Source organism: Neoarius graeffei, chromosome 8 (assembly GCF_027579695.1).
Source record: "Neoarius graeffei isolate fNeoGra1 chromosome 8, fNeoGra1.pri, whole genome shotgun sequence".
NCBI lineage: Eukaryota > Metazoa > Chordata > Actinopteri > Siluriformes > Ariidae > Neoarius > Neoarius graeffei.
Window position 1 is genome coordinate 52703924 of NC_083576.1, and position 72089 is coordinate 52776012.

Genomic DNA, 72089 nt, shown 5'->3' on the forward strand with positions numbered 1-72089 from the left:
ACTGGGCGCCTATGAAGTGGTCTCTCCTCTGCTCTGCACATTTTACTGAAGACTCGTATGAGACCTCTGATCTGTTGAGGAGCGTTGGCTATAAGCCCGTATTGAAAGAGGGTGCAGTATCAACAATTAAGAAAAAGAAAACTATAAGAAAAGGAAAGTATTTATTTTATTTATTTATTTTTTAAAAAGCAAAATTCAGTTGCACCAGTCCTCCCAGAGCTGATAAAGTCCTCCCAGAGCGTGAACCGAGCAGTAATGGCGGAGTACTCAGTATGGAGAAAATGGAGAATGAGTGGATCAGCCGTCTGATGTCTCCGCTGGATATGCTTGCCTCAGCAGCAATATCTCGCCCTTACGTGGAAGAAGCGAATGAACAGATAACTGAACGAACAACTGAAAGTCAGATTGTTTCAAAACAATCAGCCACAAGGTCGGCCTTCAAGAAGCGAGAACACAGACGGGTAAGCTCCGACTCTCATTTGGATAAAAAAACAACACGCCTGCATTTAAATTAATACATGTAACTTGTATTGTGTATTTAAGTTACCGGTACAAGATTATTTAATTTGCTTCAGAATGAGATTGTCTTGGTTCATCTGATTATTTAATTAGCCTTTTACATTTTATCAGTGAAAATGTGGGTGGCACGGTGGTGTAGTGGTTAGCACTGTTGCCTCACAGCAAGAAGGTTCTGGGTTCGAGCCCAGCAGCTGGCAAGAGCCTTTTTGTGTGGAGTTTGCATGTTCTCCGTGTCTGTGTGGGTTTCCCCCACAGTCCAAAGACATGCAGGTTAGGCTAATTGGTGGCTCTAAATTGACCGTGAGTGTGAATGGTTGTTTGTCTGTCTCAGCCCTGTGATAACTTGGCGACTTGTCCAGGGTGTACCCTGCCTCTCACCCATAGTCAGCTGGGATAGGCTCCAGCTTGCCTGCGACCCTGTAGAACAGGATACAGATAATGGATGGATGGACAGTCAAAAATGCATGCATGTACATGTATGTTGCATAAGTTATAACACCTATCCTGTTTTAATGAGAGTCAACCCACAATCAATGAAGTCAAATCAGTCTTAGTTGAGCAAGTCACTAATGGTATTTCTTACTTTCACCATAAATTTTTATTTATATGACGTTGGTCTATAGGACTTTAGGACTGCAGTTGTCATGAACAGTTTTACACTCAAGTTTCCATCAATGAAGAGTTATAACATCAACGAAACTGACTTCATGTTAAAACTGTTAATGTTATAGTCATGTTGTCTGTTGTTGTCTGGGTGAGGATGGGTTCCCTTTTGGGTCTGGTTCCTCTTGAGGTTTCTTCCTTGTGTCGTCTGGGGGAGATTTTCCTTGCTGCCGTCGCCACGGGCTTGCTCATTGGCTATTAGGGATTAGATTAGGGATAAAATTGGCTAATGTCTTGGGTCATTCAGATTCTGTAAAGCTGCTTTGGGACAATGTCTTTTGTTAAAAGCACTATACAAACAAACTTGACTATAGATGTAAAAGGCCTCGGCCTTAAAATCAGTTACCGCAGTGACGGCACGCACTCAGGGCTGGCTGGCTGGCTCAACAGGGTAGCTCGAATGCCAACTTTGCAGTTGATTTTAACTCCATCCATCCATTATCTGTAGCTGCTTATCCTGTCCTACAGGGTCGCAGGCAAGCTGGAGCCTATCCCAGCTGACTGGCTGGGTACACCCTGGACAAGTCGCCAGGTCATCGCAGGGCTAACACATAGACACAGACAACCATTCACGCTCACATTCACACCTATGGTCAATTTAGAGCCACCAATTAGCCTAACCTGCATGCCTTTGGACTGTGGGGGAAACCGGAGCACCCAGAGGAAACCCATGTGAACACGGGGAGAACATGCAAACTCTGCACAGAAAGGCCCTCGCCGGCTGCTGGGCTCGAACCCAGGACCTTCTTGCTGTAAGGCAACAGTGCTAACCACTACACCACCATGCTGCCCCCAATTTTAACTCTCAAAAATATATATAATTTTTATTCCTATTTATGCAGCATAAAAGAGTCAAGGAGGGTGGCACGGTGGTGTAGTGGTTAGCGCTGTCGCCTCACAGCAAGAAGATCTGGGTTCATGGCCAGCGAGGGCCTTTCTGTGTGGAGTTTGCATGTTCTCCCTGTGTCCATGTGGGTTTCCTCCGGGTGCTCCGGTTTCCCCCACAGTCCAAAGACATGCAGGTTAGGTTAACTGGTGACTCTAAATTGACCGTAGGTGTGAATGTGAGTGTGAATGGTTGTCTGTGTCTATGTGTCAGCCCTGTGATGACCTGGCGACTTGTCCAGGGTGTACCCCGCCTTTCGCCCGTAGTCAGCTGGGATAGGCTCCAGCTTGCCTGCGACCCTGTAGACCAGGATAAAGTGGCTAGAGATAATGAGATGAGATTTATGCAGCATAAAAGAGTCAAGGAGGGTGGCACGGTGGTGTAGTGGTTAGCGCTGTCACCTCACAGCAAGAAGGTCCGGGTTCGAGCCCCGTGGCCGGCGAGGGCCTTTCTGTGTGGAGTTTGCATGTTCTCCCCGTGTCCGCATGGGTTTCCTCTGGGTGCTCCGGTTTCCCCCACAGTCCAAAGACATGCAGGTTAGGTTAACTGGTGACTCTAAATTGACCGTAGGTGTGAATGTGAGTGTGAATGGTTGTCTGTGTCTATGTGTCAGCCCTGTGATGACCTGGCGACTTGTCCAGGGTGTACCCCGCCTTTCGCCCGTAGTCAGCTGGGATGGGCTCCAGCTTGCCTGCGACCCTGTAGAACAGGATAAAGTGGCTAGAGATAATGAGATGAGATGAGATGAGATGAGACTCCCATCGTTACGTCGCCCCGCCCCCCGTCGCGCGCGTATACACGCAACGGCGCTAGGACCATGAGATTAAACTGCAGCGCCAAACTCATGTGTGGTTATTTGGCAGAAGAGACTTGAGTCGGCGGCACGCGCTGTCCTCCAGGAAACCCGTTCATCTTATGGGACCAGAGTGCAGATGTGAAACAGACTACCGAAAAATCAGCAAGTGTTAGTGTGGAGTTTGTTTGTTTGTTTTTGGAAACCTGTGACATTTAAGTGGAGACGCATAAAGACGAAATGGGAGGAAACTGCAGAGCTCGAATAGCCGGCGCACTTGAAGACGAAGACGTGATTTGGATGTGAATAGAAAATTTCCTTTTAAGGAGCCATCTCAAGGTTGAAGTTCTTGTAATTACCATTGTTCAAAAATAATTAATTTGCATCCATCCAGGTATTGATTTTTGACCGTGTAATGTCATACAACCCCGTGCGCAAAAGTAGAATAACGGTGACTGGCGCAGCGCGCGCGCGCCTTAATAACAATAATCCATAATTACTATAATAACTATAATTAAGCTGCGAGTTTAAACGGCTTCACATTCATTTCCCAGGAGACTGTTTACCCTGCCGAGGTAACCGACTTCTCAATGCAGGTATCTGTTCGAGCATTTGCACGTCCTGCTTTGTGGTTTGTCAGTCTCATAGTGCAAGTGAAGCTCAGTAAACATGGTGTGTTTTTTCCTTGAATTTAACTCGACCAGTTAGGAGTGCGGAATGATAGTTGGACACCTATTCACCACGTGGAACATAAAAGAAGATGGGAGTTTAGAGTGCTGGGAAACAGGTTTTTCTCTGGGATTTCCATGGAGGCGGTACACAGGGGTCAAATATGAGTCCAGGACACATTGTGAAATAGGAGAGTGTCTAATTTGTCCTCCTGAGGAATGGAATCCTTAAATCAATGATGTAATTATGTAGATTTAGGGATAAACAAAACAACTAAACCATTTTGTATGAATACCTCACTGGAGTGTATCAATGTCCTGAAATCTTTACGATTTGGATACAAGATTATAAAGCACAACCAAGATTAGGAGTTGTCAGTCAGTAGTGCTAAATTAGAGTAAGAACAATATCATTACTGTACTAGTTGCATTTCAGTATTTTAGGTTTGAAATTGTGGTGATCAGACTGACTATCTACATTTTGACATTTATTTTGTAGTCTTTCCTGAACAAAGAAAATACTATTGATGTCATTAAGTCTCCAAGAAGAAAGTATTACCATAGGAGTGAATTGATTGATTGAATTGGTTAATCCCAAATTTAGTACTCAGTTTTTACAATGATTAGTAAAGCGTGCCTGAGACAGCCTTGTAAAATCTTTGCAGCTCTTACTATGTGTAGTATGTAGATGACTGTAATCTTGTCTGAACATGATTCAGTGCATTTTCCATGTGCCTATTATGATGACATGACAGGAGAACTTCTTGTATTTCACTCAAAATATTGAGTTATAAAGGGAGTCTGAAATGAATAAAATGGGAAATGGAGTTATCTTGTCTTTCAGTATGTCATGAATGTACAACCCCGATTCCAAAAAAGTTGGGACAAAGTACAAATTGTAAATAAAAATGGAATGCAATGATGTGGAAGTTTCAAAATTTCATTATCTCATTATCTCTAGCCGCTTTATCCTTCTACAGGGTCGCAGGCAAGCTGGAGCCTATCCCAGCTGACTACGGGCGAAAGGCGGGGTACACCCTGGACAAGTCGCCAGGTCATCACAGGGCTGACACATAGACACAGACAACCATTCACACTCACATTCACACCTACGGTCAATTTAGAGTCACCAGTTAACCTAACCTGCATGTCTTTGGACTGTGGGGGAAACTGGAGCACCCGGAGGAAACCCACGCGGACACGGGGAGAACATGCAAACTCTGCACAGAAAAGCCCTCGCCAGCCACAGGGCTCGAACCCAGGACCTTCTTGCTGTGAGGCGACAGCACTAACCACTACACCACCGTGCCGCCTAGAACATAGATGACATATCAAATGTTTAAACTGAGAAAATGTATCATTTAAAGAGAAAAATTAGGTGATTTTAAATTTCATGACAACAACACATCTCAAAAAAGTTGGGACAAGGCCATGTTTACCACTGTGAGACATCCCCTTTTCTCTTTACAACAGTCTGTAAACGTCTGGGGACTGAGGAGACAAGTTGCTCAAGTTTAGGGATAGGAATGTTAACCCATTCTTGTCTAATGTAGGATTCTAGTTGCTCAACTGTCTTAGGTCTTTTTTGTCGTATCTTCCGTTTTATGATGCGCCAAATGTTTTCTATGGGTGAAAGATCTGGACTGCAGGCTGGCCAGTTCAGTACCCGGACCCTTCTTCTACACAGCCATGATGCTGTAATTGATGCAGTATGTGGTTTGGCATTGTCATGTTGGAAAATGCAAGGTCTTCCCTGAAAGAGACGTCGTCTGGATGGAGCATATGTTGCTCTAGAACCTGGATATACCTTTCAGCATTGATGATGTCTTTCCAGATGTGTAAGCTGCCCATGCCACACGCACTAATGCAACCCCATACCATGAGAGATGCAGGCTTCTGAACTGAGCGCTGATAACAACTTGGGTCGTCCTTCTCCTCTTTAGTCCGAATGACACAACGTCCCTGATTTCCATAAAGAACTTCAAATTTTGATTCGTCTGACCACAGAACAGTTTTCCACTTTGCCACAGTCCATTTTAAATGAGCCTTGGCCCAGAGAAGACGTCTGCGCTTCTGGATCATGTTTAGATACGGTTTCTTCTTTGAACTATAGAGTTTTAGCTGGCAACGGCGGATGGCACGGTGAATTGTGTTCACAGATAATGTTCTCTGGAAATATTCCTGAGCCCATTTTGTGATTTCCAATACAGAAGCATGCCTGTATGTGATGCAGTGCCATCTAAGCGCCCGAAGATCACGGGCACCCAGTATGGTTTTCCGGCCTTGACCCTTACGCACAGAGATTATTCCAGATTCTCTGAATCTTTTGATATTATACACTGTAGATGATGATATGTTCAAACTCTTTGCAATTTTACACTGTCGAACTCCTTTCTGATATTGCTCCACTATTTGTCGGCGCAGAATTAGGGGGATTGGTGATCCTCTTCCCATCTTTACTTCCGAGAGCTGCTGCCACTCCAAGATGCTCTTTTTATACCCAGTCATGTTAATGACCTATTGCCAATTGACCTAATGAGTTGCAATTTGGTCCTCCAGCTGTTTCTTTTTTGTACCTTTAACTTTTCCAGCCTCTTATTGCCCCGTCCCAACTTTTTTGAGATGTGTTGCTGTCATGAAATTTTAAATGAGCCAATATTTGGCATGAAATTTCAAAATATCTCACTTTCGACATTTGATATGTTGTCTATGTTCTGTTGTGAATACAATATCAGTTTTTGAGATTTGTAAATTGTTGCATTCCGTTTTTATTTACAATTTGTACTCTTTCCCAACTTTTTTGGAATCGGAGTTGTATATTCTGATTGTTGGGCAATATTAGAATATTTATTCAATGTAAATCCGTCTCAAAGTTTAAAAGCATACCTCAACCATACACTAAGATAAAAGCTCTACAAGGAATTGTACACAGCAAATTCCTCAGTGTTAAATTAACTCTGAAAGTGTTAATTCGTGTCCAATTGGACCTATATAAACACAGTAGGGTGTTAATTCAATACTGGGGATTTTGCTGTGTAGGTTCCCTATTTGGAGCTACTTTCTAACAGAGAAACTGTCTGTTATAGGGTTCTACATAAAATATGTATGGGTTCCTCTGAAGGGACAACCAAAATGTATTTAGGGGTTCAAGAGTTAACTTCTTTTTTTTTTAAGTGTGTCGCTATCAAGAAAGTATTGTCTATTATAGACATTCAGCACACTAATGAATATTCAAAAAAAAAAACAACCCTAACTTTTAAATTGCTGTAATCATGTTGTAAATTATCTGTCTTTCTCTAATTTCAGGTTCCTGTAATCTCAGCCATGGCCCATTACTGGACATTGGGTTTAGCACATTTCTGTCTTGCTGGTCAGCTCCTCTTACTTCTATTATCAAAGTCTTCTCTGTCAGTGAGAGCACCCACCTATCACTTGCAGAATCCCCACATCCCTTCTCTGGTGCCTCAACCCCCCGTAGTCCTCTCTCGCTCCCGTTTCAGTGCAAAGGCCCAGCTGGACTTTACTACCCACTGCGATGCCAGCTGTTACCACAAGGTAGAAGACATTGACAAAGAACATCTAACTGAGCAGCTGGCTTTTGAAACACTGTATGCCGATGGCTCACGTACACTAACCACTGTCAGTCTGGAAGGTGAAGATAATGACAGCAACATCTTGCCTGTACTGTCCCACAAAAGGAAGCATAAACTCCCATCTTTCCCACACAAAAGAACAAGGAGGCAAATCTATGGTGCAGATGGACGCTTCAACATTCGTGGTGATCATTTCCTGTTGGACTACCCCTTCTCCACAGCCGTACGCATCTCGACAGGCTGCACTGGTGTTCTGGTATCCCAACAGCATGTGCTGACCGCTGCCCATTGTGTACATGATGGAAAAGATTATGTCAAAGGTGCACGCAAGCTCAGAGTGGGCTTCCTCATCCCACCTTCAGCTAATAGCACCAAAGAAGACATGAAAAAGCCCTTGGTGCGCTGGGTAAGGGTGCGGCGGATGCGTGTCCCTAAAGGCTGGATACAAGGACCCCAGGATGTCAGCATGGATTATGACTATGCCCTTCTGGAGCTGCGTTGGCCACATCGCCGCCCCTTTATGCGTCTTGCCGTAGCGCCTTTTGCTAACGATTTGGCGGGAAAACGCATCCATTTCTCTGGGTTTGACAGTGATAGGCCTGGAGAACTTGTGTATCGTTTCTGCTCTGTAGAAGATGAGAGTAATGATCTAATCTACCAGCATTGTGATGCGAGACCTGGGGCCAGTGGCTCTGGGGTGTATGGCCGTGTGTGGGACAGTGTTCTGGAGCGCTGGGAACGCAAAGTGATTGGCATCTTCTCTGGACACCAATGGTTGGAGATCAATGGCGAGAGCCGTGACTACAATGTAGCTGTCCGTTTCACACCACTGAAATTTGCTCAGATCTGTTACTGGGTGCATGGAAACGGAGCAGAGTGTAGTCAGAACTGATTTAGATAAGCATGAGAAGATGGAAGGAAAGGAAAGAAAAACTCATCCATGAACATGGCTTTTACAGTCGGTACTTTTATAGACAAAACTATTACAGTCAAATCAAGATACAGTCCTTTGAAAGAGGTTATCAAATGATTCTCGATTTGATCATCAAAGTTAATCCAAATTGGATCAGATATCATGTTTGCATTAAATTGGGCATTTATTTAAAGAAGTAAAACACTGTTGCCTCTCTATTTTAATATATTCATCTTGGGACTCCTGAGAAAAGAAGCAGAAGGGTGAGGAATTGTGCACTTACAGTGTCTTGCAAAAGTATTCATCCCCCTTGGTGTTTGTCCTGTTTTGTCGTATTACAAGCTGGAATTAAAATGGATTTTTGGAGAGTTAGCACCATCTGATTTACACAACATGCCTACCACTTTAAAGGTGAAAATTGTTGTTTTATTGTGACACAAACAATAAGATGAAAAAAAAAAACCCCAGAAATCTGGAGTGTGAAATAGGTATTTACCCCCTAAAGTCAATACTTTGTAGAGCCAACTTTTGCTGCAATTACAGCTGCAAGTCTCTTGAGGTGTCTCTATTAGCTTAGCACATCTAGCCACTGGGATTTTTGCCCATTCCTCAAGGCAAAACTACTCCAACTCCTTCAAGTTAGATGGGTTGTGTTGCTGAACAGCAATCTTCAAGTTATGCCACAGATTCTCAATTGGATTGAGGTCTGGGCTTTGATTAGGACATTCCAAGACATTTAAATGTTTCCCTTTAAACCACTCCAGTGTAGCTTTAGCAATAATGTTTAGGGTCATTGTCCTGCTGGAATGTGAACCTTCGTCCCAGTCTCAAACCTCTGGCTGACTCAAACAGGTTTTCCTCCAGAATTGTCCTGTATTTAGTGCCATCCATCTTTCCTTCAGTCCTGACCAGCTTTCCTGTCCCTGCAGATGAAAAACATCCCCACAGCACGATGCTGCCATCACCATGCTTCACTGTAGGAACGGTGTTCTCAGGGTGTTGGGTTTGCAGCACACATGGCATTTCCTATGATGGTCAAAAAGATTGGTTTTAGTCTCATTTAACCAGAGAATCTTCTTCCCTGTGTTTGGGGAGTCTGCTACATGCTGTTAGGCAAACTCCAAACGTGTTTTTTTAAGCAATTACTTTTTTTTTTTTCTGGCCACACTTCCATAAAGCCCCGCTCTGTGGAGTGTATGGTTTAAAGTGGTCCTATGGACAGATACTCCCATCTCCGCTGTGGATCTTTGCAGCTCCTTCAGTGTTATCTTTGGTGTCTTTGTTGCACCTCTGATTAATGCCCTCCTTGCCCGGTTTTGGCGGACAGCCTTCTCTTGTCAGGTTTGTAGTGGTGCCATGTTCTTTCCATTTTGCTATAATGGATTTAATGGTGCTCCCTGGGATATTCAAAGTTTGGGATATTTTTTATGACCCAACCCTGATCTATACTTCTCCACAACTTTGTCACACCTGTTTGGAGGCTCCTTGGTTTTCATGTTGCTTGCTTAGTCGTGTTGCAGAGTCAGGGTCCTTCCAGAACAGGTTGATTTATACAGACATCATGTGACACTTTGCACACAGGTGGATCTTAATCAACTAATTATGTGACTTATGAAATGAATTGGTTGGACCAGCTCTTATTTAGGGGTTTCATACACTGTTTTTTTCATCTTAATTACTGTGTCACAATGAAACAATTTTCACCTTTAAAGTAGTAGGGATGTTGTGTAAATCAAATGATGCTAACCCTCCAAAAATCCATTTTAATTCCATCTTGTAATGCAACAAAACAGAACAAACACCAAGGGGGATGAATACTTTTGCAAGACACTGTCCTTCAAGCCAATTCAGTACTGATATATAATAGAAATCACATTTACACTGATGTGACTTGCTTAGATATCCATAAAAGCAATCAGTATACCTGTCATCGATTTGTTTTTAAGCCTGTTTACCACCAGACATGGTACACAACCCATGTGGCGACACTTCCTGTATGCTGCCATATTAATCAATAGCTACATGTAACCTAATATACCATTAATAATCTGTCAGATTACTTAATCTGAATAAGAAAATTCATATACAGCTCAGTAGGAATAGAGTAATCCTACTGAGACTAGTCTGAATGAACTTCTAATCAAACTAGGACATTAATATTTTTAATAATTAATAATTATTCCTGTGCTCAGGAATCTTAATTTACTTGAAGAATAATACTCATAAACCTTTGTGTTTGATTTCATTCACTCAAAATGTTGGTTTGGCTCCTGGCGCAAATAATTGTGAAGTGGTAATGGCCTCGAACTTAAACTTTGAGGTAGATATTTGACCAATAAGTCTCATTGTTATTATTTCCCAGCCAAGACATTGGCTGTTAATAATGGTCAGATTAGAAGATGGGTACAGGGCAATATACATACACTATATGATCAAAAGTTTGTGGACACCTGACCATCACACCCATATGTGCTTGTTGAACATCCCATACCAGATATAGTCCCCCTTTGCAGCTAAACACCCCTCCAATCTTCTGGGAAGGCTTTCCGCTAGATATCGGTGAATGGCTGTGGGGAATTTTGCTCATTCAGCCATAGTGGAGTCAGGTCCTGACTTTGTGTGAGAAGGCCAGAGGGCGCAATCAACATTCCAATTAATCTCAGAGGTGTTCAATAGGGTTGAGGTCAGAGTGCTGTTCAGGCAATTTGAGTTCTTCCACTCTGAACTTCCCCAACCATGTCTTCATGGAACTTGCTTTGTGTACAGGGGAATGTTTGGTTTGAGCCTTTTAGTTCCATCCATCCATCCATCCATCCATCCATCCATCCATCCATCCATCCATCCATTATCTGTAGCTGCTTATCCTGTTCTACAGGGTTGCAGGCAAGCTGGAGCCTATCCCAGCTGACTATGGGCAAGTGGCGGGGTACACCCTGGACACCCTCTGACACAAGCAACCATTCACACCTACGGTCAATTTAGAGCCACCAATTAGCCAAACCTGCAAGTCTTTGGACTGCGGGGGAAACCGGATCACCCGGAGGAAACCCACGCAGACATAGGGAGAACATGCAAACTCCACACAGAAAGGGCCCCGTCAGCCATTGGGCTCAGACCCAGGACCTTCTTGCTGTGAGCCGACAGTGCTAACCACTACACCACCGTGCCGCCCCCTTTTAGTTCCAGTGAAGGAAATTGTAATGTTGCAGCATACAAAGACATCCTATACAACTGTGTGCCTTAAACATTGTGCCAACCATTTGAAGACGGCCTACGTATTGGTGTGCTGGTCGGGTGTCCGTAAACTTCTGACCATACAGTGGATTTGCTAAATGTGTGCATTTTTCTTGCAAACATCCTTACCCATGAATGTCAGGCAAATACCAAATTCTGAGCAACATTACTGAGGTCACGAACTCTTCTTATTGTCTGTTCTGTAATGTTCCCTGGGACCATAACATTACTAGGAGATACACATGGCCTTATTTCAATCTGTTGCACTGCAACACAGTAAACTGTCAGTAAAGTGCTGTCGGTTCTCTGGACTGAAAAAGAGGAAACAAGCGGCTGGAGTTTGTCCTGATCAACTGCTTGCATTATCTGTGTATCACAAATTGAACTGTTAGAATTATTCAACTACTAGAAGGATTGTGTCAATATGGAGTCCATGTTTCACCTGAGTTTATAATCATTAGAAGTCAGATATGCCAGCACACAGAACCCCTTGAGGTAAAAAAAAAAAAAAAAGCACTTAAAGACAAACAGCCCAGTCTGGACTTGGATATAAAATGGTGCACATACAGTAGATCAGGCTGCAGCACGCCCTCTCGCGTTAAGGCTGTAAATTACACTGAGCACAGGAATTATTATTATTATTATTATTATTATTATTATTAATAATAATAATCATAATCATCATCTTCTTCTTAACGGATTAACTAACTTTGATAGTGTAACTACAGTTGTGACGCATGCAGTACAGAAATTTGCATGTTGCATTTACTAACCCCAGTGCAAGAAACCACAGAACTGAATTCTCAAAGCTCAACTCGCTTCTGGTGTATAATCAAGTTTAGACTGTGATGCTTACAGTTATACTATTGTGTAGTTTTTGTCAGATGTATTAAACTGTTTCTAATGATGAGGTACCTGCCCTGGGGCAACTTTAGCAACGCTTATCATGATGATAGAATTAACTGGTGGTATAAGTGAGCTAAATGTGTGTGTTATAGGCTAATATAGAAGCTCATTTCAGTTCTGGGTGTAGAAAGAGCTGATAAACTTCATATGGAACATCTAAGCATAACTTCCTCTATGATTGTTCTGAGTAAATATTATAGAATACAGACTAACAGCTTTAGCAAGAAAATATATGCAATTCAAACATGACTTGCTAATTTGAATAGCAGCTACAATAGATGTGGATACATTGGTGAATATTTTTATATTTTCTATTTCTATGAAAATGCTTCTATTTTAATAAACAAAAAAGTTGTATATCATAATTGTTTCTTTCCATTTTGCCATTCCATACTACACAAAGCTTTGTAGTCTGGCGCCCCCTGGTGGTAAAGCGGATGATTTTATTTATTTATTTATTTATTTATTTATTTATTTTTATTAAGCTTCCACCTCAGATACAATAAATAAACACAATTTTAAAAAAATTAAAAAATTTTTTAATTTATATTTTATACACACATACATACACACATTTTATATATATACATTTTATATATACATACATTTTATTTATATATAAAATGTGTATATATATATTAAATGTGTGTGTGTATATATACACACACACATTTTATATATATATATATATATATATATATATATATATATATATATAGTGTGTGTGTGTGTATTAGATTAGATAAAACTTTATTGATCCCTTTGGAAGGGTTCCCTCAGGGAAATTAAGATTCCAGCAGCATCATTACAGATAAACAGAGAAAAGAAATAGAGGAAAACTTCTAGATAAATTAAAATAAATTAAGTATTTACATATACAAATATAAAAAGAATAAGATATGGTGAAGAGAGGAAGGGGGAGGGGGGAAAAGGGGAGGGGGGCGGCAGGAGAGATATTGCACATTTTATTGCACATTGTCCAGTACTGCTTATTGTTAGGCTAGGCTACTGCTCCTTCCCATCCTTTGTCCGCCTGTTCCCCCTCCTCCCCCCCAGAGAGGAGTTGTACAGTCTGATGGCGTGAGGGACAAAGGAGTTTTTAAGTCTGTTCGTCCTGCACTTGGGAAGGAGCATTCTGTCACTGAACAGGCTCCTCTGGTTGCTGATGACGGTGTGCAGAGGGTGACTGGCATCGTCCATGATGTTCAGTAGTTTGTCCATAGTCCTCTTCTCTGCTACAGTCACCAGAGAGTCCAGCTTCATGCCGAATATATATACGGTGGTGCTTGAAAGTTTGTGAACCCTTTAGAATTTTCTATATTTCTGCATAAATATGACCTAAAACATCATCAGATTTTCACACAAGGACTAAAAGTAGATAAAGAGAACCCAGTTAAACAAATGAGACAAAAATATTATACCTGGTCATTTATTTATTGAGGAAAATGATCCAATATTACATACCTGTGAGTGGCAAAAGTATGTGAACCTTTGCTTTCAGTATCTGGTGTGACTCCCTTGTGCAGCAATAACTGCAACTAAATGTTTCCGGTAACTGTTGATCAGTCCTGCACACCGGCTTGGAGGAATTTTAGCCCATTAGTCCGTACAGAACAGCTTCAACTCTGGGATGTTGGTGGGTTTCCTCACATGAACTGCTTGCTTCAGGTCCTTCCACAATATTTCGATTGGATTAAGGTCAGGACTTTGACTTGGCCATTCCAAAACATTAACTTTATTTTTCTTTAACCATTCTTTGGTAGAATGACTTGTGTGCTTAGGGTCGTTGTCTTGCTGCATGACCCACCTTCTCTTGAGATTCAGTTCATGGACAGATGTCCTGACATTTTTCCTTTAGAATTCGCTGGTATAATTCAGAATTCATTGTTCCTTCAATGATGGCAAGCCGTCCTGGCCTAGATGCAGCAAAACAGACCCAAACCATGATACTACCACCACCATGTTTCACAGATGGGATAAGGTTCTTATGCTAGAATGCAGTGTTTGCCTTTCTCCAAACATAACGCTTCTCATTTAAACCAAAAAGTTCTATTTTGGTCTCATCCATCCACAAAACATTTTTCCAATAGCCTTCTGGCTTGTCCATGTGATCTTTAGCAAACTGCAGACGAGCAGTAATATTCTTTTTGGAGAGCAGTGGCTTTCTCCTTGCAAGCCTGCTATGCACACCATTGCTGCTCAGTGTTCTCCTGATGGTGGACTCATGAACATTAACATTAGCCAATGTGAGAGAGGCCTTCAGTTGCTTAGAAGTTACCCTGGGTTCCTTTGTGACCTTGCCGACTATTACACGCCTTGCTCTTGGAGCGATCTTTGTTGGTCAACCACTCCTGGGGAGGGTAACAATGGTCTTGAATTTCCTCCATTTGTACACAATCTGTCTGACTGTGGATTGGTGGAGTCCAAACTCTTTAGAGATGGTTTTGTAACCTTTTCCAGCCTGATGAGCATCAACAATGCTTTTTCTGAGGTCCTCAGAAATCTCCTTTGTTCGTGCCATGATACACTTCCACAAACGTGTTGTGAAGATCAGACTTTGATAGATCCCTGTTCTTTAAATAAAACAGGGTGCCCACTCACACCTGATTGTCATCCAATTGACTGAAAACACCTGACTCTAATTTCACCTTCAAATTAACTGCTAATCCTAGAGGTTCACATACTTTTGCCACTCACAGATATGTCATATTTGATCATTTTCCTCAATAAATAAATGAACAAGTATAATATTTTTGTCTCATTTGTTTAACTGGGTTCTCTTTATCTACTTTTAGGACTTGTGTGAAAATCTGATGTTGTTTCAGGTCATATTTATGCAGAAATATCGAAAATTCTAAAGGGTTCACAAACTTTCAAGCACCACTGTATATGTACACACACACACACACAGTATTTATATATATATATCATTTCATTATCTCTAGCCGCTTTATCCTGTTCTACAGGGTGACAGACAAGCTTAGAGTCACCAGTTAACCTAACCTGCATGTCTTTGGGGGAAACCGGAGCACCCAGAAGAAACCCACGCGGACACAGGGAGAACATGCAAACTCCACACATAAAGGCCCTCGCCGGCCACGGGGCTCGAACCCGGACCTTCTTGCTGTGAGGTGAGAGCGCTAACCACTACACCACTGTGTCACCCATGGCGCTAACCACTACACCGCCATGCCACCCATATATATATATATACAGGGAGTGCAGAATTATTAGGCAAATGAGTATGTTGACCACATTACCCTCTCTATGCATGTTGGCCTACTCCAAGCAGCATAGGCTTGAAAGCCTCCTACCAATTAAGCATACCAGGTGATGTGCATCTCTGTAATGAAAAGGGGTGTGGTCTAATGACATCAACACCCTATATCAGGTGTGCAAAATTATTAGGCAACTTCCTTTCCTTTGGCAAAATGGGTCAGAAGAGGGATTTGACGGACTCAGAAAAGTCAAAAATAGTGACATATATTGCAAAGGGATGGAGCACTCTTAAAATTGCCCAGCTTTTGAAGCGTGACCATCGAACAATCAAGCGCTTCATTCAAAATAGTCAACAGGGTCGCAAGAAGCGCGTTGAAAAAAAAAGGCGCAAACTAACTGCCCGTGAACTGAGGAAAGTCAAGCGTGAAGCTGCCAAGATGCCACTCGCCACCAGTTTTGCCATATTTCAGAGCTGCAACATCACTGGAGTGTCAAAAAGCACAAGGTGTGCAATACTCAGGGACACGGCCAAGGTAACAAAGGCTGAAAAACGACCACCACTGAACAAGACACACAAGATGAAACGTCAAGACTGGGCCAAGAAGTATCACAAGACTGATTTTTCTAAGGTCTTATGGACAGATGAAATGAGAGTGAGTCTTGATGGGCCAGATGGATGGGCTCGTGGCTGGATCAGCAAAGGGCAGAGAGCTCCAGTCCGACTCAGACGCCAGCAAGGTGGAGGTGGGGTACTGGTATGGGCTGGTATCATCAAAGATGAGCTTGTGGGACCTTTTCGGGTTGAGGATGGTGTCAAGCTCAACTCCCAGTCCTATTGTCAGTTTTTGGAAGACACCTTCTTCAAGCAGTGGTACAGGAAGAAGTCAGCATCCTTCAAGAAAAACATGATTTTCATGCAGGACAATGCTCCACCACACGCATCCAAGTACTCCACAGCATAGCTGGCCAGAAAGGGTCTAAAGGAAGAAAGATTAATGACGTGGCCTCCTTGTTCACCTGATCTGAACCCCATAGAAAACCTGTGGTCCCTCATCAAATGTGAGATCTACAAGGAGGGGAAACAGTACACATCTCTGAACAGTGTCTGGGAGGCTGTGGTTGCTGCTGCACGCAATGTTGATCGCAAACAGATCAAAACACTGACCGAATCCATGGATGGCAGGCTTTTGAGTGTCCTTGTAAAGAAAGGCGGCTATATTAGTCACTGATTTGTTTTTTTTTGTTTTTTTTGAATGCCAGCAATGTATATTAGTGAATGTTGAGTTGTTATATTGGTTTCCCTGGTGAAAATAAATGAGTGAAATGGGTATATGTTTGTTTTTTGTTAAGTTGCCTAATAATTATGCACAGTTATAGTCACCTGCACACACAGATATCCTCCTAAGATAGCTAAAACTAAGAAAGCCCTACTCCAACTTCCAAAAATACTCAGCTTTGATATTTATGAGTCTTTTGGGTTCATCAAGAACATAGTTGTTTTTCAATAATAAAACTAATCCTCAAAAATACAACTTGCCTAATAATTCTGCACTCCCTGTATGGGTGGCATGGCGGTGTAGTGGTTAGCGCTGTCACCTCACAGCAAGAAGGTCCGGGTTCGAGCCCCGTGGCTGGTGAGGGCCTTTTTTTTTTTAAAATATTTTTGTCAATTTTCAAAGTAACAAGGAATATACATATACACACACAAATAATAATAATAAACAAAAAAATAAAAACTAGACACAAACCATAACATACCAAAAAAAAATACACATAAAAATAATAACAACTTGACACAAACCATAACATGTCAAAAGAAAGAACACACAAAGAGGCTTAATATAATGTCAGAGTTGAATGACCACTTGAGTGCATCAAATATGCCAGAATAGGTACTATTTAGGGGGGTTAACTACAGGTTCAAGTACTCCAGGATAGGTCTCCATACACCATAGAATTTCTGTAAATTGTCAGATATCTCATATCTCAGTTTTTCAACGTGGCGAGGGCCTTTCTGTGCGGAGTTTGCATGTTCTCCCCGTGGGTTTCCTCCGGGTGCTCCGGTTTCCCCCACAGTCCAAAGACATGCAGGTTAGGTTAACTGGTGACTCTAAATTGACCGTAGGTGTGAATGTGAGTGTGAGTGGTTGTCTGTGTCTATGTGTCAGCCCTGTGATGACCTGGCGACTTGTCCAGGGTGTACCCCGCCTTTCGCCCGTAGTCAGCTGGGATAGGCTCCAGCTTGCCTGCGACCCTGTAGAGCAGGATAAAGTGGCTAGAGATAATGAGATGAGATTATATACACACACACAGTATACACGTATACACCCACACACACACACACACACAGTGGTGCTTGAAAGTCTGTGAACCCTTTAGAATTTTCTATATTTCTGCATAAATATGACCTAAAATGTCATCAGATTTTCACACAAGTCCTAAAAGTAGATAAAGAGAACCCAGTTAAACAAATGAGACAAAAATATTATACTTGTTCATTTATTTATTGAGGAAAATGATCAAATATGACATATCTGTGAGTGGCAAAAGTATGTGAACCTCTAGGATTAGCAGTTAATTTGAAGGTGAAATTAGAGTCAGGTGTTTTCAATCAATGGGATGACAACCAGGTGTGAGTGGGCACCCTGTTTTATTTAAAGAACAGGGATCTATCAAAGTCTGATCCAAACAACACATGTTTGTGGAAGTGTATCATGGCACGAACAAAGGAGATTTCTGAGGACCTCAGAAAAAGCGTTGTTGATGCTCATCAGGCTGGAAAAGGTTACAAAACTATCTTTAAAGAGTTTGGACTCCACCAATCCACAGTCAGACAGATTGTGTGCAAATGGAGGAAATTCAAGACCATTGTTACCCTCCCCAGTAGTGGTCAACCAACAAACATCACTCCAAAACCAAGGCGTGTAATAGTCGACGAGGTCACAAAGGACCCCAGGGTAACTTCTAAGCAACTGAAGGCCTCTCTCACATTGGCTAATGTTAATGTTCATGAGTCCACTATCAGGAGAACACTGACCAACAATGGTGTGCATGGCAGGGTTACAAAGAAAAAGCCACTGCTCTCCAAAAAGAACATTGCTGGTCATCTGCAGTTTGCTAAAGATCATGTGGACAAGCCAGAAGGCTATTGGAAAAATGTTTTGTGGACGGATGAGACCAAAATAGAACTTTTTGGTTTAAATGAGGTGTTATGTTTGGAGAAAGGAAAACACTGCATTCCAGCATAAGAACCTTATCCCATCTGAGATACATGGTGGTGGTAGTATTAGTATCATGGTTTGGGCCTGTTTTGCTGCATTCGGGCCAGGACAGCTTGCCATCATTGATGGAACAATGAATTCTGAATTATACCAGCAAATTCTAAAGGAAAATGTCAGGACATCTGTCCATAAACTGAATCTCAAGAGAAGGTGGGTCATGCAGCAAGACACCGACCCTAAGCACACAAGTCGTTCTACCAAAGAATGGTTAAAGAAGAATAAAGTTAATGTTTTGGAATGGCCAAGTCAAAGTCCTGACCTTAATCCAATCGAAATGTTGTGGATTAACATTTTGTACATTAACATTAACATTCCTCATGTGAGGAAACCCACCAACATCCCAGAGTTGAAGCTGTTCTGTACGGAGGAATGGGCTAAAATTCCTCCAAGCAGGACTGATCAACAGTTACCGGAAACGTTTAGTTGCAGTTATTGTTGCACAAGGGGGTCACACCAGATACTGAAAGCAAAGGTTCACATACTTTTGCCAATCACAGATATGTATTATTGGACCATGTTCCTCAGTAAAGACCAAGTATAATATTTTTGTCTCATTTATTTAACTGGGTTCTCTTTATCTACTTTTAGGACTTGTGTGAAAATCTTATGTTTTAGGTCATATTTATACAGAAATATAGAAAATTCTAAAGGGTTCACAAACTTTCAAGCACCACTATATATATATATATATATATATATATATATATACACACAGTACACACACACACAAGGACATTTCAAAGTGACCCCAAACTTTTGAACGGTAGTGTGTATATATATATATATACACACACACACACAAACGTGTGTGTGTGTATATATATATATATATATATATATACACACACGTTTGTGTGTATATATATGTATACACGTATGTGTATATGTATACACACACAAGATCAATTGCATGCTCTGATTGGCTACCCTATAACTGGGCTATCAGCTGATAGCATGAGTAAAGAAAAACAAAATGGCGGCATGTGTTGCTGCACCAACCAAGGACTAAATAAAAACTATTCAAAAACAAAACCTCCAAATAAAATATGGAATGAGTATTTGATGGTAAGAATGTGTCGTATTGTTCAAGAATTATAGTTTCACACAGTCATTTTGCCAGCTTGTTTACATTCTCAGCGGAAATGACCTTGGACACTTTGTATAAAGTTATTGAATTCACAAAATAGTCTCTCAAAACCCAGTGAATGTGGATAGAATAAAAGTTGTTCACTCAATCTAGTCACACATAGCTTATAGCTACACACCTTGCTGGTTATCAGCTCATGTACAACTCAATTTCATGAGAATGTGTGTATATTATGTATTTTCACTTGTTTGCAATTCATTTGTGAAATATACACTCAGCTCTTGGAAAAAATAAAAGACCACTGCTAAATTCAGTTCTGCTGGTTTTACCATTTATTGGTATGTGCTTGAGGAACATCAACTTTTATCCCATAAAGTGACAATTTCCCCTAAATTCCACATCAAAGTATTTACTGATTCAAGTTTATAGCCCAAGAGCATTAGCTCAAAATTGAGTCCAACCCGGAACAAATTAGTAACAAGCTGAATTTTTCAGAATATGTTCAGAATACCCTTAGGAATAACATACTAAAAGTCCCTGGGAATCCACCTTGTGCTCTCTGAGAAATTCAAGATGGCATCCAAAATGACCACCGATTGGAGATTTTTCAATATCTCAGGGATAAAACATAATATAAATGCAATTAAAATGTTAAATTATATGTTCTCTCATACAAGCAATGCAAATTCACCATTGTCACACTTAAAATTAACCAAGATTACAAGGTCATTAATGTGGAAATTACATGGAATTTGATGGTTGACATGATTGACAGATTAGCTTAGTAGGCTACCTACATACATGAACATAATGTAAGACAACAATTAGACATCAATTTCCTTAATATTTAGTGCATCTTTAAGCTTTGATAAAATATTAAAGGGAAATTAAATTTGAGAACTCTATCTTCTAAAACTACAATGGCAAGCTGTTTCAGTACACTTCAACATTCCGGCGATTTTCATGACAAAAAGGTCTGCCTCGATAAAAGCTCTTGCTTATAAACAATGAGTAGACTTAGACACTTCTCAGTGCCTCAGTTGTAATGCTTGGACCTTTGTTGTACCATCACTGAAGTAGGGAATTTATTCAAGCTTAAGGGTGGAAAAAAATTAATCTTTGAGTTTCTAGCGCCAGTCTTTACTACTAGCAATGCCAGTGTGTTCGGACAAAAAAATGACTAAACTCAGCATGACCTTTTAAAAATGACTGAACTCAGCATGACCTTTTAACATGCCATTTTTCATTTTATACCAATTTACTTTAATATTAATGAAAATAAGTGCTCCAACCCCTAGTAATTGTTTTGTGAACAGAATAGGATATGGAGTGAATGAGTAACCAATGGATCCACACTATACACAAATATACTGTAATGTGTACATTGTTATTATATAATGGTAATACACAATGTAATTAATACACACATTGGAATTTACTCTCCTACCCTACAAAACATATTCTGACCTAATTGCATTAATATTTTGTTTTGGGCCTGAGATATGGGCAGATCTCCATTTGGTGGCCATTTTGGACGCCATCTTGAATTTCTCAGAGAGCACAAAGGGGATTTCTGGGGACTGTGTGTGTTATTCCTAAAGGTATTCTGAAATTTTCAGCTTGTTACTAATTTGTTCCGGGTATAACTATTACTCCTGGGCTATTAGGCCATAAAAATTTGCCCTGACACCCAATTATTTTTTCTCTAGTGAACCAAAAGCTACTATTAAATGACCAAGTAAAGCTGTCTCATTTAAATTGGTTTCCTTTTAGGACCTGTATGAAAACCTGACGTGTCAGATTTAGAATGTCTGCATAAAAGGGTTCACAAACTGTCAAGCACCACTGTGTGACTCAGCAGGACCCATGCATCACAAATGCTTATCTTTTTAGGCCATCATTCCCGAGATGTCAAAACCCCCTTGATTATCAGACAAATCTCAGTTGTCAACACCATATTCACAGCAAGCATCCAGATGTGGTCACTGGTAATTTGCTGCCCCCACAGGAAACTGGTCATGTGAGTGACTGAAACAAGGCTTTTGTACTTCAGGACACTGCTACTGAAAGAGCAGCTTTTACAACAGCATTACTCAAATCAGATCTGGTCACCCAGAATGAACTCCTTGGAGTCATAATGTAAATTCCTACAGGAGGTAGTGTGATAGGTTCATGCTATTGCATACAGTACTTTTCCAGCTCCAAACCACTTAAAGTGGTTTAGTCTCCTGGACGGTGGTTGACTGCCCTCTAGTGGCCCACCCCATTAGTAACAGCTCAGAAATGCCACAACATGGTGCCTGCTCATGTTAGTCATGGATTTTACTTAAGCAATTTCAATCCTTTTACACCTGAAACTGCTTCAAATACCCAAGTAGCTTTGTATGAAGTTGCATAAAATGACCTAGTTTAACATTAGTTGGACTTTTATATAAAGTCACATGGTATGAAAAATAAACTCAAAGCTGAAAATTAGACACTGGGGAAAGATTTTAATCACCCTAGTTTTGTAGCTTGTCACACTATGGGAACCCTCAAGTGTGCCCTGTACAACCTTTTCAGATAAAGGTTCAGAGAACCCCTATGGAAAGCTTGAACCATCAAAGTTGAAATGCTTATCGAGACCACTGAAAAGTGGTTGAACAAACCACTTCAAAAAACAAGGGAGTTGTTTAGTGCCTTTATTAGAGATCAGGAGACGATACAAAACATCCACTATGCAATATCTTTTGAGCTCTGTACACAGGTTGTCCCAATGCATCGCTCCTCACTCTTCCTTCATCTCAAACCTTCATTAGATCCAGAATGTTTGCATTTAAGGAATGTGAATATTGACACCAGTGCTATAATTTGGAATCAGATTTCAAGATGTTTGAAATGAGAGCTGGAATCATTAAAACACTTGGGACTGTAAAACAAGGACGGGGGAATGAGAAGAATATTCATGTTCCCAAAATGATCTTGATGCATCTTGTGCAATCACTTCTTGAGTAATCTGTTTTGTACTACACCTCATCTCAATTACATACACACTTACAAAAAATTAAGTTTGGCAAAAAAAAAAAATCCATTGTGTAAATGTGAACAGTATTTTGCAGATTCAATAGTTTAATAGCTGCTGTTCTGCTTCAGCTTCCATAAACAATCTAAAAACCAGAAAACAAAACCTGCCTGCACATGTACAGTTATAATAATAAACCTTCATTTTAAGTGATTTACTTCATTCTTGTATGTGTGAAATGGAATGACAGCCAAATTTGTGGAGATTGGAAACATCACCTTTTTCCAAACCCACCCCACCCACTAGAACCCTCCCACTGGCATCAATGCCATATACCCTTGTCCTACCCATGTTGAAATGAACAGCTATACAGCTCTATCCCACTAGAGTATTGGCCTCAGTCACACAGAGGCTTCCCTTCAAGACTGACCACTGAAGAGCCCCCAAGCTTCTCTGCAAGAGCCTTTCGGTCCTTGATGTCCTCCAAACAATTCAATTGCCACTCATGCTTGATACCTGTGCAAACAGAAGAGATTTACTGGTTATTAAAAACGAAGTGGGGGAGAACCAGGAAGCACTTTAAAAAAGGTCATTTTAAACACGAGATGTTCTATTCACTAAACCTGGGCTGTTTTTAAAATTAATACAATGCCAATTATCCTTTATACATGCATGCTTTCCATAAGACTACCATCCAATTCATCTTTGTTAGAGAAGGCACAAAGTGACCTTGAATACATTACTCAAGTTTAAGCCATCACAGATCACATGATTACGCTGCCATACCATGAGTGACTTAAAAGAAACCCATTTTTCAAGCAGATCAGTTAAATGTCACACTACAGTCAGATGCAATAATCTGACATGACAAATCTAGTTCAATACCTTAGATTTCCAGCAGATCCAGAAAAGTGCAGCAAGTGGTTTGTGGCAGTGTCAAGAATTAGCAGCCCACAGAATACACAGTGGTGAACATTGTGTCCGGTATGTGGAGTCTCATTAAATCTAGCTTGGATATTTTAGGAATTTGTTGGGAAAGTGATCATCCCCTACATTCCTAGCACTTTAAATGGGCAGATATCAAAATTGATTTGCAAGCAACCATTTTATATACTGGCAGTCATGACATTGTAGAATTAAAGGTAAGACTTAAAAAAAAAAAAACCCAAACACTCACCTTCAATACAATTAGGAAGCAGTCATTTCCAGGAATTTCTCCATACGCAAGTCCCATTTAAATGACCAGCCAGAAAAAAAACCTTAGTTAACCTAGCATTGTGGTACTTGAGACCAAGACTGATCTTAAGATAACTTTTTGAAGATCTCAGCCTCATCTCTGAATCAACTGCATCTTCACTTGGTCTTCTCAGACAGAGGACTCAGGATTTTACATCAAGACCAGTAAAGACTAACTGCAGGGACTCCACTAAATTGCCTAGGCATTGTCTGTGCACATTGTTAGTGATTGGATGCGAATTTTCCTGTTTCAAATGCAACCAATAACACATTGCCAATTTGAAATTCTCTTCCTGTTAATGGCAGTCACCCCTCCCCATCACACACTGGCCTGGTCAGTCTCAACCCCCTAAAATCTTGATCAGGATTTCATCTTTGTTTAGGTGGCCTTGACACCAAACTCCTAAGCCTTCAACTGCTTAAAAGTTGACATAGGATGTGAACTTAACTCATGTCAAAACTTCAGGTTGGAGAAATCACCCACAGCACAGAGGTATGACAAGACAACCTGTTAATGAGTATGGATCATGTATACTACCTTCAGAGAGTTTCTGATGCTATCTGGGCTTGCCTGAGCACTTCACATTTAAGACTAGATAAATGAAATCAACTGCAGGTGCATTGTTATTACAAGTTGCAAGACTGACAATTGTCAAACCATCATTGAAACTTAGGTCAAAATCCTCAACAGTACCACTACCAAACTTCTCTTCATGTATCATTAGAAAAACTAACCTCAAGTCAGGATCCTTACCTGTGAATTTCTTCTTGATTGCATCCTTGGAGCTGGCATAGATCATCTTGCTCTTGAGTGGAGCACACTCTGGGGCCCTGGAAGTAAAGACACTACAGTTTAACTGCTGCACCACTTAGTTTTGGGTCCCTTTAAACTGAGCTTTCCATACTAGCAGCATGAGTCACATCAAGCTCTCCTTACCAAAAGATGAATACAAGGTCCTCCTTCTTGGTCTCACGAGTCTCATATGTGGCGTCATATAGAGCATAACGGCAGTCTTCAGGGGGCAACATCTTGATAAACTCCAGGTAGGGATCTCCCTCATCACCTTGCAGGATCTCACGGCCTTCTTCAATGATGATTTGCTTTTTGTCATCACTCAGGCAGAACAGCACAGCCTTCTTCCTCTTCCTTCTCTCCTCATTATTGGAATGTGCCTTGCGCACCTTCATTTCATTGAAGATTGTCAGCACATTCTCTTGAACTGTAACTCCAGAGGCCTGTGAACAAGACAAAGACTCTGAATTGCATCACCATTAGCACCCAAGTTTTCCTGAATGTAGAGACAAGGAAATGAGCTTTAGTGAGCCTATGATTAAGTGAACATGACATGGCAACCAACAGGGCCAACTCAAACTTAACTGCAACTATCTGACTCACTCTGCAATGACAAGACATAGAAAACCCAGACAGGAGAAACAAGAAGCAGCCCTACTGAGGCCAGGAAGTTGTAACATGAATGCATGCCTCAAGAACAGAAGATCTAAACATCCAGGTGCAACATAACTAATTTTAAAAGAAAATCAGGTTGTGGTGCTTGTTTAAGCTACACAGAAGTTAAATGACACAGGAATACAGAGATTATTCCACCTTTAAAAAGGATGGCAACTTATGACTGATTAAATAATTGTAAAAGAATCCTCCACAAAGCACATCATGGCTGCCATGTAGTAGGAAGAGAAAGGCTAGGAAAGCGACACAAGTACACAGGCAATTCAAACAATAGCACTACTGTGAAAATCAGAAACCGCCCCAGTCACAGCATATAAACCTATTCAGGTCTTCTGATTTCCCTTACAACATACAAGCCACAGTATAGAGACTTCAAATCTGCTTCTGTGCACTATTCAGAGACTATACAACTGCAATAGGACGAATCCGAGAACCAAATATAACCTGACTCCGGAAACCGATGTTTGATCAGCCGCTCAATATCCATGTGGATCATGTTCTAACTCGCTGCAGAAAAGAGGCTTGAGAAGCATTCCACAGATTTATGCACCTTTGCTACTGAATGACTGTGCAGCATTAGTGCTACCACAAGGAAGTGTGCATAAAAGGGTGTGGAAGGTTTGCTCTGCAACTATTTCACAATAAGCCACAGCCTGCAGGCTCAATTTTCTCCCTTTATATTTGTTGGCTCTGGAATGGATCCAAAAGCTGATGTGGTGTGATTTCCCCCCCCCCCCACCATACCACATCTTCCTGTTCTTTATTTGAAGGCCAAAGTTCACATGTATTGTCCACACCCCTGCAAGTACACTAAACCTGATAGACACCTAGAAACATGTAATCAGCGTCTGGACGACTCCATTATGGAGACTATACGTCTACCGTACAGGACCTGGCAAGCACGTGCTTGAAATGGCAGATAACGGAGTGTTCAAACCGGAACCGGGATTTCCTTCACATTCGAAAACACGCCTATGCAGAATAACGAGAGGAAAATAGCAGTGGTTAAAACCCCCACTCTGCTACTGTACAGCCCTAAACTCAGTGGCGTTTTTATTTTTTTTTATTAGCGATGCATACTTTATCAGATTTGCAAATTAGCAAGACTCCTATTCGTGAACAAGGCCTCGACAGTAATATCTAGTTTAAACCAAAAGCGGCGCAGTGTGAACCTTAAACGCAGCAGAAAAATGAAGCGCTGCGAACTCGAATCAGGAAGACACGACGAGGTTTCGACACGCAAACAGTTTCCTCCTTAGTGTTAAACACCAAGCGAACGGTTTACTAATAAGAACACAAGAATTCGCTTTTGACGCATGAACACGCATCTGTGATCCGATCCTAATTCATCTCCACCGATTAGGAAATAGAAGGCCAGTTCCTGTGTGCATCAGTAATCAGGGTGGGGCCACAGTGTGAATGCGGGTCGATGCATGTGCTGACCATTTAACGCACAAAACGTTGAGAAAAAAAAACCGATAATAAGGCCTTTAATAATTAAAAAAAAAAGTCAGACGCGTCTCCTAAATACGCCCACAAAAGGATCGATCTGAGCAACCGAGTTTTATTTCCCGTTTTTTGAACGCGCCGGATGCCCACACTCAGACAAAGGACCGAGTCGCGTTAGCAAGTTAGCTTTAGCCCATGTAATGTCGGCCTTCTTCACTAAAACATGGCCCAAGGCGTCGGTTTCACACAGCTCATCTCATGCAGTGCTTGAATAAAGGCCCCCACACAAAAAAAAAAAAGCCAGAATAAGCCTGTGAAAGCCACGCAACGCTTAATCGGCCTTCAGTCAGGCCTCTGCTTACAGAAATAAAATAAGAATAGCAAAGAAAATGGCGCCAGTTGTTTTGGGGTCGTTTTGTCATTCAATGCATCCGCGTTTGCATGAAAGATAAGAAACATTCGATAGTTAGAGGCAAGATTTCGCTTTTTAGATAACGTACTAAAAAAACCCCCTTATTTAGTAATTTATTTATTTGCTCCGGATGGCGTATTTAATTCTCACGTATTAAGTCAGGTTAGATGAAGCTAACAAGCTAGCAGCGCTACCGGACATGGCTAAGAATGGCGTCAACCCAGACTGAGGAGAAAAATCTCCCCCGCCCAAAAAAAAAAAAAGAAAATAAATATTAACAGAAAAAACAATTATTTAACACTTATTATAAAAGGTCTCAGTGATTATCAACTAAAAATATAACCCCAGACATACCATCGCAGCGTCTCTGTATTAGTCAGCGTGTAAGGAGGAAAATTGAATGAGAGGTGATGATGCGGTCCTTCGCTCTCACACACTCGATTCACACGGACGCGCCCTGCAATGCGCGCACCCGCAACTTAGATGAGAACGAGCGTGGCGTGGATGATCACGTGATACCTGGCTGAACCACGGGATGTTGAGTTCTACACCCTACAACAAAATGACGTTCACGTACAGGGTTTTATATTAGCCTGAAAACCTGCTGATGCGTTATTGGTTAGAATGATTAGATACGTTTAATTAACCAAGTCATTATACCTAGAAACAGATGTGCGTGTTGGGGCACAGCTGTCCCTGATAATTGTGTGTAATGCAAGTGATCAGCACTCCCTACAAACCTACTTAATATGGGGCAAATTTGTGCTTTCGTAGTATTTTTTTTTTAAACAGGATGTTTCATTATAAGGGCCCCTTTGATTAGATTTACAGGATTATGTAGGGCCTACACACTCAAACTCTGAGATACTGATTGTAACAGCTGGCTTATCTGATACAGCTGCTGTTTCCCCAAAATTTTTATTATTCCTTTTTTTTTTTGCCACAAAGGACGTATTTTGCTGACCGACTGAAAAGAATGAATTGTAACAATGTGAACTTTCAGCTTGTCGCTGCTGTCCGCGGCCGCCTGTGTCTCCAGCCCCTCTGTCTCTGCCCCTTTTAAGGTTCTCTTAACTCGCTTCCAAATAAGGAAACAAACGGCGGCGGTCGTGCACGCGCATCGAGCGGCTCGCGACTCCTATCGCCATATAAGGAGAAAGGCCATTTCTGCTGTGTGCGCGTGAAGCATTAGTTCTCCCAGCGGCCCCTAGAGGGAGCACCACACAGTGGCAGAGTGCATATACCGGAAAGGACAGAAATAAACAAAAACAAGAAAATGTCTCTTTTTATTATTATTATTATGAATTGAAGAATGGCGCAATCGCCTGCCTAAAGCCTAATATCAAAGTGAAACTATGTATTTTTACGAAGCTTGAACTCAGGTGATAGATTGAGCTTTCATGTCTACAGCAGCACTTATGTAAATCAGGAACCATATGAAAATATGAATCAGTGCTGACAGGTCGTGTGGAAAACTCACCCTATATTCATGAATCAAGTAACATTACATTTCTTTTCACTGCAAATTAAACACCACAGACATCACATGCATATGACTTTTATTAATGGAATGCATAAGGAAATGTAATATTGCTATATGAATAGATCTCTTCATATATCAAGATCACTTGGCAGTTTTAAAGCTGGTCCTTCGCATTGCATGAATGAAGAAAACTATTATACACACGCAGAGGCTATAACAGAGGACTGAGATGCCATAAAATGTGTATGAAGAATGACAAATCAGTAACTTGCAAGCCGAGCAGGCACCTGACTGAGATCTTTACTGAAAACAAAAACAGCTCCCAGATAAGGCTGATCTCTAAACTCCATATTATCCATAAGACTTGTTTAACTTAAAAAAAGGTAAAACGCATCGTGTTTAATTTCTTATAAGAGAACCAACTCAGCCAGGGTCAAATATTAAAACACAAGGGGGAAAACTGAGAAAAGAACAATGTGACAAAGAAGAGTGCAAGACTGCATCACTTGTTTAACCAGCATAGTAGCATAACTGTTACAGGAAAGCATATTAAAAAAAAAAAAAAAAAAAACCACAGCGATATTGTCAACCGACCAACAAAAAGAAAACTAAATCTGAATCAGACTGACCATCAGCACATTGCTTCATAATTTGGTTACATACCACGTGGCGACAATAGAATTATAGACCAAATTTTAAACAATTTCTTACCACAGTTGTTTTAAAAAAACACCCTGCAAATTAACGTGCTAACATGGCCAGGTGTTCCCTGATGAGTACAATTTTTAATTCCCAAAACAGAAGACAGGACAATAACAAACCTCTCCAAAGGAGTACAAATCAAATGTAATGTTCAAGTTTGTTGAAAAGATGGAATGTACACATAAATCCCATACAGGTGCTAAAGTAACAATGCTCTGTAAATGATACACATAGTGTTGTAACATTTCTTTTACAGTATACCAGATCTTATTATATCAAGTGTGAGTTTTAATAAAGTCATGGCTTGTCGTGTTAAGATATAAATACGAGAAAGAAATTATGTCCACAGCAACTTCTTATATGACAAACTGCCATGAAAGGTCCCGGTGAGTCTTACTACAAAGGGCAAAATCTTTGGTAATATTAAAATAAGCAATTGTAAACAAATTATTTCATCTCCTTTAAGGAGGATAGACCTTGTACAAGAGCAATCTTGTGCCTGACAAGTTGTCTGATGTATACTTCCTGACAACACAATTTTTCCTTAAGAAGGATACAATTCAGTACATTTTCATAGGATCTGAATAATAGGCTTTTTGCAATAAACAACTGCGATCAAATCAAATTCCTCATGAAAGAACCTTAACGTGAGCAGGTCAAATGTGGTGTACCATTCGTTATGGTAAAATACACCGATTGCATCTTTTTTAAGACAAAATATGTTGTAACAGAAGACAGGTTTAAGTGTGACGTTTGGGAAAGTGTGCGCATAATATTTGGTGTCAAATGATCGGTTGGAATGTGTGTTGTGCTGTCTGTATCTCAAGCTGGAACCTTTAATTAGGCAAAAAAGCTATCTTGATTTTTTGTCTTGCGTAATTGCCTGGGCTCTTGATTTATTCAGCATTCCCGTTGCCTAGAGAGAAAAGAAACAAATGGTTGTAGTGTATTGTCAAGCTAGTATTAAAACAATGAATAATCATTCCATACTTGATTATTTAAAAAAAAAAAAAAAAAAGGCTTCTTTTGGATACTTCCTAGAATGAGAAATTTCAATTATTTTTGCCCTCTACGTACCTGCTCCAGTAACACTCCAGCTGCCTCGTCTATGGCAGTGCCAACGTTTCGGTACTGGCCAGAGTAGCGAATGAATGCCCAGGTAAGCATAGCTACCATGGCCAGACCCAGCATACAGTCACAAGTGAATGAAACACTGCTCAGGCCGATGAATAGTAAAAGTGCTGAGAGCACATACAAGAAACAAACCAGGACGAAAAGCACTGCTGGTGTGCGGAATGCGCTGAAAACGTTCTTTGACTGAAAAGAGAAAAGGAGTTTGAAAAAGTATCAGACATATTTTAGCATAATTATTTCAATAATGGAATTTTAATTAAATTAGTTTCATAATGCTGAAGGACTGTTCCTGCCCCTCACCTCATTGTGCTTGCTGAAGGACTCCCAGAGTTCATTTAGCTCCACCTCTAGCTGAGCCTGATAAGGGGCACAGAAGTCTTTCCCACCCATCTTCTTAATGCCGTTAAAGTGATTGAGAGCTTCGCATTTGAAGAAGTTATGCTTCTCCAGCAGAGAGTCAGGTGCCACATAGGGCAGTTCTCCACCACAGACCTGGCAGAAGACAGGAGGGACAACAGTTGACTAAGACAATTTATTAAAAAATAAATAAATAAATGGAAACATTAAGCACGGTCATGCCGATTATACACTGTGAATCAGAATTCTTATTGGAAATGTTTGTTTTTTTTATAGACACCAAATGAAGTGAACTGATTCCAAGTTGCATACCAACCTTCTCCATATTCTTGTAATACTGGTCCTTAGCAGATGCCACAGCTGCCAAATTGTTCGCCTCAGCTGTAGCCTGCATGAGTCAACACATAATGCTCATGACTGTTCTGAACATGTGGTTGGAACGTAGACAAACCGGTTATGTGGGCTGACTTTCACTGAATGAGTGTGCAGGTGGTGGCAGATTCATTTGGATTCACTCAAACCACGTCAGGAGATGAGCAATTAAATGGAAAATGCCTGTTGTGCAACTGAAATTTGGGTCATGCTCATCTTACTTTAGATGAAATCAAACAGATACACATTTCAAAATCCATGTCCAAAAAAACCCAAAAACATTATGCATACCATGTATAGTAATTACCTGCAGCATAGACTTTGGGTGTGGTAGATCTTCACCCTGGTATATTTTGATATATGACTGAGATTAAAAAAAAAAAAGAAAAGAAAAAAATTAAGACATGAGAATGTCACAATGCTTATTAGTACTTGAACACATTAAACACCAGGTTCATGACAGCTGAGCTCACCTTGAAGTACTCCAGCAGGCCCCTGCACGTCACCTTGTTGCCGTTGATTTCCTTCACAGCCAGGCTGTCAGGATCCAACAGTATGGGGATGAGGCTGCGTAGCTCAGTTTTAAACTCTGGAGCCACATCTAAAGATTGGAGAGGAAAACACTGATTTGCACAGGCTGTGAACACCAAACAGGAGCATCATCAGCCCTTAGCCCTTGGGCTGTCTGAACCCTGGACCTCTGTATTTATGGATCCCTGCAAATCTGCCAAGCAGTCAGAAGTGATACATCATAAAACTCTGGAGAACCCACTCTCCAGCCAGTTTCATTCATATAAATTATCCATTTTTCAGTCTGTCAGGGCTGCTCCGTCAGTAGTCCTTTTTACACAGATATTCCACAATATTGCCGTAAAGAAGATCCCTTGATATTCCAGCTTTAGCGATTTTCACCAAACTAAATAAAGCTGGCATAAAGCTATACCAGTGTGTGCTTTTACACAGCATGCTGGTGTTCCGCAATCAGAGACGCGACTTGTGACACAACATGCCAAGCATCGGAAATATGAATACCCCAAGCGTACTGACATTACTTCCAAAACAATAATGGTGGGTGAACTGAGTGTTGAGGTGCTTTTATTAGCTATGCACTTGTTAGAGAGTATACCACTCTTGAAATGCAAGCAAAGTTGCTGTACGATCAGAAATATGCTGCAGGAGAAAGTAAAGAGAAGTTGGAAGCGATTTGAGGCAGAAAGGCATGCAGTCCTTAAACGCCATCAGTGGAGATGTTTGAATTCACGCTGGTCTCAGAAAGAAGAGTGTCTAAGGCTACGTTCACACTGCAGGCTGAAGTGACTCAAATCCGATCTTTTCGCCCATATGTGACCTGTATCCGATCTTTTATTGACAATATGAACGACACAGATCCGATTTTTTCAAATCCGACCCAGGCCGTTTGGATATGTGGTCCTAATTCCGATTCCTATCCGCTCTTTTCATATGCGACTTCAGTCTGAACCGCCAGGTCGCATTCATCCGACTTACACGTCATCAACAAGCCACAAACGTCACTATTCTGCGCTGAAGTAGGCGGCGGGTCTCTCAAAAAAGTTACAACAACATGGCGCATAATCACGGGCGCAGATAGAGGGGGGGACTCGTCCCACCCAGATTTAAATTCACCTCGTTCGGTCCCCCCCACTTATAGGGAGGAAAAAACGTCTATGCTGTCTTTCTTTGCATAAGGCAAACCTCACGGAAAAATCAAAAGACTAACTACCATTCGGTTTATTGAGGTGCACAGCAGTACATAGTTGCAACAACTCACATAAAACAAAACAAAGACTGATATTCGGTTGGTTGAGCTGCGCAGACTGCACAGGTTGCGAGCTCGAGCTTGGTTGCTATGGTTACTAACAACAAGTTTGACAGGCATATCGGGGTTGGTTTGCTGGCAGCTTTGTCCCCCCCCCCCCCAGTTTTTTGTCCCTCCCAGTTCAAAAAACGTATCTGCGCCCCTGCGCATGACATAAATGCGAGGGACGCTTCGGGCTGTGAAGGTTCTGAATCTTCTCAATGGAAGGACGCAGAGGTTAGGGAGCTGATTTCCATTTGGGGGGATGCAGCTGTTCAAGCTAGATTGGATGAGTCATACCGCAACCGGGCGGTTTTACTTCCGTAAACACTGGCCATGCTCACTGCGTGTGACGTCGTCGTATCCTGCAATGCGCATGCAGAACACTTTTAGGTCGCTTTTCGTTCATACTGAGGATCACATACAAGTCGCATATATTTGTTAATGTGAACGACCTCACAAAAAAATCGGATTTCACAAAAAAATCGGAATTGAGCATTAAGCCTTGCAGTGTGAACGTAGCGAAAAACGATTGCCGATGTCAAAAATGTCACAGCCCTCAGGGCTCAACGTTAAAGGTAGTCGGACTGTCCGGGACAACCAAACATTTGGTGTGGACAAATCAAATCCGCATCTGCATATCTGACAGGACAAGCTAAATATTTGTTGAAAAGCACCATTTTTATAGTAATTACTCAAGAGTTACAGCCAATAAAAGTTCCCTGGTGGTGCAGTGGTTACCACTGTCGCCTTACAGCAAGAAGGTTCCGGGTTCGAACCTCACGGCCAAAGGGGGCCTTTCTGTGTGGAGTTTGCATGTTCTCCCCGTGTCTGCGTGGGTTTCCCCTACAGTCCAAAGACATGCAAGTTAGATAAAATACCCAGCCACTGGGGTTGCACAAGCCAGTGCATACTTGGTGCCAGTCCCAAGCCCAGATAGATTGGGGAGGGTTGTGTCAGGAAGGGCATCCGGTGTAAAACCTATGCCAAATCAAAACATGTGAAACAGACCCCCCTTGGCGACCCCGAACGTACGTATGGGAGCAGCCGAAAGAAGAAGAAAAAGAAGACATCAATAAAGTTCCAGCAAAATTGGTTCAATCACCTCGATCCAGACGCGTTATTGTTTACGAAGTTTCGGGGAAGCCCAGTACAGCAGGTGCGTGTATAAAAATAGCCACGTCATAATATCTAATTATTAGACTTTCATCAAAATCTGAGAAATGGAATTCAAATCTCATTATCTCTAGCCGCGTTATCCTTCTACAGGATCGCAGGCAAGCTGGAGCCTATCCCAGCTGACTACGGGCGAAAGGCAGGGTACACCCTGGACAAGTCGCCAGGTCATCACAGGGCTGACAGACACAGACAACCATTCACACTCACATTCACACCTACGGTCAATTTAGAGTCACCAGTTAACCTAACCTGCATGTCTTTGGACTGTGGGGGAAACTGGAGCACCCGGAGGAAACCCACGCGGACACGGGGAGAACATGCAAACTCCGCACAGAAAGGCCCTCGCCGGCCACAGGGCTCGAACCCGGACCTTCTTGCTGTGAGGCGACAGCGCTAACCACTACACCACCATGCCGCCATTGGTATTCAAATACCTCAATAAAATAAATATCTGTGGTGAATCTTCATTTTATTTGGACATTCACTGTTTTCACAAATGTCATGAAATATTTCAGGAATATTCACTGTCGGGAATTTTATGACAGCGTCGAACTCGTGGTTTGTTTTCATTCACAACGTGATTCTGCCACTCTTATCGTGTCCAACTTGTTTTCTTTTGGTTTCATTTCATCGAAAGAAAGTGGAAAAAGACGACAATCCCAACTCTTAAAATTGCACATCGGGTAATGGGTTATTACAACACATGCACCATAATGGGGCATTGGATAGTTTTTGTTTATTGTTAGAGTTTTATTAAAAAATTCCAAATCATTAAAGCAAAATGATCATAAATATATCTGCTTCTTGATAAGCTTTGTTAACCGCCTTCACTGAATTAGTAAATACATAGTAACAAAAAGGTTATGGTCAGGACAAGCGAAAAATCCTGCTGTTTGTCCAACTGGATTTAAAAAGTTCATGTTGAAGCCTGCTCCTGTTCACCAATGCCAGCTGTTCCTTTTACGCAGACTTCGATCTTGTCTTTGTTAGATAGTAATCTATCACTCCAGCTCTCTCTCACACACACACACACACACACACACCAATTCTGTATTCAGAAGTTTTATGCAGAACAAGGAGGCATAAGATTCCCACCTTGAGCAGGTTGGGTAAAGGGGGCTAAACATCAGTAAGAGCAAGTAAATAAAAAATGTTCGTTAAGCTCGTTGCTGTTCTGTTTTTAGTTAGCTCATTAAGCTAGTTAAGTTTGTTTGGACTCGGTATCTCAATTGCTATTCACTGTTATAAGCCAAGTAGTTCAACACGATATCACTTGGACTTCCTTTTTCATATAGGAAATTTTCAATGTCAATATATGAATCGCCAATATTTCAGACTAAAGAAATCACAGCAAAGAAGACATTTCGTGGGGATTTTGAGAATGTAAACAATGCTAAAGCAGAGGTAAGTACCACAGAGTTGTCCCTCAAATGAAGGGCTCGTGGCAACCTTCAGGCCAGGGTGTGGTAACAGGAAGCAGGAAAGAGACGTGAAACAGGAATGAATGTGCTCTCTCACTGTCTGTAGCTCCTCATGTTGAGATTCCTTCACCTGTAAAGACAGGACAAGTGATTGTGTTACTGTATGTACAGACATACATTTAGTTTCAGCATTGCTGTAGTGAAACGCTATCATAATATAAACCTACTTGATAAAATGTGCCGTAATAAAAAAAATATATAAAATATAATCCTTTCACACAGAGCCACATGCTTAATATTGCACGTTATACCTGCATTATCCTTTCGACTACTCAATGATGCAAACCTTTTTTGAGCATTGCCAACGTAATCAATCATGAAACGCATCTACTGTACCTGGAGCCGTTTATCCAAGAACTGACTGCCTCCGTTCAATCCATAGCCGTACTCGTAGGGGAAGCTCCAGTCTCTGATCAGAAACATGAGTGACTGAAGAAAGCCAGAAATGAACAAACAAAACCAAAGATTCCATAAAAGAAAGAACCAGTTAGGGCAATTTAAATCCTTCGTTATTCATTCTGGAATACGTTTAGTTTACAAAATAGTTATGACTCAGCATTGGCTGTGATGTATTAACACCCATATTTGGTCAAATCTGGTAGTGGGCCAGATAGGAATCTTATTGCAGTGTAAAATTAAAACTAAAAATGTGTCTCATTTTATGTTACTGCATCTTCTGTAGAAATTCCTCAGTAGCGCCAATAATTTTCTTTTTACACAAATAACCCTAAGCACTCCGATGAAGAAAAATGAAGTTACCAAGACATTTAATATGCACAGAGGTATTTGCCTGTACATCAATTATACACTTACTTGAATTCATACCTATAATGCAATTGATCAAAATGAAGTGTCATTTAAAAAAAAAAAAAAAAAATCACAAAACGTGCACTCCTAATGTTCTCAAACTTGTCTGACATTCTCCTGAAACCTGGGTCTTACTTTAGCGTTAACAAAACATTTTCCCTTACCTGAAAAGGCTTTAAAAAGATTTCATCCATTGCCAGCCGGCCGTATTCTGTGAACAGCTACAGGACGGAAAAGAACAAACAAACAAACAACACAAATATGCATGTTTTTGTGAAATGTACACAATGTTAATTGAAGCTCTTGACTTAACATTAAACAGAACAGGGAGAAAGTGTGGTCTCTGTGACTTGTTAGTGTCAGATGGGCTGGTTTGAGTATTTCAGAAACAGCTGATCTCTTGGGATTTTAACAAACAGTCGCTAGAGTTTAATTAAACAAAAAGTGTGCAACGATTCTGTGGGTGGAAACGTCTTGTTGATGAGTAAGGTTGGACGGAAATGGCCAAATTGGGCCAAGCTGCCAGGAAGGATATAGTAACTCATATAATCACTCTTCACAACTATTGTAAGCAGAAAAGCATCTCAGCATGTACAAAACCTTGAAGTGGCTGGGCTTGCCAAAAAAAAAAAAAACCTCACCAACCCACAACAACCACCTGGTCTTTATCTAGTCAAGTGTCCAGTTTGGGCGAGTCTGTGAACATGATAGCCTCAGATTCTTGTTCTTGGAGGAGAGGAGTGGAACCAGATGTAGGTCTTCTGCCGTTGTAGACCATCCACACTGATGTTTTGTGCATTCGGAAATGTTTTTCTGCTCACTATGCTTGTAAAGCATAGTGAGTAAAAAAACGGAGCTTTTTTATTTTCTCTCCTTTTTTATTTTAATTTTTTTCTTTTTTCTGTGTTTGATGTTTGAGTGTTTTTGTCCGCTGGTTGTGGTGTAGCTCGGGACCCAGTTTTGGGCATCGGTTCCCTCCAGGCCTTGGTTCGTTGTGGGGGATGCCTGTGCTCTGAGCTATGGACTGCAGTGAGCTCGTTGCTCATTTTAACATCGTGGTTGTCCAGCGCTCTGTGCTTTAATGCTTGGCGTGATGTTCCGAGCGATGTTGCTCGGTGGCGTCGCAGCAGCTGTGCAGGCGGTTTGGGACATACCAGCGCGCTGCGTGGCGGTGCTTCTACGCTCACTTTGTGGATCCATGGCGTGGTGTTCGAGCGATGTTGCTGGCGGCATCACGGCAGCTGTGCTGGAGATGTGGGACTTGTTTTTGTGCGCCTTTTGGTGGGACTGTGGCTGCTACACCACTGGAATGATATCCTGACCTCTATTTGGTGGACCTTTTCTTTTTTCATTTTCTGCCTATTATTGTAACGCGACCTTGGGTTTTGAGAAAGGCGCTATATAAATTGAAATTATTATTATTATTAAAGAGTCCTTATTTGAGTTACTTTAGACTTCCTGTCAGCTCAGAGCAGGTCAGTCATTCTCCGCTGATCTCCCTCATCACCAGTATGTTTCAGCCTGCAGCCCCTCTGCTCACAGGATGCTTTTTGCTTTTCCCACCCAAGTGGATATTGAGTGTGATGTGTGAATATTATGTTTTCAGACCAATTAGCTAAAATATTACATTCAAAAATGTTAAAATGTTGGAGATAATCGTTTTATCTAATAAACAGCAGCAATTAAAGCTACAACCTCAAGATCCATCTAACTGTAACTGATGGTACAACTATGTAACTGTAACTACGGATAAAATAAACGAGAGAATTTTATTCAAATCATATAAAACCCTTCGAAATTATAGCAGAAACATAAAAGAAATCCAGATGGTGGAGAAATACTTTTAAAACCCCAACTCCAAAAAAAGTGGGCACACAGTGAGTGAAAACATAAATAAAAACAGAATGCGATGATTTGCAAATTCTTTTCAAAAACTGTATTCAGTTGAATATGATACAAAGACAAGGTATTTAATGTTCAAAGTGATCAACTTTACTGCATTTTCATCCTGAACTTGATGCCTGCAACATGTTCCAAAAATACTGGGATGGGGCAACAAAAGACTAAAAATCATGGAATGTTCAAAACACACCTGTTTGGAATGCTCTACAGGTAAACAAGTCAATTTGTAACTGGAAAGATTTATTCACAAGCAACGATGGGGCAAAGTTCACCACTTTGTGAAAAACTGCATGGGCAAATAGTCCAACAGTTTAAAAATAATTTTCAATGTACAATTGCAATGAATTTAAGAATTTCATCATCGAGAATCCAGAAGATCATAAAACAATTCAGAGAATCTACAGAAATCTCTACACCTAAGGGGCAAGGCCAAAAACCAACATTGAACACCCATGACCTTCGATCCCTCGGGCAGAAGTGCATTAAAAAAAAAAAAAAAAAACCAACATGACGACAGCATAAAGGATATTATACTACATGGGATCGGGAACACTTCAGAAAACTGTTGGCAGTAATCACAGTTTGTTGTTGCATCTTGCATGCAAAGTGAAAGCCATAGATCAACAACATCCAGAAATGCTGTCAAATTCTCTGGCCCTGAGCTCATCGGAGATGAACTGATGCAAAGTGGAAAAGTGTGCTGTGGTCTGACCAGTCCACATTTTAAAGGGTTTTTGGAAATCATGGCCATTGTCCCCTCCAGGCTAAAAAGGAAAAGGACCATGCAGATTGCTACCAGCACAAAGTTCAAAAGTCAGCATCTGTGATGGTATGGGGCTGTGTTAAGGCCAATTTATGCTGACAACCCAGTCCTCGCACATGGCGTCGCAGATGGCGTCTGTGAAGCCCCCCCCTTTGCAGACGCTCTGCGCACACCTCCCAAAAATTGTGACCACCGCAGACAGCCTCGCAGACAGCGTCGCAGACAAGAGGGCTCTGATTGGTCCACTCTACATCTGCTGTACACGCACTTCTGCTTCCCTACTTTGGTTTGTTTTCACGACCGCCATTTTTAAAAACACGAGTGAAGATGGAGCAGCACGAAGAGCGGTTGATCGAGGAAGTACGTACATCTATACGACTCCAGTTCTAGTCATTATAAGTAACCGGAGGATAAACACTCCACTAACCACACCCACCAACTACTCCTAGCGATTTCGCGACTTCGCGCCCCCTTGCATTGTGGCGGTGAATAACATCGCAACGCCTATTACTCCCCGCTCAACGATAAATTACAACTGTCTGCGAAAAGCTATCTGCGAAAGCCTTGTCGCAAGAGCATGCAGAGGCCCTTAGTGTCCATAGCATGGGTAACTTGCACATCTGTGAAGACATCATTAATGCTGAAAGGTACATACAGGTTTTGGAGCAACATATGCTGCCATCCAGACGACGTCTTTCTAGGGACATCCCTGCTTATTACCAAGCTACATTCTGCAACACCATGGCTGCAGAGGTTTTTTTTTTTTAAAGTGCAGGTGTTAAACTGGCCTGCCTCACATTGAAAATCATGAGGTACAAAATACAATAACAGACTCCAGGCTGTTGAATAACTGAAGTGGAATTTCAAGCAAGAACAGGAAATAATTTTACTTTCAAAACTTCAACAATCCTGGTCCTCAGTTCCCAAATGCTTACCGAGTGTTGTTAAAGGAAAAGGTGATGTAACACAGTAAGTAAGGAGTGATGTAACTCCTGTCCCAATTTTTTTCTGGGGCGCATTAAATTCAGAGTGAGTGTATATTAACAAAAAGTTTCAGTTTGAACATTAAACATTTTCTCTGTCTTGTATCAATTTGAATATAGGTCAAAAAGAATTTGCAAATATCATTGCGTTCTGTTTTTATTTACGCTTTAACACAGGAATCCCAACTTTTTTGGAATCAGGAATGTATGTCACCGTCAACGAGGTTCATAGTCTTATTTTGAGAAAATGTATTAATATAAGGAAATACTTGCACCAACAAAATATAAAAGGAACCTTTTCTATGTGCTTCATGATGGGCTCACCTGAAGCTGCTGCAAGTCATCTTCTTGGATATTCTGTGAAAGGTTGTATATCTACAAAACAACCATTTATGTATAAATCAATATCTATGCACCCCGAAATACGATTACTGTCGTTTTAATAAGGAAAATGAAGGACTGTATGTATGGCTGCACCTGCACTGAGCTGGTCATAGTGCTGAGGGCAAAGATTGTAGCACAGTCTTTCACAGTGGACTCGTTATCAAATGCTCCCTGTGTGTCCATAAGCAACACTGCCACCTTGAGGAAAGAAGAGTTGATAAACTGTATTCATGCTTATACTGTTTATAATTAAGAAGAGTTTAACTACTGCACGTAAGGCACAGCCAGAGAGAACTTCGCACCGGCTAGATAAATGAGGTAAAGTCACAAAATCACTTGCTTACTGCACATCAAAAGTAGCAAACGCTACAATCAGAGCCAACACAAACTAATGATTCAATATCAGCAAAAGTGAGTCTGAAAAGAAAAAAAAAAGCTGCATACGCAGTAATGAATCACAAGATAATTCAATGTAAATAATTAATAAAGCAAGCACAGTCTGAAAAGCAAGCAATTATTTGTTCACTGCATAAACTGTGCACATACAGAGATTTTGAATGCTTTTAAGAGGACACCATATTGATCTCTCTCTGTACCTCTTTGCCATCACTTTTCCTCACAGTGAAGACTTTACTCCACAGCTGGATGCCTGTGGTCTCAGGTTCTGAGCCACCTCTCCAAGAGAATCCTGTGAGGGGCTCATCCTCCCCACCAAGCCAGTCCTGACCAGGCTAATGGACCAGAAAAAGAAGAGCAAATGGTAAAAGTAGCATTTAAAAGTGATTACACAAGATCATCAGTTCCTAGCCCTGGTCCTGTGATAGCGCCTGTATATTTTCATCCTTTCCCTACCTCAAAACACACCTCAGTCAGCTAATTAGTAGCCAGTCCTGAGATGAACTGGATGTGGCGAGAGCAGGGGGGGGAATGCTAAAATGTGCAGGACAGGGAGTACTCCTTTGGCCTAGTTCATTTTCATAGATCATTTTGGAGATATTGGCATTTCGCAACTCAACATCCAACGTGCAGAAAGATGTACAGGTAAGCCATTGGCTAGGTAGCAAGACCGACTCACTAGCCAGATATCTGATGATTTACAGTATGAAGACGGTATTCAACTAATGCTCAGGATAGTGTGTAAGGGGCATCTTAGCTAAACACCTATGCTAGAAATACGTATGAATTAAAGCTATACGGCCTTTTGACTTCATAAAAACTGGTGAAATTTAGTTCCCTCTGAAATTTGGTCATTGTGATATGTTTATTTCTGTAACATCTCCAAAAAAAAAATCCAAGCCATTCCGTGGCTGGGAAGTTATTTAGTTTGAGGGGATTCCCGAGCAAATAATGTGCATGAAATTGCTCGCTTCACGTAGTCAAGCAGACAGAGGAAGTCCGTGTGCGCATGCACAGGTTTATCTGCTTTTTCTTCTTCTTTTGGGTGTTATGGCAGCTGGCATCCAGTGTTGCATTACTGCCATCTACAGGTTTACCTTGACCATGCACTGACAGTTGCAGCATTCTGTCGCTAAACAAACAGCTGATCACACCGAGGTGCTCGCCGACCGCCGACATTTATTAGTTTGGTCCTGCGTTTCCTTTCCTTCGCAACATAACCTCTTTTCTTCTCGCTTTCCGTGACTGTAGCTGGTCTTTCACGTTTCATTCACGTCCTCCATTTTCCTCTCCTGTTGCAAATTTGTATCCCACAATGCCTTGCGGGAATGAGGGAAAGCCCACCACGTGATGCATGACGTAGTATCTTGAATTGGATCATGGTGAAGCGGGGGGAAACAAAACAAAACACCCACTAATAAAATTGGAAGTCTGTGATTCGAATTCAGTTGCTTTCGGTCCACTAAACAAAAATAACTGGGTGTCAGGGAAAATTCTTATGACCTAAACTTGAAAAATCTGAAAGGTAGTCTAGCTTTAACATGAGCTAGCTAATGAACATAGCAAGCAATTGAAGCCCCAGCAGCATTTGGCTAAGTTAGCTAGCCAGCTAATGTCATTCTTTATATACTGTTGATAATTGTCATGGTGTTCACTTCAACCTAGCTCACTTGGCTAGTTAACATAATTGTTCAAAATGTATTCCTTAGATATAGAACATTTTTTAATTAGTTGTGTCAATCATAGATGTGTTTAAAAAAAAAGGTCACTTGTACAGTAATAAGTTAATTGCTACTACAAGTAGCAGAAATATTTACTTTTACGCAAATCACTATGATTTGCACTCTTTACACCACTGCTTCTGCGTTACTACCATTATGCAGCAGTACTGCCAAACCCTTCACGTTCCTTTACCAATTAATGATGTACCAATGTGAAAATGTCTGACCCGAGTCCATAATATTTAGCTATACTGGCATCAGCCGAGACCACATAACCATTTTATTTACAACATTTTCATTCCTCTGCTACAACAATTTTGTATAAGCTTTGATTACTCGAGTAATGAATAGTAAGACACACACGTATATAAAAAAGACAAACTCTTCTATGTAACAAATAAAACGTGAACACTAAACCTGTCAATGTTGCAATTGTATTAAGTCAAAGATATAGTATTTGAATGCATTTGTATAATAACGAGGCACAGACCCATGAATATTGTCACAAAGAAACTCATGAATAGGCAATAATTTATATCACAAATTTTGTCGTGTTGTCATATCCATTTAGCCAGAGTAGCCATGTTGTCCGACTGACTGATCAGCCTTTCTCCCTTAACAGTCTGTTCTATAAGAGGCTGATTAGTTTATGGCTAAAGCACTGGGCCCTGTGACAGCTGGCACCCCAAGTCCTACAGTCCCCCTCCAAGTGCATACCTTAGTGATGTCATCACGGTGTGGACCTATTGTCAAGTCAAGTCAACTTTATTGTCAAATATGCTATACATGCTCGACATACAGCACAGATGAAATATCAGTCCTCTGCATCCATTGCAAACAGGCAATGCAATAAATAAAAATAGAATAATTGAAAAAAACAAACAATATAAACACTCTAGATAGGAACTAGACATAGACCAAACACTCAAACAATATAAACAGTATAAACACTAGATAAGAACAACACTCGGACAATATAAACACTAGATATGAACTAGACGTAGACTAAACACTCATATATAAAACACACAAATTGGTTCAAATAACCATTGTGTGCCAATCTTGAATGGAGCAAGGACATAAAAGTGCATTTGGGTTTTAGGTTAATGCCACCATCTAGTGAACAGGTATATTCATGGCACATATTTCTCTCCCCATAACTACTACCATGCTGCTTTCATTTAAGCCTGTGTCACACGGTCTCATATCTTGCCACGCAAGCAGTGTATGGGTCAAACGCCAAGAAATGAGGCGTATTTTGTCCAAAATTAAAGTCCTGTGACGTACACTGTGTATATGTGACGTTTCTGTGGTGTTCCTGGGGATTGCATAGGGTTCAAGGGATGTACAGTTATGGCATACTGAGGCGCAGGACGCGTTGCCATGGCATAACTGTTTCATTGCTTTCACTGGCGTGGCTTTTCATTCTTCTTATGTGCGATGTTACTGCTGCATATCGGCAGTGCTTTGTACACTGTTTATTTAAAATTTAAAAAATAATAAAATAAATAATAATAATAAAAAAGGAGACACACACAGACATGTCTAGGGTATTTACATGAAACCCTGGGGTATTTAAATAATACTTCAATGTCTTCCAGAAAGACATGGGTGTATATGGAGGATGCAAGAAAAAAAAAGAAAAAGTGTCTATTATAAAGACACCGGCATCTATCAGTAGACACCAGACATGTCTCAGTGTTACATTTAGGGATATTAAATAAGACATGTCTAAGCCCTTTTTTATTTACAGTGCACCCGCCACTCGCGAGTTGTGAAATCTAATGGTGAGGAGAGATCGTCCCAGACTCGCCTTTCTCGGTGAGTGTGTTCAAAACAATGGGTTCCTACCTAGTATTCATGTAAAATCCAAGAAATATTCGACAAAAACTCCTTCCTCGCGCAGGACTCTTGGGCATGCTCCGGACTGCGTGCGCGCACGCCTTAAGGCTGGCTATATGATGAATTAAATGCCTTCACTGGATTCAAAGCTCGGAGAGCAGTCTGTCATTGTAAGGGTCACTCGTTTGTTTTACGAAATTTAAATAAGACGTGTCCAAGCCCTTTTTAATTTACAGTGTATGCCACAGTTACATCACATGTCAACTAAAGCATTCGCACAGCGTAATAGGTGTTCGAGCAACGTTCCCGCTGCATAGCTACGTACATGCTATGGATTTTTAAGTGCAGACTTAAAAACATGCCGCACCCTGGCGTACAAGGAGATCGTGTTACGCATCCTAGAGTATTAGCTACGTAAACTGGCAATGCTGTGACATTCCTTTCTTACTGCTACGTATCCTGATACGCCGTACATATGCAAGGCTGAAATGCCAACGTGTGACATAGGTATTAGTTTAAAAATGCTACACTCATCATCCAGCCATTCCAGTCGACATGCCCCGAACAGCCTCACTCCACATGCTCCGGTCCATCAACGCATTAGCGAGATCCGCCCTGTCAATTCCTGAATCTCTTGCAATCACATCTGGGAATGTCATTTTTCCTTGGCCGCTTGGTTTCCATAAAAGGAGGGATTGGATGATCTTGCCCTTTGCTCGTTGGCAGTGACCGGCAAATTGGAGATGGTGTTTTGTCAGCTTCTGGGAAATCGGGAAAAGTTTGCGATATATACGCTCACATGTGGCGTGCTCTGACCAATGAATGTTTTGGACACGTCAAAGTAGATTAGTGTAGGTCCCATCTAGCCGCTGTTGTCGCATAGATAGTATCCACATCTCAGATCCATAAAGCAGGATTGGTTCAATCAACATTTCAAACAAACAGATAGAGCGTCTTCTCATGCTACGTTGCATAGAACTGTATTGCAAGCTGCATCGTAATTGCCCAGAAGTTGCATTTCTGGATGTAGTAGCGAGGGTGTGGTTGAGTATCGGCTGTGAACGCCGAGGAGTTAGGCTGAACCAGCAGGTAACATGATGAGTTAGACCTGTGTCTAATTACTGGCCATCTATTAATGGGTGTCTCCGTGTGCCTTTCAGATGACCAATAATATGAAAGAGCTGTGTTCCCCAACGCTTGTGGGGTGTGTGGTCACTGAAAACAGAAACATAATAAAATGCACCTTGAATTCTCTCACCTGTCTCCCAGTTCCTCACTGCCCTAGCATAAAAAGCTGTTAAACTGGATTAATAAGCTTTACATTTAAGAAACCAGAGTTCATTCTCCATCAGTTGCCCAGAGTTCTATGTTATAAACAAAGTTAGAATCTGATGCCTGCAATAGACTCAAAAAGGTTGGGACAGAGGCATTATTACCACCGTCTTACATCACCTTTCCTTTTAATAAAAACACTTTATCGTAAGGGATCTGAGAATACTAATTATTGCACTTTTGCAATTGGAATTTTTGTCCATTCTTGCTTGATATATGACTTCAGCTGCTCAACAGTCCATGGTCACCGTTGTCCAATTCTCCTCTTCATGATGTGCCATACATTTATCCAATAGGAGTCAGATCTGGAATGGCAGCAGGCCAGTCAAGCACACGCACTCGGTGTGTATGAAACCACGTTGTTGTACCCTGTGTAGAATGAAGCCTGGGATTGTCCTGGTAAAATAAGCATGGACATTCCGGGAAGAAATGTTGCCTTGATGAATATGTCGCTCTAAAATCCCAACATACACCTCTGTGCCAAATGTTACCTTCACACACAAACATGCAACTCATCTGTGCTGTGGACACTAATGCACCCCCATACCATCACAGGTGCTGGCTTTTGTATCTTTCTCTGACGACAAACTGGATGGTCGTGTTCACTTTTGGCACGGAGAATTTCACATTTGGTTTTCCCAAAAACACGTTGAAATATGGACTCATCTGAGCACAGCACACGTTTCCACTGTCTTTCAGTCCATCTGGGATGGGTTTGGGCCCAGAGAAATCAGCATTTCTGCATAGAATTGATAAATGGCTTCTTCCTTACGTAATACAGTTTCAGGTTGCATTTCTGGATGCAGCAATGGACTTAACTGGCCACGGTTTACCGAAGTACTCCCGAGCCCACGTGGCTATATGTCACGTTAGCATGACGGTTTCTCAGGCAGTGCCGCCTGAGGGCTCGAAGGTCAAGCGCATTCGACAGTGGTTTCCGACTTTGCCCCTTACGCACCGAGATGTCTCCGGATTCCCTGAATCTTTTCACAACATTAGGTACTGTAGATTTTGAAAGACCTAAATTCTCTGCAATCCTGCGTTGAGAAATTCTTTTTGAATTGACTAACAACTCTCACGAATTCTGGCACAAAGAGGTGAGCCACGGCCCATCCTTGCTTGCAAAGACAGCCATTGGTGCTGCTCCTTTTATACCCAATCATGATCCCCTCACCTGTTACCAATTAACCTGCTTATTGTGGAAACTTCCAAAAATGGTCTTACTTGAATATCAAACTTCATTATCTCATTATATCAAGCCGCTTTGTCCTGTTCTACAGGGTCGCAGGCAAGCTGGAGCCTATCCCAGCTGACTACGGGCGAAAGGCGGGGTACACCCTGGACAAGTCGCCAGGTCATCACAGGGCTGACACAGACACATACAACCATTCACACTCTCATTCACACCTACGCTCAATTTAGAGTCGCCAGTTAACCTAACCTGCATGTCTATGGACTGTGGGGGAAACCGGAGCACCCGGAGGAAACCTACGCAGACACGGGGAGAACATGCAAACTCCACACAGAAAGGCCCTCGCCGGCCACGGGGCTCGAACCCGGACCTTCTTGCTGTGAGGCGACAGCGCTAACCACTACACCACCGTGCCGCCCTAATATCAGACTTTTCAGTCTTATTTTGCCTCTGTCCCAGCTTTTCTTATGTTGCAGGCATCAAATTCTTCCTTCGTTTATATTTACAAAATACAATTAAGTTGGTTAGTAAAACTATTGAAAATCTTTTCTTTGTTCTTTTGTCAGTTAAATAAAATTTCATGTGAATTAACAAAAATCACAGATTTGCGTTTTTATTACATTTTAGAAAATATTCCAACCTTTCTGGAAATGGGGGTTGTATGATCTGAGGTTGCATGTCTGGTAAAGGACCAGCGGCGATGGCAATCGTTAGCTCAACAGTCAATGCACATGTTTACACTGAGATTCTGGACCCTTTTCTCAATTCACTGACAGAAAATAGGTTTGGTGATTTTTCAGGTTGATAGAGCATCTTGCCACAGAACAGAGAGTTTTAAAGCTTTTCTTCAGGACAGGCATATCAACTCAATGACAGCCAGCAAACAGTCCGAATCTCGTTCCGATTGAAAATATGTGGTGGAAATAAATAACTTGATTAATGACAAGGCTCCATCCTGCAAAGCTGATCCATCAACCTCTATTCAAGAAAGGTGGAATCAGCTTGATGGAAAATATTTTTCATTTGTGAAAGTCCATGCCACAAACAATTCAGGTCATCATGAAAGCTTGGAGGAGCAACCAAGTAATATTTTTTTTTTTTTGGTGAGGAGTCCAGAATTATTTCCTCAACAATCACTGGTTTCATAATTTTTTCCTCTACTTGATCTGGAGAAAAAAAAAATTAAAAATAATTTAAAGGGTTTTTTTTTTTTAGGTATTTTTCATGAAGTCAGAATATTCATCCATTTACACAAAACATTCATGCTTATTTGATACAAACTTTAAGGGGTGGAAAGCAGGGTGAACATCCTCCAACCATTTTCAATCAACAGGGAATAGGTTCCGTTCTGATCCGCGCACCAAATTTTGAACTGTTCAGAGCATTTTGACCGAAAATAAATGGGTTCAGAACCTGAAAAGTTGGCTCCCAGCCAGAACCAAATTATAGGGTTTTTTTAAAATAAATAAATAAATAAAAACCACAAACCGTGATGACATCAGTGGGTATGTCATTAGTTTGGAGAGGAAGCAGAGCACAGAAACGAAGAACGGAAAAACAAACATTTGCAATAACAGAACAAAAGCTTGCAGATAATCAAATCAATGCACACCGCCATTTTGTTACTACCGTTTACTCCAGGTGTAAACTGTGCAATGACCTCCATTCATGACGCATCCTTGATTACAACGGTTCTGCTCAAAACTGTTGAAAACACGGGCTGGTTTGTTAGCTGGCACCAAGGTTCAAAGAATCCTGAACGGAACAGGTTCTTGAACTGACAATATGGTGGCTTAGCTTTACCCCGTTGGTCGAAAAGGGATGCAAGTGAAGAGAGTTCATAATTTGTACACACGATTATCTGAGATCACTTCCAATTGGTGTCTAATCTCAAATTCAGAAATCTCTCAAATGAAAAGACCTGTATTATTCTCTCTTTACCAGGAAATAAGTCTTACAAATAATTTCATGATTGGTTTCTTACTGTTATGTTTAAAAAAAATATATATATATATATATCTTTCAATGTTGTAAAATTAGCCTAGTATAAAAATTGATCAGTGGTTAAGAGTTTGTACAATTAATCGGAAGGTTGAGAGTTCAGGTCCTAGTATTGCCAAACACTGTTGGACTTGTCTGAGGATGGTCCTTAACCCAAATCTACTCTAGTGGTGCCTTACAAATCCTGACTCTGCACTCTGACCCCATTCCAAAGCTTGTGGAACATAAATTGTCTTCAAGTAAGCAGCCAGAGCATCATACACACATCCTGAACTGACAAAAGTTCATGTAGCCCCATGTTTTTAAATTATATGTTTCGTTTGAAGCAGTTAGTGGTTGGTCATGCCAGCTCAGTCAAATTGCCTCCTACTTTGAATTAGGGTGGATCTTGGGCACTTGGTGACTCAACATTCCAGACTTTTAGGGTAGGGCTATGACTTGCTAAAGTAGGGCATCTCTACCCCTTTATTTCATATTTATTAAGTCCAGTGGGTTTTTTTGAAACAACTTTGATGTTGGAAGATGAAAACTGTATTATTTAGCATTATACTCCAGCGTTGCTGAATTCTTGTATCTGATTAGTTTGAAAACTTTATCATTTCCATAGTAACAACCTACACAGGGACTCTTATACCAGATGCTCCACATTATCCGAGACTAATAATTATTAAAGAAATCATTGTTTCGTGAAGGTTTTAATGAAAAGTTAAAAAGAGTCTGGTGGGGAACAACTGTCACTACAACACTACTTGTTTCGCCGCGTTAAATGTAAGAATATACAAAACATACATCTCATCTCATTATCTCAAGCCGCTTTATCCTGTTCTACAGGGTCGCAGGCAAGCTGGAGCCTATCCCAGCTGACTACGGGCGAAAGGCGGGGTACACCCTGGACAAGTTGCCAGGTCATCACAGGGCTGACACACAGACAACCATTCACACTCACACCTACGGTCAATTTAGAGTCACCAGTTAACCTAACCTGCATGTCTTTGGACTGTGGGGGAAACCGGAGCACCCGGAGGAAACCCACACGGACATGGGGAGAACATGCAAACTCCGCACAGAAAGGCCCTCGCCGGCCACGGGGCTTGAACCCGGACCTTCTTGCTGTGAGGAGACAGCGCTAACCACTACACCACCGTGCCGCCACAAACATACATGAGTTCGATAATAAATGAAAAACTGTAATCTTTGGCAAGTTGTTTCACAGCAAGCAACTTCACACCAGGCCCTTACTTATTTCCCTATGTAAATGATGGGAAGCCATGGCCTAATGGTTAGGTTAGGAAGTAGCTTTGGGACCAAAAGGTCACTGGTTTGATTCCCTGGACCAGTAGGAATGGCTGAAGTGCCCTTGAGCAAGGCACATAACCCCTAACTGCTCCCGAGGCTGCTCTGGGTATGTCGTACATCGCTCTGGATAAGAGCATCTGCTAAATACCATTAATGTAATGTATAAACAAACAAACAAATAAATTAATAAATAAATATGCCTATGAAATAAATCCTGAAAGAAATGAGACAATAAAATGAGTCAATATAGTTCAATCAATAAATAGGTTTTTATTTCAAAATGCCTTTTTCCAAAGAACTACTTTTATTTCCTAATGCCACATTTATTTCCCAGCTCTTTTTATTTCCATCTGTTAGATTCTAATGAATGGGGCGAGGTTACCTCACAGATTCAAACCAAAGCAACAGAACAGCACTGAATCATTCCCTGTGTCCGAAATCGCTCCCTACTCACTATATAGGGCACTATATAGTGAGGACGCCATTTTGTAGGGCTGTCCGAAACGAAAGTGAGGATTATTTACACCCTATATAGTGCACTCAAAGTATCCCACAATGCATTACAAAAAGTTGTGTACAACCGATGATCACTAACCAAGCAATATAGCCCATCATGCATTGCGACCGCACTGAAAAATCAAATTAAAAGTCTCAAATTTGATTTAATGAAAGGCAGCGGCAAAGAAGAAAAGTAGTCAGCCTTGATTTAAAAGAACTGAAAGATGCAGGTACTTTGTATTGATTAATGTGGGAAATGTGCTCAGTATAATATGTATTTATCACAAAAATACATGCATGTATTTAGCATTTTGAAAACCCACCAGCCGCCTGATCTAGCACGTTTTAATTGTGCGACAGTAACGAAGTAAATACCAGCGTGACGGACAAGTGTCTGAAAGTGTTTTTTTTGTTTTACCAATGAGCTCACTGTATAGTCCTCTACGAACGAGTCCTGAACGAGTGAGCGAATTGAATATCCAGCAGCAAAATGTATGACCGATGGAAGGACAGTAGGCTTCATGGTCATTGAAGAAACATCTTGGACATTTTCCACATGAACAAGATGCTCGATCAGTCTCAATTTACAATTTCGACATCCATGTCTATATCTTGAAGAGCACTTATCTTCTGCTTGGGTATTTCTGAAAAAAGTGTTCAATACGGACCAAAATTGTATCTGCTTTTAAAACATGTTGATCACTTTGATCTGTTAAGGATAGTATGGTACCTCGGAGCGCAAAGATTTCTTCCACGTTATCCGCATAACAGCTTTCAAAAGTGATGATTCAGTATAGTGTTGCCAAAAAACTCTCACCAGAAGTCTCTTTCTGAAATGGCCTTAAAAGTCACCAAACTGGCAACACGGACTCAGTGCTGTTCTGTTTCTTTGGTCTGAATCTGTGAGCTAACCTTGCCCTGTTCATTACAATAAACAGACTGGGGGGGGGAGGTTAAAAAAAAAATAAAAATAAAATAAAAAAAAGCTGTACAGGTGACTCACTGCTGAAAGTATGGTGTACAGTCATTCCTCAAATGGGTGGCATTACTTTAAGTAGAATACCTACCTGTATACACCCATATTATTTGTCAGCCAGACTAACAACAAAATTAACCTCTAAACCCTGCTGGTCAAACTGAACAAACGTATTAGCATACAGCACAAGTTCACCAATGTATGCTACAGTTTTATTAAAGTGCATCCCAGGAGCTGTAGTTTTTATTGTCGTCATTTCCACCCTGTAACACGTCCTGCCGCAGCCTTGGACTGACCCATCTTTTATAGACTACTAGACCAGCAGGAATGGCCGAAGTGCCCTTGAGCAAGGCACCTAACCCCCAACTGCTCCCCAGGCTGCTCTGGGTATGTTGTATGTTGCTCTCGATATGTTGCATGTTGCTCTGGATAAGAGCGTCTGCTAAATGCCAGTAACGTAAATGTATTTCCCTGCACCCTACCATGTCATATTCCCTACTTACAATACTGCAATCCTGAATTCTCAGATCAGACGGCAGGGGTTGAAATAGTCGCTGGCCCATGGCCAGCAGCTTTTTGGAAGGGCCAGCAGGAATTTTAAGTTGCCAGCTCATCTGGCCAATTTTTTTTTTTAAATTGCATATAGACATGAAGCACCTCAATATAAATTTGTGTCAATAGAAAATATTTGCTTGTTAACTACAAGTATGAATGAGATCGTGAGAGAACCACTCATGTTGCACGTATTTATTACCATGCTTAGTGCATTTCATCTGCTGTTTTTGTGATCTTGTCCGTGACCGGTCGCCATGCGTATTGCAAATGACAGCCCTTGGGTTTCACTACGAAGCTGTTAGCGACCGTTTATTTATTTAAATTTTAAAAAGTATATAATTTTTAAATAAAAGTAAATAATATATTCATAAAAACCTCTGTAAAAAATTCCATAAGAAAAAATTCCATTTAACAAAAAAAAAAAAAAGGAATATACACATTCATAGTGCAAGAGGAAGTTTCTGGACAAAAGCTAGGCACAGTGCTGGAGGAAGTGTCTGGAGGTAAGGTAGTGTCACATGAATGGGCGATGGATAAATATAAATGCAGGAAGAGTTTATTTGAAAGCAAGCTGGCAAACAGTTCCAAAATGCGAAGCAAAGAGCAGAACCAGGGACAGACAATGATCAGGTGAGGCACAAACAGGATATACGAGGCAACGCAAAACATGGTCATGAAAACAGAAAACCAGAGTAGCAAAATAGTAATTAAGGATTGGCAACATCAGATACAAGGAACAGATCGTATACTTCGCAAAGTCTGTGTGTGAGAAGAGTCCTTATATGCGCAAGCTGTGATTGCACTCAGATCAGAAACAGGTGCATGGCGATTAGTCCTAATGAGCTTGAGCGCAGCATGCAAGTTGCAGTCTGAGGAGTGCCGAGCACCAACTCATGTACGTCACAGGTAGATACAGGCATAATAGAACATTATCAATGATTTCAGATAAGTTAGCACAATTGCATGCAGTCTCTACATAATATGGCTAAAATATGCTGTAATATATTCCACTTAAAAAAAAAAAGCAGCTGTACTACATTAAGTACTGTAAATCTACTAATTCTAGTGTCCTTAAGTTTGAGCATTGTTGGAAAAGTTGCTAAATTTGCCTAACACAGCCATAGAATAACAATGAATTGTGAAATTCCTTTTTATTATTATACCAAAACAAAATTATTAGCAGCACAACCTAATGTTAACACATTTTCAGTTAATTTCAGCTTTCTAAAAAGTGGTAAAATAGCAAAAATCAAGTGGTCACTAATATTTCTAGATTGGACCAAAAACCACTGAATTCGAATCACAGGCATCCGATTTTATTATGTTTTTTAAAATGGAACAATTAATGAGTTTAAGGACACATGGCCATAAATTCTCCGCTATTTTTTCCTGCTTCACCATGACCCAATTCAAGACACTACATCATGCATCACGTGGTGGGCTTTCCTCGTTCGCACAAGGTATTGTGGGATACAAATTTGAAACAGGAGAGAAAAATGGAGGATGCGAATGAAACGTGAAAGACCGACTACAGGTCACAGAAAGCAAGAAGAAAAAGATGTTATGTTGCAAAGGAAAGGAAACGCAGGACCAAACTTATAAATATCAGCGGTCAGCGACAGAATGATGTAACTGTCCATGCACGGTCAAAGGTAAACCTGTAGATGGCAGTAATGCAACGCTAGATACCAGCTGCCGTAAAGCCCAAAATAAGAAGGTAAATCTGCGCATGCGCACACGGACTCAGGGGTGATAGCGTTCCGGCGCCGCGCCGGATTTCCGGCGTACCGTGGCTGGGGAAAAAAAAAATCTAGTTCGCCCATTGTCCTGTGTCATTCAGAATTCCCTTTACTGTCTATCTGCGCATCTCAGAATGACACAGGACAATGGGCGAACTAGATTTTTTTTTTTTCCCCCAGCCACGGTACGCCGGAAATCCGGCGCGGCGCCGGAACGCTATCACCCCTGCGGACTTCCTCTGTATGCTTGACTGCACAAAGCGAGCAATTTCATGCACATTATTTGCGAGGGAATCCCCTCACATTAAATAACTTTCCAGCCACAGAATGGCCTGGGTTTTTTGTTTTGTTTTTTGAGATATTACAGAAATAAACATACATCACAATGACCAAATTTCACGGATTTTATGAAATCGAAAAGCCATATAACTTTAATATTGACAAAAGTGCGATTTTTATAAAAATCGGCATTTTACACATTTTGAAAAAGCCTCAAAATGCAATCTACTGGTTAAAATCAACCTGAACCTTGCAAGGCTGATGCTGACAGAGAATCAACTTTTTGGAACTTGTGGGTGTCATGAGGCTTATATTACAACCCCAATTCCAAAAAAGTTGGGATGCTGTGTAAACTGTAAATAAACAATGAAATAATTTGCAAAATCATGGAAACCCTATATTTCATCAAAAATAGTACAAAAACAATATCAAATGTTGAAACTGAGAAGCTTTATTGGTTTTGGAAAAATATATGCTCTTTTTTGTCAGCAACGTGTTTCTAAAATGTTGGGACAGGGGCACGTTTACCACTGTGTAGCATCACCTCTACATTTAACAACACTCTGTAAATGTTTGGGAACTGAGGAGACCAGTTGCTGTAGTTTTGAAAGAAAAATGTTGTCCCGTTCTTCCCTCATACACAATTTACAAGTAAAAGAGTCCGGGTGCTAAACTGGCCTGCCTGCAGTCCAGACCTGTCTTCCATTTAAAACACTTGGCGCATTATGAAGCACAAAATACAACAAAGATGACCCCGAATTGTTGAGCAATTGAAATTGTATATCAGGCAAGAACAAGACAACATTTCTCTTTCAAAACTACAGCAATTTCTCAGTTCCCAAACATTTACAGTGTGTTGTTAAAAGTAGAGGTGATGCAACACAGTGCTTAACATGCCCCTGTCCCAACTTTTCCGAAACATGTTGCTGACATCAAATTCAAAAGGAGCCTATGTTTTTCAAAAAAAAAAAAAAAAAATGCAATTTCTCAGTTTCAACATTTGATATGTTGTCTTTGTACTATTTTCAATGAAATATAGGGTTCCTGTGATTTGCAAATTATCGTATTGTTTTTATTTAGTTTACACAGGTGTCCCAACTTTTTTGGAATGGGGGGGGGGGGGGGGGGGGGGGGGGATGCCAACAACCTCTAATTAGCCCCCATCCTTGAGTGAAACTGTGATCATCTTCAAATATATGCTGACCTAGATCGTTCACTCGAGTTTAAAACTCTAAATCACTGGCAAATTTCTGAGGACTAAAACACTATGGGGCATGTTGTTATAAGAAAATAATCCACTTTAGGATGGTATCACCCCACTCCAGCTTGATCCCCCCCCCAATAACAACATGGCCCATCGTGTTTTATTCCTTAAACACACTGAAAGGCTGCATTTCATAGGATAACCATGATTAGGTGACTAACCTTCCTGTGCATGTAGCGAAGCATGAAGTCCAGAAGAAAACTCTTGCCTTTGCGAAAAGCACCAGCAACAGACAGCACCACCACTTCCAGATCTCGGACATCAGGAGCTAGGAGTATTTCTTCAAGCGCTTTTGTTTCCAAAACAAAGGAGTGATCCTCCTTATTGACGGTCACAATTTGGACCGCACCAGGTTCAGTGGGCATCTTTGGTTTTTGCTGTGGCAGCTATAACATGCATAACAAGTAAAGAAAGAAAGAAAGAAAAGCACAACTTTATTCATCACACACTTGGGAAATTTCCTCTCTGCATTTAACCCATCTGAAGCAGTGAACACACACATGCGAACAATGAGCACACACACATACCCAGAGCAGTGGGCAGCCACACTAACAGTGCCCAGGGAGCAGTTGGGAGTTCGGTGCCTCGCTCAAGGCCGTCCCATATTAGCCTAACCGCATGCCTTTGGACTGTGGGGGAAACCAGAGCACCCGGAGGAAACCCACACAAGACATGGGGAGAACATGCAAACTCCACACAGAAAGGCCCTCGCCAGACACTGGGTCCGAACCCAGAACCTTCTTGCTGTGAGGTGACCGTACTAACCACTACACCACCGTGCCGCCCACAGTTAGGCTTAGCAATTTCTGAGTAAATGTAATCTTAGTCAGTGTTTCTGACTTGAATCATGTTTGCCAAGAAGCCTAGATCTTTATAGGAAGCATCATGTGAGACAACGAAGGGTCTGTTGGTTTTTCTGGAAATGTGTAATGTAGACTTAGAGAGGTTAAAAGCATGCTCTGAGATCTACATCCTAGTGAAAGAACGCCATTGTTTTTGCCATCTTGGCCACTGTCGCCTGCAGCCAAATGAGTCCAGTCACCAGTTTCATGCAATAACGTCAGAAAAACACTATTATTATGTAACTAAAATCACTGCACATCTGCATCCGCTGGACAAGGATGATTGCTTAATGTCTTTTAGAAATAGAAATGCAGACCAACCAGCAGTAATAGTCTACCATCTATCCATCTATCATATATATTTGTAGAACTCCCTGAATGTGCAGTAGTGGTTTAAGGTGTGGTAGCCTGCATGAAAACAAGTGACAACATGCCACACATTTCTCACTAGTGAGTCTACTGTCCTTCACATGGGAGAACATGGAAAACAAAACGCAAAAACTTGCTCTCCAATACATTAATCAACTTGTGTCATCATCAAACAAGCAAGGAGCTAAAAAAAAAAAAAAGTCGAGTTAAAGTGAAATATTTTGGGGTGTTTCTCCAGCTTGTAGGAGTTTTTGGACCTCAGGAGTGTCCAAACTCAAAGCAACGTGTCAGCTTTACGTAAGCGTGAAGAGGAAGAGTGTAGCCTTTACTTTCACAGCAAAATAACATGAAGTCATGGAAACTTTACAAGCTCTAAAATGGTGGTAAATATCTCGACACACTTTTGCCACGGGAAAGTACATTTGCTAATCCTGCCTGCTATTCAGTTAGCACAAATCCTCGAGTGACAGTAAACAGTTTACAAATAGATAATAAAGATATTTTCATTTTCTTGACCAACCTGCACATAAATTACAAAATTATGACTTAGTAAAATGGCTGATCCTGAAGAGGAAAAAAAAACTTTTAATCTGTAATGGTGCCCTGCAAACTCGTTAAACAACCAAAAACGCAGGAACTACTTTCAGAAATAAACACTCCATAGACTAAAACTACACCGTTTTAATCCACCTTACCTTTAGTTCTGTGAGGTTATTAAACTTGCCAAAGCATCAATTTCAGAACAGTAGTCTGGAAATAATTCAGCAACTTTTTCCCAAACGCTAAACAGACCTGAAGCGCCCACACCCAATTGCTTCATGGGAAATGTAGTTTTTTGTAATGGCTCTGCCCTCAATCCGAGGCCGCGTAACAAGGCGGAAGTGACGACAATAAAAACTACAACTCCCAGGATGCACTTTAATAAAACAATAGCATACATTGGTGAATTTGTGCTGTATGCTAATATGTTTATTCAGTTTGACCAGCAGGGTTTAGAGGTTAATTTTGTTGTTATTCTGGCTGACGAATAATATGGGTGTATACAGGTAGGTATTCTATATAAAGTAATGCCAACCATTTGAGGAATGACTGTACACCATACTTTCAGCAGTGAGTCACCTGTACAGCTTTTTTTTTAAATTCTCAATCTGTTTAATTCTAATAAACAGGGCGAGATTAGCTCACAGATTCAGACCAAAGTAACAGAACAGCACTGAGTCTGTGTTGCCAATTTGGCGACTTTTAAGGACGTTTCAGAAAGAGACTTCTGGTGAGATGTGTTTTTTTTGTCCCCCCCCCCATATTGTACTGAATCATCACTTTGAAGCCTACTGTCCTTCCATCGGTCATACATTTTGCTGCTGGATATTCAAAAATTCGTTACTGTTCTGGTTCTGTTACTTTAGTCTGAATCTGTGAAATAACCTCGCCCCATTCATTATCGCAGTGTTTCTCAATCACTAGCGAAGCGCCATCTAGTACGAATTTTTTTCAAGTTTGAACCCAAATACGAAATAGTTCAGGATGTCGTTGTGTCCCAAATCCGGTAGCTGGTTTGCTGTACACTTTTTTCAAGTGAAATCAAGGCCTTTCAGTTACAGAATTTGGGCTTTTTCCGTCGTGATACAGGGTAATTTGGGCTTTTCTGCACTTGCAAAGTGCTGTTTTCAAACCTGCTGCTGCTTTTTTTTAGCTACAAAGTTATGAATAAATAAAGAACTATAATATGGATTTAAGCACTGCCTAAAAGCGGAGCTCCCATCTGTTTCTGGGTTGTAGAATTTTCTTATATTCAGTCTCTTTTGTTTTATTTCTTTACTGGCCACTAGGCGGCGTGTATGACTGGTAATTACTAATACTGGCCACTAGGCGGTGTGTATGACTGGTAATTACTAACACGCCACTAGGCGGTGTGAATGACTGATAATTACTAACACTGGCCACTAGGCGGTGTGAATGACTGGTAATTACTAACACTGGCCACTAGGCGGCGTGTATGACTGGTAATTACTAACACTGGCCACTAGGCGGCGTGTATGACTGGTAATTACTAACACTGGCCACTAGGCGGCGTGAATGACTGGTAATTACTAACACTGGCCACTAGGCAGCGTGTATGACTGGTAATTACTAACACTGGCCACTAGGCGGCGTGTATGACTGGTAATTACTAACACTGGCCACTAGGCGGCGTGAATGACTGGTAATTACTAACACTGGCCACTAGGCGGCGTGAATGACTGGTAATTACTAACACTGGCCACTAGGCGGTGTGTCTCATCTCATCTCATTATCTCTAGCCGGTTTATCCTTCTACAGGGTCACAGGCAAGCTGGAGCCTGTCCCAGCTGACTACGGGCGAAAGGCGGGGTACACCCTGGACAAGTCACCAGGTCATCAATTACTAACACTGGCCACTAGGCGGTGTGTATATGACTGTAATTACTAACACTGGCCACTAGGCGGTGTGTATGACTGGTAATTACTAACACTGGCCACTAGGCGGCGTGAATGACTGGTAATTACTAACACTGGCCACTAGGCGGTGTGTCTCATCTCATCTTATTATCTCTAGCCGGTTTATCCTTCTACAGGGTCGCAGGCAAGCTGGAGCCTGTCCCAGCTGACTACGGGCGAAAGGCGGGGTACACCCTGGACAAGTCACCAGGTCATCAATTACTAACACTGGCCACTAGGCGGTGTGTATATGACTGTAATTACTAACACTGGCCACTAGGCGGTGTGTATGACTGGTAATTACTAACACTGGCCACTAGGCGGCGTGAATGACTGGTAATTACTAACACTGGCCACTAGGCGGTGTGTCTCATCTCATCTTATTATCTCTAGCCGGTTTATCCTTCTACAGGGTCGCAGGCAAGCTGGAGCCTGTCCCAGCTGACTACGGGCGAAAGGCGGGGTACACCCTGGACAAGTCACCAGGTCATCAATTACTAACACTGGCCACTAGGCGGTGTGTATGACTGGTAATTACTAACACTGGCCACTAGGCGGTGTGTATGACTGGTAATTACTAACACTGGCCACTAGGCGGTGTGTATGACTGGTAATTACGAACACTGACCATTAGGCGGTGCGTATGATTGGTAATTACTAACACTGGCCACTAGGCGGTGTGAATGACTGGTGGTACACGTACACGGACAAACCACAAAAAATCGACTCGATGGGTTTACCATTTTTTCTCAGGTATGGTGCTCCGCTATGAATCCTATTTTTACCTTTATTGCAAAATGTCTACAGCATGAATCCTTCTTGATGTACAGTGGTGCTTGAAAGTTTGCAAGCCCTTTAGAATTTTCTATATTTCTGCATAAATATGACCTAAAACATCAGATTTTCACACAAGTCCTAAAAGTAGATAAAGAGAACCCAGTTAAACAAATGAGACCAAAATATTATACTTGGTCATTTATTTATTGAGGAAAATGATCCAATATTGCATATCTGTGAGTGGCAAAAGTATGTGAACCTCTAGGATTAGCAATTAAGTTGAAGGTGAAATTAGAGTCAGGTGTTTTCAATCAATGGGATGACAATCAGGTGTGAGTGGGCACCCTGTTTTATTTAAAGAACAGGGATCTATCAAAGTCTGATCTTCACAACACATGTTTGTGGAAGTGTATCATAGCACGACCAAAGGAGATTTCTGAGGAGCTCAGAAAAAGCGTTATTGATTCTCATCAGGCTGGAAAAGGTTACAAAACCATCTCTAAAGAGTTTGGACTCCACCAATCCACAGTCAGACAGATTGTGTGCAAATGGAGGAAATTCAAGACCATTGTTACCCTCCCCAGGAGTGGTCGACCAACAAAGATCACTCCAAGAGCAAGGCGTGTAATTGTCGGCAAGGTCATAAAGGACCCCAGGGTAGCTTCTAAGCAACTGAAGGCTTCTCTTACATTGGCTAATGTTCATGAGTCCACCATCAGGAGAACACTGAACAACAATGGTGTGCATGGCAGGGTTGCAAGGAGAAAGCCACTGCTCTCCAAAAAGAACATTGCTGCTCATCTGCAGTTTGCTAAAGATCACGTGGACAAGCCAGAAGGCTATTGGAAAAATGTTTTGTGGATGGATGAAACCAAAATAGAACTTTTTGGTTTAAGTGAGATGTTTGGAGAAAGGCAAACACTGCATTCCAGCAGAAGAACCTTATCCCATCTGTGAAACATGGTGGTGCTAGTATCATGGTTTGGGCCTGTTTTGCTGTGTCTGAGCCAGGACGGCTTGCCATCATTGATGGAACAATGAATTCTGAATTATACCAGCGAATTCTAAAGGAAAATGTCAGGGCATCTGTCCATGAACTGAATCTCAAGAGAAGGTGGGTCATGCAGCAAAACAATGACCCCAAGCACACAAGTTGTTCTACCAAAGAATGGCTAAAGAAGAATAAAGTTAATGTTTTGGAATGGCCAAGTCGAAGTCCTGACCTTAATCCAATCAAAATGCTGTGGAAGGACCTGAAGCGAGTAGCTCATGTGAGGAAACCCACCAACATCCCAGAGTTGAAGCTGTTCTGTACGGAGGAATGGGCTAAAATTCCTCCAAGCCGGCGTGCAGGACTGATCAGCAGTTATCTGAAACGTTTAGTTGCAGTTATTGCTGCACAAGGGGGTCACACCAGATACTGAAAGCAAAGGTTCACATACTTTTGCCACTCACAGATATGTAATATTGGATCATTTTCCTCAATAAATAAGTGACCAAGTATAATATTTTTTGTCTCATTTGTTTAACTTGAAAATGCTGCTTTTTCCATTTGGGCAATTCCATGTAAATGTCAACCTCACCATGCAATAATAAAGCAACATGTAATACATCAAAACCACTCCCAGAGATATCACCTAGGCCTGTATTTTACAGATGTGAATAAGTTGAACCAATTTGTAACCAACCTAATATGTCACGGTCAGTCTTTCTTTCTTATAATGTAAAACCCAAGCTAAAATCAACTTTGATCATGTACAATTCTATATTATTGCCACAAGCCACAGAAATGTATGCTAAAATCCACAAAACAGCAAAACAATAGCCATCCTAAATATTATTTAAGAACTTTGATAGTTTTAGCTGATATTTAGAGAGTTTTTCAAAGGGTTATGGTGGTTAAATTGCTGATTTTCTAAACATATGCCATGTCTATTTCAGACGCGTCACATCCGTAACGGAATTTTGTCACATCCATAACGCTGACTTTTCCTTCCGAAACTCTGCATGAAATACAAAATATTTTAAACAAAGATTTTTTTAATATTCACCTTGGACCCCTCTATCAAATGGATATCTCCATTTCGACATTAGGTTTACAATTTCACAGAGTTTGATAAAAATGTACAGTCACCCAAGAAAAGTGATACTTTTTCTGTCACATCCATAACGCATCTTTTATTGGCATTTTCTGGCATGCCCTAGATGTACTATGGGAATTGTTCTTGTTCTATCACTTCTCCAGTATGGTACAGCCTTAAAATATGCAACACCTGTTTAAATACTGGGAGACAATAAAACATGCACTGGGTCATTTGTTGCCATTTTGAGTTCAAGTGTCACGTCCATAACGCTGGAATTGCTCATTTCCGGTTGAGAGTACGTAGTGCGCGAGTTTGCTGCCTCTTCTCCCTGGCGTTTTCTTTCTTTCTTTTTTTTTCTTTAACTGTGCTTCTGACTCTTTTTTTGGCAACTTGTTGAAAATCCATTTTGTTTCTTTTTGGTTAATTTCGGACTCTTCTTGTTTGGTTTTGACACCGGCTTTTTGCAATCACCTGTAGCTAACCTGCCTGCGAGCCCCCACTTTCTTTCCACCCGCTTGACTTCAGCAGTGGCGAGTGAGTTTCCACCATTTACTACGTTGTTGTCTTGTTTTATGTGCTGGTTAGTCAAATTGCTTCCCTGCACTGTACTCTGGGTGTGGACCCACTGGTGTTTTGGCTACGTTTATGAGCGGTGTTAGGCTAAGGTGGCTTTGCACCTTACATTGGACTGCGTCTATCCATCTGTTTTTGGATTGTGACTGTGGGTCTGGGTATTGGTTTTGTGGCCCGGCTTTTATCCATGTTTTACACCTACTCGCCGGAGGAATTAAAAAGCCTTAGTGCGCGGCACAGCTTGGATTCCGCAGTGTTTTTAATCTGTGCTGCTCTATTGGAATTGCACGCCGCCCTCGGTATATTCACCGCTCTCCGACTGCTCATTATGCTTCGGAGTCTTCCATACCCATCATATGGACTCTCAATCGGATTGCCAAGGTCAACAAGAACGCTCATGGAGTTAATCACGGTGTTCTTCGCTCACTTGGGAAACTGCAAGGTTCTGCTGTCTCTGGATTGTCACCTGTGTCTCCTGCGAAGTTTGGACTTTTAAACTCCCGCTCCATCACCAACAAAGCATCACTCATTAATGACCTAATTATCCAAAACACCCTGGACATACTTCTGCTGGTGGAAACATGGCAACAGGCTGAGGACTATCTACATTTAAATACGTCTTCACCAGCTGGATACATATCAAAGCCCTGTCTCACAGGAAAGGGTGGAGGTCTCGCTGTAGTTTTCCGACGTGGTTTGAAACTTAGGCTACGTTTACATTAGACCGTATCTGTCTCGTTTTCTTCGTGGATGCACTGTCCGTTTACATTAAACCGCCTGGAAACGCCGGGAAACGGGAATCTGCCAGCGTCCACGTATTCAATCCAGATCGTGTCAGCTCCGGTGCTGTGTAAACATTCAGAATACGCGGATACGGCTGTGCTGAGCTCTAGCTGGCGTCTCATTGGACAACGTCACTGTGACATCCACCTTCCTGATTCGCTGGCATTGGTCATGTGACGCGACTGCTGAAAAACAGCGCGGACTTCCGCCTTGTATCACCTTTCATTAAAGAGTATAAAAGTAATGAAAATACTGCAAATACTGATGCAAATACTGCCCATTGTGTAGTTATGATTGTCTTTAGGCTTGCCATCCTTCCACTTGCAAGTGGTAAGTGATATGCGCTGGGATCTCACACACACAGCGGCTCAGTCCCAAATCACTGCTTGTGCACTTCACTCGCGCGCTGTGTGAGCTGCGCAGGGCCGGAGTGTGCACCCTCCAGAGGGCACTCGCTGTTCAGGGCGGAGTGATTTGGAGCGCAGGATGCCTGCGGAGCCGAACGTATCCGTGTATTGGCGTTGCTATGTGCACGCAAATCGTGTATTGGTGTTGCTGTGTGCACACTAATCGTTTTAAAAACGTTAATCTGATGATCCGCTGATACGGTCTAATGTAAACATGGGCTTAGAGATTGTTACATCCTGTGAATATCTGGCTTTGAAAACCTCCACTCCCACACTGATGTTGCTGCTCTTAATCTATCGACCTCCCAAATCATCACCATTTCTTTTTCTGTCTGAACTGAATGAACTGCTAACTGTAGCCTCATCTGTCTGTACTGCTGTTATTCTTCTGGGTGACTTGAATATTCATGCTGACATTAGTTGCTCCCTTACTGATTGAGCTCTTGACTGTCTTTTGAATGTTTTGGTTTAACTCAGTATGTTGACTTTCCCACACATGATCATGGTCATACACTTCACTTGCTTTGCTCTACTGGTATAAAAATTGTATCTGTATCGGGTTCTGATGTAGGTTTTACTGACCACAAGTTGATTTGAGTGTTGTCTCAGTGTGCCTTCTTCTAAACTGCCTCTGTGTTCTACTGTCTCTTTCCGTAATCTTTCTTCTATTGATGTGCATTCTTTCTCTGCCTCTCTCCTCTCTTTTGTAAATTTGCTGAGGTTTCCTCTCTTGATGATACAGTTTCTATTTACAATAATACTATTTCTAACACACTTAATACTTTCGCTCCCCTTTAAAACTAGACAGGTCTCCGCAAATCGCGCCTCTCCTTGGTTCACCTCTGAGCTTAGGGCCATGAAGGCCAAGGGAAGGCGGCTAGAGTGCCTTTTATAAGAAAACTGGCCTTACTATTCATCTTTCACTCTTCTCTGAATACATCGCAAAGTATAAGGATGCGCTTAATGCTGCCCGATCCTCCTACTATGCTAACATCATTAAGAGTGGCAATCATAGACCCAAAACTCTGTTTAATACAATAAATAAACTAAAGCCTCTTTCCTCAACCACTCCCAGTTCTCCTGCTCAGTGGCAGGCTTTTTTGGATTTTTTCAAGGATAAAATTGACAGTATTTACCAACACTTTCATTCTGAAATTCATTCTTCTGTCTTGTAAGTAGCTCTTTCTCATAAAGCTGACTGCTGTCTCTCTGCTTTCTCTCCTGTTGATTCTTCTAAAGTATCGGAAATTATGACCAAGTCCTCCTCATGTCTGTTGGACCCTGCACCCACTGCACTTCTTAAATCCTGTGTATCTGCTATCTCCCCTTATATTGCTCATATGATTGATTAGTGTTTTGCTTTAGGCACTGTTCCCATCTCCCTCAAAATTGCTTCTGTTACACCAATACTAAAGAAACCTGGTCTAGATTCTTTTTCACTATCCAATTACAGACCCATTTCAAATCACCCTTTCCTAGCTAAAGTAATGGAGCGAGTTGTAGCCTCTCAGCTTCATACTTTCCTTGCTCGTAATGATCTCTATGAACCCTTTCAGTCAGGCTTTCGCAATCTGCACAGCACTGAATCTGCTCTCAACTGATGCTGGTCATCTCAATGTCCTTGTTCTCTTGGATCACACAGCTGCCTTTGACACTGTACATCATGAAAGAGTCTGGAAATGAGTATCTTCTTTTGGAATTACTAGTTTAACTTTAGCCTGGTTTCAGTCATATCTAGCAAACAGGCAACAGTTTATTAGGGCCCGAGCACCGTTCGGTGCAAGACCCTATTGTTTTTCAAAGGATTATTATTAGGGCCCTGTGATGACCTGGCGACTTGTCCAGGGTGTACCCCGCCTCTCACCCGTAGTCAGGTGGGATAGGCTCCAGCTTGCCTGCGACCCTGTAGAACAGAATAAAGCGGCTAGAGATAATGAGATGAGATATTATTATTAGGGCCCAAGCACCGTTAGGTGCAAAGACCCTATTGTTTTTTGAAGGACTCTTCTTCTCCTTATTATTATTATTATTCTGCCACGTTTGGCCTTATTTGAGGCATTTCCCATGCACCAAAACTCATGAAATTTGATACACACATCAGTCATTGTCACCGCTACTCAGCCACAGACTTTTCGCCCCGGGCATGGCCCAGGGACTTCATAGTGACCCTTTTTCCATTTCCCATTGAAATGAATGGGTAGAACTTTGGAATGATGTCATAAGGCCATTTGGAGTGAAATTACACATGGTCATTTTTAACGTACTCCTCCTAGACGGTTCATCAAATTCATGTCAAACTTGACAAACATGATGCCAAGATATTGAAGTTGAATTGCTAAGGGATTTTTGATATGTTGTACTATGTTGAAATATTATAACATATAATATGCCAAGATATAGCTGAATGTTGAACTTGATATCTGTAATATGATTCTGATACTCTTTAGCCGTTATGGGCCTGACTGGTATAGCGCCACCACCTGGCCAAGGAAAGAATAAGGTTTTGAATATGTGTGTTTTGACACATGATGAATTTTAACATGCTCCTCCTAGACGGTTCATGAGATTCATGTGAAATTTGTTATACGTGATGCCAAGATGTTGCTGATATTAAATTGCGAAGGGATTTTTGATATCTTGTAATATGTTGAAATGGCCTTATGATTTTAATATCTTGCCACATAAACAGGAAACGTGTCAGAAAGCCACAGTGCATAGACTATATGGTCAGACACTTCTTACTTCAATAAATATTATGATAACCTGATGCCCAATGGGCCTGCCTTTTATACCGCCACCACCTGGCCAAGCAGGAAATGTGCCAGAAATTGGCAATGCCTTAACTGATTGATCTGACACTTTACAAAATATTGTGTACTAGGTTTGTGATGATATTCACATGTGTAATTCAGATGCCTAGCGCAGCGCCACCATCTGGCCAAGCAGGAAATGGGGGGAAAAATGTTCAATTCATTGATGGATTGATTTGAAACTTTACAAAATATTGGATATCGTGAGTCTGATGATGTATACAATTCTGTGCACACTCATACACACAGTCATGCATATTTATGCATACACACACAAGTATGCACTCACATGCACATGCAACATCTATGAGCACACTCTCACACACACTCTCTCTCTCTCTCTCTCTCTCTCTCTCTCTGACAAACAGACACACACAATAATAGCGGAGCTCCAGCGGAGCACCATACCTAAGAAAAAATGGTAAACCCATCGAGTCGATTTTTTTTTTTTTTTTGTGGTTTGTCCGTGTACGTGTACCACCAGTCATACACACCGCCTAGTGGCCAGTGTTAGTAATTACCAGTCATACACACCGCCTAGTGGCCAGTGTTAGTAATTACCAGTCATACACACCGCCTAGTGGCCAGTGTTAGTAATTACCAGTCATACACACCGCCTAGTGGCCAATGTTAGTAATTACCAGTCATACACACCGCCTAGTGGCCAGTGTTAATTACCAGTCATACACACCGCCTGGTGGCCAGTGTTAGTAATTACCAGTCATACACTCCGCCTAATGGTCAGTGTTAGTAATTACCAGTCATACACACCGCCTGGTGGCCAGTGTTAGTAATTACCAGTCATACACTCCGCCTAATGGTCAGTGTTAGTAATTACCAGTCATACACACCGCCTGGTGGCCAGTGTTAGTAATTACCAGTCATACACTCCGCCTGGTGGCCAGTGTTAGTAATTACCAGTCATACACTCTGCCTGGTGGCCAGTGTTAGTAATTACCAGTCATACACACCGCCTGGGGCGGCACGGTGGTGTAGTGGTTAGCGCTGTCGCCTCACAGCAAGAAGGTCCTGGGTTCGAGCCCCGGGGCCGGTGAGGGCCTTTCTGTGTGGAGTTTGCATGTTCTCCCCGTGTCCGCGTGGGTTTCCTCCGGGTGCTCCGGTTTCCCCCACAGTCCAAAGACATGCAGGTTAGGTTAACTGGTGACTCTAAATTGACCGTAGGTGTGAATGTGAGTGTGAATGGTTGTCTGCGTCTATGTGTCAGCCCTGTGATGACCTGGCGACTTGTCCAGGGTGTACACCGCCTTTCGCCCGTAGTCAGCTGGGATAGGCTCCAGCTTGCCTGCGACCCTGTAGAAGGATAAAGCGGCTAGAGATAATGAGATGAGATGAGATGAGACACACCGCCTGGTGGCCAGTGTTAGTAATTACCAGTCATATACACTCTGCCTGGTGGCCAGTGTTAATAATTACCAGTCATACACTCCGCCTAGTGGCCAGTGCTAGCCAGTAAAGAAATAAAACAAAAGAGACTGGCTAGGATATAAGAAAATTCTACAACCCAGAAGCAGATGGGAGCTCCGCTTTTAGGCAGTGCCTAAAACTATATATTAGTGACCTGCCATCATTGTGCATTTTGTTGCAGACATATGAAAACTCTCTGCATGTACACACACACACACACACACTGCAGACACAGGAAAGCTAAGATGACTTAAGATTACAGCGTGAGATAGAGATAAGGAGGAGACACATGTATAGTTTTGTACATATATAAATGTACATTTTCACACCACAGAAACACACACACACTTACAGTCTTTGTCTGTCTATCTCTCATCCGTCAAGCAGTCATGGCATTTGCAACATGCACATCACCTTTGAACATTTGATGAATATATGAGATGTGACTGTTTTGTTCGGTGGCGGGATGTCCCGGGTTGCGGAACCACACGTGCGAGGGCCCGTCAAGGCTGCTAGCGGCTTTAATTATTATTATTATTCTGTCGTGTTTGGGCTTATTTGAGGCGTTTCCCATGCACAAAAACTCATGAAATTTGATACACACATCAGTCATTGTCCTCGCTACTCAGCCACAGACTTTTGGCCCCGGGCATAGCCCAGGGACTTCATAGCACCCCTTTTTCCATTTCCCATTGAAATGAATGGGTAGAACTTTGGAATGATAATGTCATAAGGCCATTTGGAGTGAAATTACACGTGGTCATTTTTAACGTATTCCTTCTAGACGGGTCATCAAATTCATGTCAAACTTGGCAAACATGATGCCAAGATATTGCTGAAGTTGAATTGCTAAGGGATTTTTGATATGTTGTAATATGTTGAAATAATATAACATATAATATTCCAAGATATTGCTGAATGTTGAACTTGATATCTTGTAATATGATTCTGATTCTGATGCATTGGTTCGTTTGCATGTGTGAATGCGGACCACACACAGTCTGTATGCTACAATGTAACAATTTTACTGCCTGGTGCGGACCAAATAATCGAACAGAGACACACACACACACACACACACACACACACACACACACACACACACACACACACACAATAATAGTGACCTTCTATCATTGTGCATTTTGTTGCAGACAAAATGCACAATGATTTTTGATATATTGTAATATGTTGAAATATTATAACATATAATATGCCAAGATATTACTGAATGTTGAATTTGATATTTGTAGGATATTGCTGAATGTTGAACTCGATATCTTGTAATATGACTCTGATTCTGATACTCTTTAGCCGTTATGGGCCTGTCTGATGAACATTTGATGAATATATGACATGTGACTGTTTTATTGGGTGGTGGGATGTCCTGGGTTGCGGAACCACACGTGCGAGGGCCCGTCAAGGCCGCTAGCGGCTTTAATTTCTATTGGTATTCATAAATCATCCACTGCTACTGTTGCTCAAGGTGTGCCTCAGGGTTCTGTCCTTGGTCCCCTTCTTTTTATATGATATGTTTCTCCTATAGGCCAGATTATTCGTAACCATGGCCTTAACTTTCATTGTTATGCTGATGACCTTCAAATCTACATCACTATCACTCCTTCCATAGCCTCTGTTCAGCTCCTAAGGACTTGCATCACTGACCTTAAGCAATGGCTGCATAAGAACTGCCTTAAACTTAATGCTAGCAAAACGGAGGTTCTATTAGTAGGTACCAAAAGACAGGTTCTGAACTTCTCCAGTTTTTCTATTGATGTTGATGATGTGTCTATTAGTCCTTCCCAAGTTATAAAAAACCTTGGAGTTCTCTTTGACTCCATCCTTACATTTGAACCCCATCTTAAACTAATTACTAAGAATGCTTTCTTTCACCTCCGCAATATTGCACATCTCCGCCCTTTTCTCTTGGAAACTGATGCCAAAATGTTGGTCAATGCGTTTATTTTTTTCTCATCTTGACTACTGCAATTCTCTCTTTTATGGTCTCCCTGCCACATTGCTCAATCGCCTGCAGTACATCCAAAACTCAGCAGCAAGTGTCCTCACACTCACCAAGTGCACTGCTCACATCACTCCTGTTTTACAGCAACTGTACTGGTTGCCAATTATTTCTCGGATCAAATACAAAATCTTGCTTTTAACCTATAAAGCTCTTCATGGTTTCGCCCCTTCCTATCTCTGTGAGCTAATTCATTTGTACTGTCCCTCCCGCTCCCTCAGATCTTCTGTCTGTGGACTTCTGACTGTTCCACCTTTTAAACTGGCATCTGTGGGTGGCAGATCTTTCAGTGTTGCTGCTCCTAAACTTTGGAACTTGCTACCACAATCGCTTCGTGACTGTTCCACTCTCTCTTCCTTCAAAGCTAACTTGAAAACTTTTCTTCTGTTTACCTCACACTACTCTTCTTAGTGTGGCTTTTTTTTTTTTTTGTAACTCCTGTGTAAAGCATCCTTGGGTTTGTGAAAGGCGCTATATAAATTGAACTTTATTATTATTTTCTCATCTCATCTCATTATCTCTAGCCACTTTATCCTGTTCTACAAGGTCGCAGGCAAGCTGGAGCCTATCCCAGCTGACTACGGGCGAAAGGCGGGGTACACCCTGGACAAGTCGCCAGGTCATCACAGGGCTGACACATAGACACAGACAACCATTCACACTCACATTCACACCTACGGTCAATTTAGAGTCGCCAGTTAACCTAACCTGCATGTCCTTGGACTGTGGGGGAAACCGGAGCACCCGGAGGAAACCCACGTGGTGGTATTATTAGGGCCCGAGCCCTATGGGCGAAGGCCCTATTGTTCTTGTAAGAGTTCACTATTATTATTCTTCCGTCGTCTTCTTCTTCTTCTTCTTCTTCCGTCTTCTTCTTCTTCTTCTTTATTTTTCTCCGCTGTTGGGCCATTTTCGGGGCACTTGCCATGGGCGAAAACGCACGAAATTTGGCGCCAGTTCCGAGAATTGCCACCGCTATTCAGAACCAGAAGCCCAAACTTGGCCGGGGCTCAGGGCCTCTATAGCGCCCCCTAAGTCGTTGTGATTTTGGCCTCCCGCATTAAGGTGCCTGGGTGCCATGTAGTTTGTAGTAGTGGCATGCCATTTGGTACGCATATGTATCTCACTTAGCCGGACAAAAATGTAATGCCAATGCATTAGCCACGCCCAACAGGAAGTGAGGTAATTTCACTTTTGTGCGAAATGCATGGCCACGAAGACGGCGCAACTCCTCCTAGACCGTTCATAGGAATGTCACCAAAATTGATAGACATCATCTACAGACATGGCTGACAAAAGTTACTAAATACGTTTCACGTAGGATAAACCGTTCAGAAGTTATACGTCAATCAATTTTCACTTCAAAATTTTACATGCTAAAAAATTCATAAATCTTCTAATTGCTCAAAACTGCTCATACTTCACACGCTCATCACTCATTGGGCTTCTGACATGTTACCCAATTTCTGTGATATTTCGCCATTGGGGGGCGCTATTTTTGGGCAAAAACTCCAATCTTTCCTCAAATTTGGTCAAACTTCACGGCCACCCTCTTACTACCTCCCATGTCATGTATACCACATTTTGGGAATTTTCGTCCATGGGGGGCGCTGTTTTTGGCTGACGCAATTTCTCCAAAATGGGTTTTTGGTTAATAATTCCATAATGCTTTTCCTTCACACCACTACCTTGTGATAGTACGTTGCTGTTGTAGACACTTATTTTTCCAACTCATAATCGCTCATGTACAGCATAGCGCC

At 41.4% G+C, this 72089-nt stretch overlaps 3 protein-coding genes across 4 annotated transcripts; 1 reads left to right on the forward strand and 2 right to left on the reverse strand.

Moving 5' to 3' along the window:
* The first annotated feature begins 2938 nt into the window (after positions 1-2938).
* prss23 (serine protease 23) lies at positions 2939-8375 on the forward strand. Of its 2 annotated transcripts, none has more exons than XM_060926935.1 (2): positions 2939-3200; positions 6836-8375. In XM_060926935.1, the coding sequence occupies exon 2, from the start codon at positions 6854-6856 to the stop codon at positions 8012-8014; it is 1161 nt and encodes a 386-aa protein (XP_060782918.1). In that variant the 5' UTR covers positions 2939-3200; positions 6836-6853; the 3' UTR covers positions 8015-8375. The 2 variants fall into 2 exon arrangements, with proteins under 2 accessions (XP_060782918.1, XP_060782919.1); XM_060926936.1 differs by having other exon boundaries at positions 3194-3255.
* A 14054-nt stretch (positions 8376-22429) lies between these two features.
* On the reverse strand, positions 22430-27792 carry cfl1 (cofilin 1). Its single transcript, XM_060927846.1, has 4 exons — positions 27683-27792; positions 24937-25235; positions 24754-24830; positions 22430-23279 (listed from the first exon to the last, which is right to left on the reverse strand). The coding sequence occupies exons 1-4, from the start codon at positions 27683-27685 to the stop codon at positions 23161-23163; spliced, it is 498 nt and encodes a 165-aa protein (XP_060783829.1). The 5' UTR covers positions 27686-27792; the 3' UTR covers positions 22430-23160.
* A 1078-nt stretch (positions 27793-28870) lies between these two features.
* Positions 28871-57814, reverse strand: atl3 (atlastin 3). Its single transcript, XM_060927847.1, has 14 exons — positions 57689-57814; positions 55944-56168; positions 41288-41422; positions 40785-40889; positions 40632-40682; positions 36824-36880; positions 36189-36281; positions 35784-35922; positions 31850-31977; positions 31684-31740; positions 31321-31392; positions 30948-31139; positions 30591-30830; positions 28871-30429 (listed from the first exon to the last, which is right to left on the reverse strand). Exons 2-14 carry the CDS (start codon positions 56145-56147, stop codon positions 30367-30369), a joined length of 1536 nt encoding a protein of 511 aa, XP_060783830.1. The 5' UTR covers positions 56148-56168; positions 57689-57814; the 3' UTR covers positions 28871-30366.
* Positions 57815-72089: the final 14275 nt, after the last annotated feature.

What these genes read in the sequence shown, in the direction of transcription:
- prss23 (XM_060926935.1), top strand. Translation starts at nt 6,854, where the DNA reads ATGGCCCATTACTGGACATTGGGTTTAGCACATTTCTGTCTTGCTGGT.
- cfl1 (XM_060927846.1), bottom strand. An exon ending in GACCTTGTATTCATCTTTTG is followed by an intron (nt 24,831 to 24,936) that starts GTAAGGAGAGCT and finishes CTTTACTTCCAG; the next exon opens with GGCCCCAGAGTGTGCTCCAC. An exon ending in AATCAAGAAGAAATTCACAG is followed by an intron (nt 23,280 to 24,753) that starts GTAAGGATCCTG and finishes CTGTTTGCACAG; the next exon opens with GTATCAAGCATGAGTGGCAA.
- atl3 (XM_060927847.1), bottom strand. Translation starts at nt 56,147, where the DNA reads ATGCCCACTGAACCTGGTGCGGTCCAAATTGTGACCGTCAATAAGGAG. An exon ending in TTCGCTACATGCACAGGAAG is followed by an intron (nt 41,423 to 55,943) that starts GTTAGTCACCTA and finishes CTGGTCCATTAG; the next exon opens with CCTGGTCAGGACTGGCTTGG. An exon ending in GGAAAAGTGATGGCAAAGAG is followed by an intron (nt 40,890 to 41,287) that starts GTACAGAGAGAG and finishes TCTTTCCTCAAG; the next exon opens with GTGGCAGTGTTGCTTATGGA.